General features: G+C 38.6%; 4 protein-coding genes across 5 annotated transcripts; 2 read left to right on the top strand and 2 right to left on the bottom strand.

The window, feature by feature from the left end:
• Positions 1-2,285: 2,285 nt before the first annotated feature.
• LOC126585492 (uncharacterized) lies at positions 2,286-3,699 on the top strand. The gene is made up of 4 exons (XM_050249940.1): positions 2,286-2,819; positions 2,906-3,036; positions 3,104-3,179; positions 3,263-3,699. The coding sequence occupies exons 1-4, from the start codon at positions 2,690-2,692 to the stop codon at positions 3,466-3,468; spliced, it is 543 nt and encodes a 180-aa protein (XP_050105897.1). The 5' UTR covers positions 2,286-2,689; the 3' UTR covers positions 3,469-3,699.
• Positions 3,700-5,947: 2,248 nt separating this feature from the next.
• On the bottom strand, positions 5,948-16,962 carry LOC126585477 (dynamin-related protein 3A-like). Of its 2 annotated transcripts, XR_007610518.1 has the most exons (21): positions 16,436-16,962; positions 15,553-15,835; positions 15,442-15,470; positions 15,228-15,329; positions 14,882-14,950; positions 14,733-14,792; positions 14,482-14,595; positions 14,071-14,119; positions 13,810-13,919; positions 12,904-12,996; positions 12,634-12,726; positions 12,407-12,544; positions 10,716-10,829; positions 10,515-10,610; positions 9,349-9,403; positions 9,001-9,152; positions 8,737-8,883; positions 8,173-8,225; positions 7,959-8,058; positions 6,440-6,795; positions 5,948-6,294 (listed from the first exon to the last, which is right to left on the bottom strand). XR_007610518.1 is itself a non-coding variant. In XM_050249923.1 (20 exons), exons 1-20 carry the CDS (start codon positions 16,814-16,816, stop codon positions 6,520-6,522), a joined length of 2,514 nt encoding a protein of 837 aa, XP_050105880.1. In that variant the 5' UTR covers positions 16,817-16,962; the 3' UTR covers positions 5,948-6,519. The 2 variants fall into 2 exon arrangements, 1 of the variants encoding a protein (XP_050105880.1); XM_050249923.1 differs by having other exon boundaries at positions 5,948-6,795.
• A 3,845-nt stretch (positions 16,963-20,807) lies between these two features.
• LOC126585493 (uncharacterized) lies at positions 20,808-23,031 on the top strand. Its single transcript, XM_050249941.1, has 5 exons — positions 20,808-20,971; positions 21,602-21,658; positions 21,791-21,874; positions 21,962-22,140; positions 22,713-23,031. Exons 1-5 carry the CDS (start codon positions 20,950-20,952, stop codon positions 22,806-22,808), a joined length of 438 nt encoding a protein of 145 aa, XP_050105898.1. The 5' UTR covers positions 20,808-20,949; the 3' UTR covers positions 22,809-23,031.
• Positions 23,032-33,919: 10,888 nt separating this feature from the next.
• Positions 33,920-38,636, bottom strand: LOC126585490 (gamma-glutamyl peptidase 5-like). The gene is made up of 4 exons (XM_050249938.1): positions 38,076-38,636; positions 34,765-34,917; positions 34,453-34,620; positions 33,920-34,241 (listed from the first exon to the last, which is right to left on the bottom strand). Exons 1-4 carry the CDS (start codon positions 38,382-38,384, stop codon positions 34,140-34,142), a joined length of 732 nt encoding a protein of 243 aa, XP_050105895.1. The 5' UTR covers positions 38,385-38,636; the 3' UTR covers positions 33,920-34,139.
• Positions 38,637-53,206: the final 14,570 nt, after the last annotated feature.

The raw sequence follows: 53,206 nt of genomic DNA, 5'->3' as shown, positions 1-53,206 counted from the left end.
ACAATTTCAGACCATGGACAAAAATAATGGTGATTTCTTTGAAAAGAATCTAAATAATTCAAAGTGCATACAACTTTTACAATTATAACTTGTACAATTTCAGACCATGGATGGTGGTTTCATTCAAAATCGTGTGCCACTGTGATATTCTTTCAGGAGGTGGAGTATCAGAGCCATTCAGAGCATTTTAGTTTCTTCTTTTTCCCTTACCCCTTTCAAAGCCATTCCAGATCTATTCCAGAGCTTGAACACAAAGGGTTCCATATTTAAAGTAAGTTTACAAACTTATATTTATATTATTGTAATTTATACAACAACAAAAAAATTTGTGTGGACTCGTATGTTAATTTTTTTAAGTAATTAATACTTGCATGTTTGTCACATCCCGGCTCGGGTCACCACATCCCGGGCCCGCTCTACCACCGTAGCACGATATTGTCCGTTTTGGGCTTACCATTCCCGCACGGTTTTGTTTTTGGGAACTCACGAGCAACTTCTCAGTGGGTCACCCATCATAGGAGTGCTCTGGCCTTCTTCTCGCTTAACTTCGGAGTTCCGACGGAACCCGAAGCCAGTGAGCTTCCAAAAGGCCTCGTGCTAGGTAGGGATGAGAGTATACATTTAAGGATCACTCCCCTAGGCGATGTGGGATGTTACAATGTTAGTTTTTGTAAGTAATTAAGTAATGTTAACAATTACATGTTAATTTTTTTAAGTAATTAAGTAATGTTGTATAATTATTCCCTAGGATAATTTTAATATGTTTAATGTTATTTATTATTTTATTAATATTAGGTTTTATTATCAAATTGGATTATTATTCATTAATATTAGGTTTTTTTATTATCAAATTGGATTATTATTCATTAAATTGGATTATTATCAAATTGGATTATTCATTAAATTGGATTATTATTAAATTGGATTATTATTCATCACTATGTTTTATATTAGGATTATTTTTTTATCAAATTGGATTATTATTCATTAATATTAGGTTTTATTATTCCATATTATTTTTATAATTACTTAAATTTTTACAATCATTTTCTTTACTTCGTATTTAATTCTTCTGTAGAATAACTTTATTATTTAGGTTCTCTTATATAACCGTCATCACTACTATATTTTTTAGCCAAAAAATAATTGTCTAATTTTCATGAAAAATAAATATAGGTACGTTTAAGATGTCCAGTGGAGTTACTAAACGTGATCCAGCTTGGGATCATGGAGACCCAATAAACAGAAACAAACATGGCACAATTTGCAAATATTGTGGTCGGGTAATGAAGAGTGGCGGAGTGACACAACTTAAGTACCATCTTAGTGGATTAGATTCAGCAAAAAATGTCCAACGGTGCGATAATGTCCCCCCAGAAGTGAAGGCATTCATCAGCACATTATTAAAAAATAAAAAATAGCAGAAGGAAAAGATAACACATGGAATGGAAAATATTCAAGCTGGGCTACGAGGAGAAGTCATTGGCCAAGCGGTTGACAGTGATGATGATGACGATGAGGACGAATGTGATGATGACATGGGACCTGAAGAACGACGCAGTTTGAAACAAGCATTACGTGCTTCCAAACAGTTAGCATGGGAAAGAGAACACCTTCATAAAATTCCTAATAGAGCACAAGGTTCCGGGACAAGTGGTGGTGCACAAATGAGACAGGGAGGCAGTCTTAGAAATTCACAATCAACACCACCAATAGCCCCAAGTTTATATAAGTCATCCAAAGCACGTCAAAAGAGTGTTTGGAGTTATTTCACTGGAGGTAATGTGAATGAGGGAATTGGGCGTCTAATTAGCAAGTTCTTTATCTATAAAAATGTCCTTGCTGAGAAAGTATCATCACATCATTTCAAAAATATGGTAGTGGGATGTCAACAGGCCGGTGTTGGAGTACAACCTCCCACTCCCTATGAGATAAGAAACAAATATTTGGATATGGAGTATAAAGACATTGGCGAGTATGTTAACAAGTTGAGGTCAAAGTGGGAAACTAATGGTTGCACAATCATGTGTGACAGATGGACTGGCCCGACCAGATTGTCTATCATAAACTTCATGGTATACTCCAAGGGAAAGACAATTTTTTTTAAGTCTATTGATGCTTCAGACCATATAAAGAACTACAAGTATATTTACAAATTATTGAGGGATGTAATCATGGAGGTGGGAGAGCATAATGTTGTCCAAGTCGTGACCAACAACGGTTCTGCATTTGTCAAAGCTTGAAAAAGTTAATAAAGCATCATAATGTGTTTTGGACATCATGTGCAGCACATTGTATTGATCTCATGTTTGAGGCAATGGGGAAGAGAGAAAATGTTGCTACTGTGGTAAAAAGAGTTAGAACGATCACAAATTATATTTACAATCACAGTTGGTTGTTGGCAAAGATGCGTGAATTTTGCAAAGGAGAAATTATTCGTCCAGCTACCACTCGATTCGCCACCAACTATATTACATTAGACATCCTACTTAAGAAGAAAGCAGGGTTGAAGCAACTATTCACTAGTGACGATTGGGCCAACCACAATTTCAGCCGCTCAAATGCAGGTCGTATGGTGGAAAGTATAGTGCTTGATCATGCTTTTTGGACTCAATCAGAACATGTGTGCCAAGTGTTTGAACCTCTTTACAAAGTTTGACGGATCGTTGACACAGAAGTGTATCCTACTATGGGGGCAATATATGAGTTGATGCGTGTAGTGAAGGATGAATTGGAAAGAAAACATGGTGCAAGGTGGGTCATAAAGATAATTGAAGACCGATGGTATAAAACATTATACCACGATTTGCATGCAGCAGGTATAAATTATGTCATAATTTGCAATTCATTTCTTTAGTTGTATGAGTATTATTTCTCTTATTAGAGTATGTGTTTCTTTGAACAGCATATTATTTGAATCCTCGATACCAATACAGACCCGGTGTTGGAGATGATGGTACCCTTATACGTGCTGTACATAATGTATACTCTAAATTAGACCCTGTATCACCAGCAGTTGGCCAATTTGGAAATGAGGTACACAATTACTTAAATTATAATAATTACTTTGTTGGATTAAACTAACACGATTTATTGAATTCAGCTAACATGGTTTAAAGATGCAAGAAGAACTTTTGGAGAACCAACATCAGTTGCTGCTCGAACAAAAATGTCTCCTAGTGAGTGTAAACATATTTCACGATAAGTTTATAATAGAATTTGTTGGAGTTATTAGGCTTATCAACATTGATTTTCATTGCAGCTGAATGGTGGATCATGTATGGGACCGATGCACCAACTGTGAGAAAGTTAGCAATCAAAGTATTATCACAAACAGCTTCCTCATCTGCTTGTGAAAGAAATTGGAGCACATTTGCACTCATACACACAAAGCAAAGAAATAGGTTGGCTCATAGTAGGTTGGAAAAATTAGTTTATTGCTACTACAACATGAAGCTTCAAATTTGAGATAAGGAAGCAGAAATAGATCATGTCGACCGTGGTGACCCACTAGATGTGTTTGATATTGTTGCTGAAGATGATGATACAGAGGGTAACCAACTTTATCAATGGATTAGACCTCTTCATTTAGATGATGATGAAGGCAACCCAGCTCCCAGAGTTGCTGAAGAAGCACGTAATGAAGGGATAAATGTACAAAGAGTATTAGCGGAGGAGGTGGGATCTAGCAGCGCTGACTCTTTGGAAGAACTTTTGCACCCAAGACCAAGAAACACTGGAATTCCATCTTCTTCCAATCCTACACAACCACAACATCGTGCTGATACTAATGATAGCTCTAGTACAAGATCAGGATGAGACTCACCTACCACCGGAGGTGGGAATGATGAAGGATATAGTGGAGCTGGAGGTAGTGGTGGTGGATATGGAAACTATGTTGAACCACCTCCCGGATTTATGAGCCCCTTCACTAGTGAGGCAAACTTCACGCATGCAACACAGGATGAGGACCATGGCAGTAGGCGGGCAGGACCAGGAATTGGTGCCATAGGGAATGACTATACTCGTAGAGAAATAGGCAAGGGGATTTTGTCAAGTCAAGAAGATGACTCGTTATCTATAATTTCAGACTCTGTTGGATTGGGAAGTACTAACTATGTTTATACTCATAACCAACCATTTCCCTATCCTTCATATCCGATTCCTGTTGGGATGGAATCGAGTGACTCATGGAAACAATCCGAAACTCAATCTTCAAATGATTTTGCTTATGGACAAGGTCAACCAATCTCGGATCCATATGGGTGGCATGTTAACAATTACATGCAAAACTATTTTGGGGATTTATCATTTGATAACTACTCTTCACAATACACTCACTCTACACATAGAGATGATGAAGATAGTGAAAAATTTGAACCTCATAGGAACTCTATGTGGTACTAAGTCACTCATGTATCTTACCATGCAATGTATAAAGTGTAAAATATTGTACTAATTCATGATATATAAATTATTATGGTGTGTTTAAACTTCTTTCATTAATTACTACATATTTTCTACACTCACAATGTTTGCCAGCTCGTTATATAATCAACTTGATAATGTTAAATCCATCATGCAATGCATTTCCTTCCAATTTTTTGTGATAAACTAATAGATAATTGACTAAATAAACATCCTGCAAAGTTTCAATAAAAATTTCCAAGTTTTTCTTACAATTTCCGTGGTTTCCATATTATTTTTATCGATATCGATATTATCCCGATATTTCCATCAATATTTCCGTATTTTCGGACTACCGATATTTCCGATACTATCGATATTTAATACCTTGATAATAAGTGATGAGAAATAAAATATTACTCAAATCACAAACCCAGGATTGAGGTTCAATTCTGCGGGAGGTCGCCAACCAAGTTGGATAGGGATCGGTTGTAGCTACTAGCTGAACGATGAGGGTTTGAAAAGTGGTGACCAAGTGGCTATATTATTTTCCAATTAGTTGATGTGGAGGAGTGCATGAGAAAGAATCCTAGGAAATAAAGTAGTGAGGTTTCCCAAATAGGCAGGCATACGAGGATTCGGCACACAGACCCTTGAGTCATCATCCAAGGATTCTCTCACCTCCTAATATCTTTTTTCTTTGCTCTCCTTCTATTTGAACAGTTACGGTTAAATCACGTTAATATCTTATATTGATTTTCTTATAGAAATAATAAAACAAAAAAACAAAATGAAAGAGGAATGAGGAAAGGGAATGAAAATATAAGGGAAGAGAATTCTATTCCTGAGTCATCAACCATATGTTTGACAGCTGTCTGTCTTTGCAGGTGGAATTATATTTGACAGCTTTATATTCCGATCTATCCTCTTACAATTTTATTTTATTTTTATATTTCTGCTCTCTTGTCTGAGATTTGAACATTACTGTCACAGTGGGAATCTATTATTTAACAAAGGACACACTTGTTTTTGTTTTATATAAAATTGTTAATTATTAATAAGGCCTACCAATTGAAATGATTATTGTAACAATCATTTAGTCTTAATTTACCCTTGAAATTGATTTTGTCTTACTTTATTCCCTGACATTTTCAACTGTTTTGGACTCACTTCACTCAATTCCGTTAAACAACTGTTAAATTCAAAAGTATTTTAGACAAATTATTTTTATCTGTTTATTTCTAACCTACACACTAAACCAACTCAATTCCTTTTTTGACAACTGTAATTAAAGACATTTGGACTTGCCCCGCCCTGCGCTGCCAATTTGTTGAACCCACCATGGCACGGCCATTTTGTATTTAGAATATTTGGACACGCCCCGACTTACAGGTCCTAGACCCGATATACAATTACGAAACAAATTGGCATCTAATATCACTAGCTTGCACCTTAACCAAAATAAATAAATAAATAAATAAATAATAATAATAATAAATAAAAATAAAAAAACCACACACACAACTAAAGATGACGAAAATGAGTCATAAAAGGATGGCTGTGATTACATTCCCATTGATCTTAGGATCCATGGCCATTAAAACATAAGAAATCTACTCTTACAACAAAGAAATAAAACATAAGAAAACTCTTTACCAAGAAAAAATACACATAAGAAAGTTAAAACAAATTTCCCCTCACTTGGATAATTAACAAATGGTTGTTGCGGTACGCATAATTTCGAAACAGAGATCAAATGAAAAAAAAAAAAGAAAAACGAAAAATATAGATAACATAAATATGCATATCTGAGAGTGAGGAGTTGAGAGAACCATCTGACTCTGTCAAAAATAGGTAAGAGAGACAGGTCCCTGTTATTCTTGGGGCCTAGTTAAGAACAATAAAACAATACAATCATCAGCTTCCTATACTGTTATATAAAATAAACGGGTCGAGAAATACGCAGATGTAAAAGCAATGCCGGGTACCAACTCCCCAACAATCTGCCTGCTGAAGGTGTACTTCCAATCACCTCCAGAATCGGATAGAGCAATCAAATGAATATAATACTTTGACACTGTTTTGAAAGACTTGCAGTGCTACTCGAACCGCTTATTGATCAACAGTTGGATATAGACCAGGCATGTACATGCGTCCACTTCCGTTTGAATCCGCATTAGAATAAAATGGCGAGTGAAGCTCCCCCGAGTGAGACGACTTTCTAGACTTCGTATTCTTAGGTGATGCTGTGTAGGAATCATGTGAACTACTTGTATTATACATTGATGATGTTGGCAATCCATGGATCTTTGGCAACCCTGTTGGATCAGCACCCAAACTGTAACCTTTTTCAACTGTGTCGGCTTCCAAAGGCAGTTCATCCAATGTCTACAAACAAAGAAAAACAGTGAGTACCAGGTACTAAACTGAGCACTTCCCGCCATATGATCTAAAAGCGGTAATTTCTTTTTTCTTTTTTAAAAGAATCACATTTAAGTAATGACACAAAAGAGTTCATTGTCGACAAGTAATTCACCAAAAAGATACAAAATCCCAAACATTACTACCACAAATGAAACATATTAACCTCCAGTAGAACAAGAGCCAAACTGCCCAGCCATCTACCAAACATAGCGTTCCGATTTAGTAAAGTAGCACAGATTAGTGACCACATTTTTATAAATGTTTAGTTTTGAATTTAAAATATACTCAGCGACTGGTACTTTTTGCAAAGCAGAAGTAGAAATCTAAATGGGTGATTTGTTTGAGATCACTTGTCTTCTCCATATTACTATATCTCCAGTCAATAATTTTATATGAGGAACTACTAAACTCAATCACTTGCTGCCATTATTCTTCAGTTTTCTGTTGAGGTCTATCCTGTAGAGGTACTCAAATTGGATCAGTGATCGATTTATAGGTTTCGTCGTAAACCTAATTGGTTACTTCCAATTACGTAAATCAATAGTCCAAACCACACTCAAAGGTAGGCATTTCCCATTTTTATAGGAATTTATGTACCAGAAACAATGGTATCTCCAATTATAACCCCTCTGGGATGTAAAATATATCTATTCTCACCATCCCCATAATGTACGAGACAAATGTATGCATTTCAATTAGGGTCGTATTCTATAGTTACGATTCTACCATATATGTCCTTTTCATTCCGTTGAAAATCGATTTCAATCAAAATTTTGCGTTTTTAAGGGGAGGTTGATGAGAAGTTTTAACAAGTATTGGCCTTAATTGAAGAGAAAATTTGTTTTCATTAACCTATATTAGAAAATGAAATGTCCATTAACCTATGTCAAAATATGAAATATTTGTTTAAGTAAATCAAAATTTCCTAAAATCCCATACTGCTTTGCCCAGATTGAAGTTCAATTTGCCATTGGCATTTAATTGGGATGATCTACACACACCAATGTACGGAATGCGCACAGATAATGCAGAGACTCTATTTCCACGGAGTTCCAGGTGGACTTGTTTATAAGCAAAGAAAAAACTTGAGCCCTTCAACCTCTGAAGCTCAATTAGGAAAAACATACCCGAAAAGCCTGTTGCAGAACTCGGAGCGTTTCCCGGGTGCGCTTTCTCTTCATTGCTACTTCATCTGGCTCCTGCAGCATCTCTTCAAATAGGTTCTCACTGTTTGACATCGTAAAAACCAAACCGATCAATCAACAGTCAATACAGGAAAGTAGTAAATGGCATAAAACATATACAGTGTCATTTAAAATTGGCAGATGCTTTTTCTGTTACCGGTAAAGCTTCTTAATGAAGACGTTGTGCAGCTCACGCTTCGTATGATTTACCTGAGTACATATTGATGATGAAAATAGTAATTATAATCTATGAAATGCTCATAAATCAGTTTAGATCACACGACTGATAATGAGTTTAATCATGCAATATCTTGGGAAAATATACATAAATTTATGGCTTAAAAAAAAAAACAATACTACATATACTTTCATACAATAAAATAGTACAAGAATATATGCAAGGCGGATGAGCAAACAAATACATATATTATATATATGGTTAAAAAAACTTTGTTTACTCACAAGACTCCCAAATTTTGTGGGTATAATAAGGAAGCATTAGATTTAAGAGGTTGCAAGAAAATAGTTGAAGTTTCATCATTGTACAAATTTGACATCCCACGTTAAATGAAAATCAATTCTACCACTTGTACCTCATAGGTAATTGTATAACACAAAACTATAATATCATACCATTCCAGAATATGAAAAAGAAAACATTGGAAAAAAGACGCAAAATAAAAAGTAAATAGCTGGGCACATCCATGAAAGTTGATATTACCAGGAAGTGCATTATTGCTTTTGGTACAGAATCCTCTATATTTTTCCTAACAATGTCATAGTATGATCTTAATAGGAGTTTTGTGACTGCAATTTCAATTGTCTCCTGCTCTGAGTGGCTCTCTGTGGGCCTCAATACAGTTGGGGGCTGAAAGAAGGGTAAACAAGTTAGGAAAACACAGAAAAATAAAATAATGTCGGATATTTAGAAATGAATTACAATAAAGGCCCACAGGCAAAGTCAACATTGAAAATGACAAAATACCTCTCTTAAATGGATCATTGAGACTGCTTGTTCAATGTTGTGGATAGGTTCATTATATGACTTGTTTATTAAGCTTTCTTTAGCAGGTGTGCGGTTGTTATCATTCCCACCAAAAATTGAAGAAATCCCCCAACTTGAACCAGTTGCACCTCCTAAATAATTGCAAAAGATGACAAAATAAAATACATTGAATTCCATCATTTCATGTGAATTCCAACATGTCACGCATTGATACACTATCATCCCACCAAGAGGACAACACATATTATACAGATATTGTTGAATTCATCGTTTAGTGTCAACATGTTACCATAATCACCAAAAATATTAAAAAGAAAATTGTGTTACCTAATATATTCCCAGAAGATGCAACTTTTTCATTGTCTGCCACAGGTCTTGCACCCTGTCAGTCATCCATACAAATCACAAATACAATTACAAGCTGAAATAGTGACCAGTGTTTTCAATGGTGAAGGTATAAGGCAAGGCGTTTGGTTCTTGCAAGGTGGTGGAAGCCTCGATATATCAATATGATAGTATAAATAACCCCCTACAATTTTTATGACACTCCCACTAGAATAGGAAAGTAACCAAATCCTTTTAGAAACGGGAAACTTTAAATAAAACTAGGAACTAATAATAAAACCCGGCCCAAAAGTTTTAATCCAGTTCTAAAAGGAATTGGAATGTCTTCTTTCTCTTTTAACTCTTCCAGCAATGAACCATAAAAACTTCTTGTTGATGTCCTCATCACGAAAGTCAAAAGGACAAAACCAGTTCCTATATTCTGAAGTTATATTGAAAGCTTGAAACCAGAAAAACAAAGGGAAAGAAACAAAACACACCCTGACAACTATAAGTTTCATAATAAAACACTTCCTGAGATAAATTGGAGAAGAAAAAAAAACCTCAACTATCCACTTGTCATGTTCTAATTTATTATTAGTTGCGAAATTCAATTGTTTCCCTTCTCTCATGGGGTTTGAAGTGTTTTTCTCTAAAAGTGCAATCTTATCAAGGTCTTATATGTAAAAAACCCAAAATGGGTTATCAAGGACACTAGCACAAGCGGTACAAAACAGAAACTACCAGAATTTCTGCAGAGATAGGGATTATTTCCTAATTTACCTCCAAGATAGTTGGGTTTTATGGATTAAAGCTGAGAGCTGCTGTTAGTCAGTTTAGAGTTCAATCTTAGGGTTTCCAAGTGAACTGCTACGGAGAGGGAGGAAAGGATATTTTCGGTTGTTTTAACTTTCACTCTATCTGTTGGCACAGGTAAATTTAAAGGAATGACGCGTACGCCTCATGAAAAAGGCTTACAAATTTCAGGAGTTCACTTTTCAGAGGACTACCTGCCTGGCTAATGCCATTGAAAACACTGATTGTGATTAATGGTAGTAAATTTAGTGTCTCTCTACACATGTAACTGTGGTAACTATAGAAAAATTGCTTAGCAACTCAAGCTGAGTTGCCATATAATGAACCTCAGAAAAGGGACAACTTTCCCATACCTGGTCAGGCACAATTCCATTTACTGGTCTGGCAAGAATTGCTCTAGATTTCAAACTTCTTTCAGATGTTGGTGCCTTATCAGAATCTACACCATCCTAATTCACATAACAGAAATAAAAGACATCAAAGAATTTATAATATAAAAAAAAAAAAGGGACCGACTGATTGCAGTGGAAAAATTATACAACTAATGCATATACCTTTTGCCTTGAAAGGGGCAGTGGTATCCGAGAGGATTTCACCTGTTGCAATGCAAGCTCCACAGCCTTACTCCCACCAACAAAATTTGTGTGTGAAGTATTGATGTAGTCCATCTGCAAAATTGAATTACAATAAGACCCAAATATGCTCGCAAAAATACATTAGGCGAAGAAAAAAACAATTACAGATGCTCTGAAAGGTTCTGAAGTTGCTATAGTCCAAAATCTGTATAAGCATGGGATCCTTATTGGGACCCAACATGCTCATTTCAAATTTTTTATGAGAAACTAAATTTTACCAAAGAGTTAAAAAATCCATACAAAACATAGTGGTAGAACTTGAAAAGCTACCCTCTTACAATGTAGTACAACTCGAACAGCTATCCTACAGAAGCTCCCCAATCTAATAAAATTACAGACAATGACAGATCCCTAGATGGTGGAGAAAGTGAAGCTTATAATGATTCCCAAAACCTGACCTTTTCCCAATAGTTCTATATGCCCAAGAAACTATTTCAGAAGGCTAATTTACCCAACAAAACCGTGACCAGTAGTTTTTAATTCATGGAAAGGTTACTAAAAAGAACTCAAACAAGTTGGTCAATACCTCATTTGGAGGCTTTCAAACAACAATTTGACCCTCCATCCCTCAAGAACAGCTTATTTCCATCAATGTGAGCGTCTAAACCTTGTTAGGCCTTAGTTAGATGTTTGACCTTGTGAGAATAATAGTGAGTCAGTGAGGGTTTGATGAAGCTGTAGGTTGTAGGTATGTGTTTCAGTTTTTGGGTCTAGTGAAATTTCTTTTAAATGCTATGTCTGTAACGGTAATTTCATATCGGGTAAAATGGAAGATTCACATTTAAAATAAGTATTGGGTCCCAATACAATTCCACGTTACGAAAATGGCATCACTGAGCCGTTATGCAGTAGGGAATTTGTTGAATCCAGTTTAGACAAATGTAAATTATTACCAAAATCAAGTTATAAGTAAAAGTATTAATGCCAACCAATTCCATGACTGTAGATGTTGATGCTTAACCCTTTCTCCAGATTTCTTAGAGCCAAAGTTACATTTAAAGTTCATTTTATAATGTTTTCATTTGGATGTAATGAGAGCCGTTGGATCATAGTCCAAGCGGCTTCTCTAGCTAGCCTAAGATTTAAGAGATGAATTATGAAATGTGTAATCACCTCATAGGGTGATAATATTGAAGGCTAGGATTTGATCTTGATGTAAGTTAGAGAAGAATCTCTCCTCTCTCCTTTAACGGTAATATCACACAATATGTGTGAAAAAACAATCAATGCAATCATCATCTTTCACATCACCATCGCTGCACATTCTCTGCAGTTCCACCCAGAAATTCAAATACATAATCCTTCATAAAAACTCAGAACCAATAGCCATAAACACTAACAGTATATGCACCAAATGACAATAATACAGCAGGCAGGGCCAGATACAGCAGAAAACATAAGGAAACTAAATACCAAAGCCCCAACATCATTTCCAACTTGGGCAGAACAGGGACATAGATTAAGCAATAGATGATACCAGCAAAGATAAGGCAGTAATTAAAAAATAAAAAATAAAAATTATGGTTCACAGAGGTCAAAAAGAATTAGCATTACCAACTAATTCAAATAATGCACCACCACTATAGTGCAAAGTATCTTAACTACCATACCTCCATCTCAATAATATGCCCAATCATTGTCTCAGAGGGTTCAAGGCCTTCCCGCAGGAAGTTCCCTATGACTTCATCCATACGCCTTCTTAGAATAGGGAATCGCTGCAATTCACTTACTAGGCAGCGATGACTAATCTGAACAGATAACAATATTATTTGAAAACCGAATTAGGAATGAGTATAACCGAGAAAACAAATGAAAATACAAGTACCACTTTTTCTACCTTCATCAACTCATCATATATGAACCTAGCGCACTGAAGGCTTGGATCTAACAAGCGAGCTATTTGCCTCCGGACAAGATTTTCAAAAGGTACCTATATGCATGAAAGTTAAGATTAACGGAGAGAGTCCAAGTAAAGAAAAGAAAAGACATAAAGAAAGAATGGACATGCTAATGTAAAATTAAACAATCTGCTCCTAAATCACAAGTAAACAAATTAAAAAATAAAATAAAATAAAAAAGCAGAAAGTGAGAAAGTAATAAAACCTACTTCTGGTACAAATAATGCAGATTTAGGACCGGTGGCATTTTGAATGGCAGTTCGAATGTCATCATCTGTAAGATCCTCACATGGATCCACCTCCTACAGACGAAACCAAATCATATCATTTAATAATGGCAAAGCTTATAAAGGTGACCCCTATGCCAACCATAAAACACCTTAGGAAGAGGGAAAGACTGAATAACAGTCATTTAGCTTTTAAACCTCATCATACCATACTTCTCTATAAGCAAGATCTGACACTTTTAAACTCTATAAAGTTGCACACAGAAATATACTTCAAAATGTGTTAAGGACAAAGGTCATATTTTTTTCATCACAAAGAAACTTAAATTGAAACATTTAACACTTGAGTTACCCTTTATACATGTAGAAAGACAGCCAAAAACGAAAAAAAGTAAAAAGGACAAACTTGCATTAATTTGAATTTTAAGCACCCATATATCCATATAACATCGGACTGTCACGACAGTGTCCACATTGAAAAAAACTGCATACACTTTTAAAGATTTTAAAAGTTATCATTCCTACAAAAACAAATAAGAAAATTACTCCATTTAATTGGTGAAGTGAAAAATAGTATAATTTTTAAATTGCAATCTGTTGTGCTCTCAACCGTCCAAATGGACCAATAACCTAAATTGGCATACAAATTAAAATATAGAACAGATTTCTTGAAAGTGATATTATTGAAACTGTAATTCAGTATGCTGTCATTGTACTGAAGATGAAGGAAAATAAATCATGCTTAGGAAAGAGCAAAACAATTGTATTTTAAGTAACATGCAAAATTAAAGCATAAACGTTATTTGTATGCTGGTCCACTAATTAAAGAATATCAGAGAGATTCGGCAATATAAGATCTCAACCAGATATGTAACACAAAGTTCAAACCTCCAAACTCTTCACAAAGATATTTTGAAAAATATAGTGAATTCGTGCTCCACCAGAAAGCTCAGTTGTTGACATTTCTTCATTTTTTCCCTCAACCATTGTAGAAAATGCTGTTTTCAACAAGAAATTTCAGATAGATCAGTTTATACATTCTACACAATACAGATGCATACACAGGTAAAATATACAAACTAAACGACATGATCTATAGCATTTATTAGGAAAGACAAAAGGATAAATAGCACGTAAAACCATATTTACCTTCAGAGTACTTTGAAAGAATATTAAGAAGAAGCGCTCCCTGACCAGCCTATTGGCAACAAAAAATAAGAAAGGTAGTTATATAAACATAAAGGAATCATATTCAGGACAAAGACCACAAGAACTTAAAGTGGGGAATCTACGCATAGAATTCAAGTGTCAAAATAGTCAAGTTTACAACTCTTGTGGCATCACAACGGTCGTTGAAGTTGCATCACATTTATAACTGCCTATTATCACATCAATATATAGCACAGAAGATTGCATGACAGAGATTATAAGTTACAAACAAGTCCTGTATTGTGGTTAGGACAGAAACCCAATTACCTCAAGATATTACAGCATAAAACTCAATCATCCAATAATATAATCCATATAGATCACTATAGTTTTAACTAACAATAAGCGCACCTTTGATTCTGTGATTTCCCCATAACTGGCGTGCTCCTTGGCAACAGCCACTAGTGTAGAGCTTATGCGTGATTTAAGCCCCGGAAGTACTGCCTTAATATGTTGTACCAGAATCTGTAAATAATTATAAAGGTTAAGTTCATAATCTATCTGCATTAATATAGCAACCTTCATAAGGGAGGGCCCAAATTACAGTAGTATAACAGTTGCAAACACGAGACAACTTTATAAGAGTTCAAAAAATGTTATACCTGGTTCAACTTCTTTGCTAACTGAGGGACGCCACAGCGATCAGCTAGACCATTATATACCTATATCATCATATGAAAATTTTCTATTTAGAAGAGTTTATAAATCCATGCCAACAGATAAATAATAATTCAAGGAAGAGTAAGCATACTGGGCGGCTGCGGAAAAATTTCTCCTCAGCCACAAGAGCATCCTTAATACTTCGGTTCATCATAATATCCTGTATGAAGTACAATGATAAACAGCCTTATTATAAACAATTCAAATTAATTTCCTAATCTGATAATCCATATTTGCATATACGCAAGAAAGCCAACATCAAATTAAAATAACTATTAGGTATGACTTTCAAAGGAACAAAAAGGGAGTAGTAAAAAAAAGTGTAAATCTTTGACAAGATCATGTTCCACAGCAATAAGGTATCATTTAAACTTACCACCATCATCTCACATACAGCAGAGAATAAACAATCTTTTATGAAGTTTAAGATAAAGTACCTCCTGACTACGATTCACAACACCTACATAACCAAGTCTCAGGGGAATCACTTTTCCAAGCAACAGATTACGGGCATCAGTACCTCTATCCATTATATCCAACTGAAGTCATTAAAACATGAGTCAAAACCATATCAGCACAAAATAAACATCTTGCAAATGTGTCAATGTATTAAACCTGTAAAAGAAATCTAGGTTAAAAAATAAATCTCACCTTTGTGATTACTCCTATGGTTCGAAGACCTGTCAATAGGAAATTGCACATACTACTACTAGTCAGATACAATTTAACCAGGAATACTAAATGCAGAAGAGCAGAACTTACCATCAGGATCTGCATTTCCCGCAATCTGAAGAGCATCTGAGTTTGCTAGGTCAGAATTTGCTGCTGTAACAGCAAGAATTAAACAACTTGGAATTTTGATATATGACATGATCATTGTCCGAATTCTTGCTTCGATATCAGAGGGTTGGTCACCAACAGGAACCTTCGTTATACCAGGTAGATCTACTAGAGTGATGTCAAGAACATTTGGTGAAAATATCTTCAAGCGTATCTGCTTGTCTGTGACACCTTTATTCACCCCTGCTTCTCTCTCTGTCACAGCCTATGTCAATAGAAATTTATTTAGAAGTGGAAGACCGCGTATGTAAATATATATATGTGTGTGTACATAACTTAATACATCAATTTCCATAAGAATACATAACGAAAACTAAATAATATAAATGAAAGTATAACTCAATTATTATCGCCACACTTGGGTGAGTAGAAGCAAATGAAAGAGAGCTCAAAAGAGAAGCAGAATCTTACTAAACAATTTTAGTTTCACACCACCTTAATGTCAAAAGTAGGAAACATTGGAACGAAAAATTTGTTGGCAGAATGAAAGTAAGGGTTAGAGTCAGAAAAGGAAGCAAACTTTCTGGTAAATATTTTATTCAAAGGGGCTACATTTAAGTACAAAAAATTCCATTTCTATGGTGGCATTTTAACACTGAACTGCTGAATAGTAAACGCTTAAACTACTGGCCCGGAAGTCGGGCTAAACCGATTATGCTCAGAAAATTGCACTCACTTTGCAACCCAATGAAGTCACTTCTTACAATATTCAAATTCAGATCATATTTGCATAACATGCCCTGCTTTCCTAGGAGCCAAACAACAAAAATTAAAATACCCAGACAAGTGATCCAAAATAAAGCACCTGAATTTCCCTCCGAATCTCAGAGAAATCGTAGAAGCGCTTCCCAGGGACGTGCAGGAACTCCCCATATTCCTCATCGGTGCCGTCAGCGTTGCGCTTAGTCTGCAAGAGCTGGAGTACGAGCGGGCGGCGCGTGCAAATTTCAGAACCACGCGGCAAGAAGTCACGGCCGACGAGGGCCTCGAGAACGCTGGACTTGCCGCTACTTTGGCTGCCAACGACGGCTACCTGAGGGAGTTCGATGGTGGATTGGGAACCGAGCTGCGCGAAGATGTCTTGGAGCTTGTTCACTATGGGGATCACAGAGTTGCCGAGGGGGGAAGCTGAGGGTGAAGGAGAAGAACCAGATTGGGGGGGTGCCACTGAGGGCTCGTCGGCCATGGTTGGATTGGATCTTGCAGGAAGGAACTGGAAGGTGACGCCCTAGGGTTTTGGAAATTTCTTGGAGAGAAAGACTAGAGAGAGAGAGAGTTTGATTTGATTATCGTGTGACTGGAGCCTTTGAGTTTTTAGCCGTTTAAGTCCGTTCTTTACGAGAAAGGGGTACGAGAGGAGGAGGATTAATTTACTTTTGGATCGACAACGTTCTACACACCAAAGGTACAGTTTCAAAAATCAAATTTTGTATCCAAGTTTTTTTTTTTTTTTTTTAAACGATATTATTTATATTAAACAATAATTTAATTTAAATTCGATTTTAACGAATTTTAAGACCTTTCACTTTAAGTGAGAGGCATGTATAAGTTTTAAAATGTACATGTTTATTTTATTTTATTTTTTTAAATAATATATTAAAGCAAGAAACCTATTATACAATCAGTTTCCCTAAAATCAAAACATGCAAATTTTGAACATTCCTAAGAGCATCAGCAACAAATTTTGTCTCTCTAAAAGAATGGGACCATGGACCTCCCGGAAGTAATTAAGCATTCCAATGACATCCTCAAGAATGCTTTTCACCCTCCAAGGCGTTTCCACAACGCACCTGAACCGCCTCAACAATCAGCTTGGAATCTCCTTGGACAATAATGTGAGTCTTTTCTTTCGCTTTGCCCAGCAATGGCCTTCCTCAAAGCAACTTCACCTCTAAAAAAATGCGCCAGCCTATTTAATCCACTCAGTGAACAGTGATAGACCCAATGAACAATAATTGGCAAAAAGCATCTCCATCTCTAAAAAATGCGCTAGCATCCAACCCATTTCAAATATTATTAATTTTTTTTATAAAAGAATGAAAAAATTAGTTTTAATTTCGGATATGATTTTTAGCCAATCTTGTAACGCCACGTGTCATTATCCGAAAGTACTATTTTGTGTAAGATGATGGTTAGGTATTTGTAGAAAAAATAATAAATTTTTTAAGATTTTTTTCTGTATTTTTAAACATTTTTAATCATTTTTATTAAGTTAATTAATCTTGACCGTTGGATTTGAAAAAGATTCAAATCCAACAACCCAAATGTGGACACATGGAAAACGGTCATAAATCTGACCGGTTGGCTTTTTTTTTCTTTTTTTCTTTTTTGGTAAAAAAATATGGATCGTTGATCTCTAGATCGGACGGCCTAGATCAAGCCACGTTAGTAGCCGTTGGATTTGAAATTCAAATTTTTTTTTACCGTTGGAAATCCAACGATCCAGAAAACTAGCCATTGGAAATTCAACGGCCCAAAACGAGCCACGTGCCATTTATCTCGTGCCCTCTATCGCGCCTGCAACGGTGAGCCCCGCCGCCTTTTTCTTGTCTAGACTCGTGGCCACTCGCGCGTGTTTCCCACGCTTCTAGCACAAAAAAAATACAAAAGGGCATGTGACGTCACATAGGTCGAGTCTTGGCTCAACATATTATGGGTCGTGCTAAAGACTGGTTTGGGCTGGGTGCTAACCTATTAGGCTAGGCTGGAGGTGTTTTGATGGGTGCCTGTCCATTTTGGGCTATGAGCCGCCCTACCCCTTAGGGGTTGAGTTGCTCTCAGAGCCATATCCTTTGCTACCATAATCGTATTATCTCCTAAATTAAAAGCTCATGCAATCTTAGGCTTTCCATCCTCATCCCTAATGACGATACCTACTGAAACCACATTATTGACCATTGAACCGTCAAAATTAATTTTAACAAAATGGGGCATTTAATAGTCTTTTCACTCGGATTTGGATTCCATCCGGATCCAAATTGTGGAGATTGTAAGGATTCTCACATCTTAGTCATTCATCGTGCATCGTGTGGTCAGAAATTATTTGATTTTTTTATTTAAAATTAAACACAAATAATACTTGATGAAAACTGGCTACACGATGTACGATGAACGATTAGAATGTAGAGATCCCCACAAAATGAATTCGGAGAGGATCCTCTTCCTTTTCACTCCTCACATACTTACCATTGGAGTTAGCTTTAGGAGCAATAAAATAATACGTTTCAAGGGTCAACGCACTCACACATATCTATTAGGGCTCCTTCTAGTGCTTCTGAACACAACCCCATTCCTATCATTCCATATTTGCCAACACGTTAGTAATCCTTTGCTTAAGTAACTCAACTCAGTCTTTTCCTTAATATCGAATGAGTGCAGCCAATCTACTAAACAATTGCAGTTACCAACAATGTTAAGCTGATTATCGTTCTAGACCTCATTCACAAAATCACAATGTAAGAAAATATGATTTTGATCTTCATCGCCTCCATTGCATAAAAGGCACTGAGTATCAACACTGGTAATGTATCTACTCAATCTTTTCCTTGTTTGAAGTCTTCCCTCTATTAAATGCCAACTAAACATTTTCACTTTGGGTGGGATGTTTAATTTCCACATTTTGTTTAGAAGCTTCTGCCTATTGGAAACATCAACGTTCTTCGTTTTGGATCCAAGTTGCAGACTTAATTGTAATTTTCATTTAGCCCCCAAACAATATTATCCTGGGAATCAGTAATAGGAATTGGTATCTTACAGATTTTCCTCACAACATAGTCTTTCACCACGGAAAGAGATTCTCTCCATATCTCTTCCACCAAAGCCACCGGATCAAGTGATTCGGACCCTTCAAATTGCATCAAACGGCCAAAATTATTATAGCTTTTAAGAGGTCAAAACAGGTGGGCCGTTGGATGAAATTTGAAAGGACCGGACTACTTGATCCTGTGACCTTGGTGGAAGAGATCAGGAGAGGATCTCTTTCCTTCCATCACTTGCCTTTGTTTAGCTTTCCCCACGATTTTTATTAAATTTATCTAAATTACAAAAAAAATGGAAGAAAAATTTACATCTAAGTTTAAAATTTACTTTTGGATCAAACAACATTTTACTTATCAAAGGTTGCGGTTTGTGATATATTTGTGATGTGACAAACCCATTTTGTGTTAATGTGTGGAATAAAAAAGTAACTGGATTAAATATTAAAATATAATAATAATCATTTTTAGCATCAATCAAGCATATTCAAAGCACTTGTGGTCTATCATCTATCATTGACGCCCCAACAACAATATTTGAGGACATTTTGCATGCATAACTGATTCGAAAACATACATCAAGAGAAACCATATCAATCACATTACACCGAAGTTCTTCTCTCATCAATAGCAAGAGCATCAAAAGATCGAAGCAAAAGAAGACAATCCCGTCAATATATTCACCAAGTCATTACCAAAGTCCACTTTTCAAAATTTGTCCGAGAAAATAGAATGTGTAAATTGTCCAAATTATACCGCTCGAAGTCTAATTAAGGAGTTTTGTTGTTCTCATGAGGAATATCTGGTAGATACCAAGTGACCTTAATGTACTATTTTCCCTAGTTCATGAGCATTTGTCCCATTGGGTTTTACTAACCTGACAAGGTTTTAATGAGTCACTTATCTTAGGTTGATCATATCTTGATGTGCACGTTCATCACCATTTGTGTAATTGCCTATGCCATTTGAAGACTTCAAAAATCATTATGTGATTATTTCTTACGTTTTACACACTTAAGAGAGAGTGTTATATTTAATATTGTTTAGAAATATGATTCTGTAAATCTAAAAATAAGATTCCAATAGGATTTGAGATATATAATTTTTTTTTTTTGTAGATATATAATTCTTTCCAACTTGTATTACTTTTGAGACAAAAAAAATATATATATTTCCTTCTACAGCACATACCCCACGAGAAAAAAACCATGCTGTAATTTTAAATTTACCAATACGTCCCTTCCTCATTTTTATTTGTTTCTAGATAATTCCAACTTTTAACTGTGACCTTATCTAACAACCACGGCCCGGATCCGGTCGTCGTTCAAAACAGCCGATCCTCATCCAAAAGTCAAAGTACCAAATAAGACCATGAGATAATCAAATAGGTTTGCGCCACGTATCCGAGCACACGATTTCATTGGCGTAGCAGATTTTCACTCTTTTGCCTATAAAAGAAGCGAGGGACTCCGGGGGCCGGGTAGGTTTTTCCACTCTTTCTTTCTCAAATTGTTTATCTCCCCAGATACTCGTCGACTTAAATCCCTAGGTTTTTCTCGCTGCCATGGCTCGCCGAAGCTCAGGAGGTACACGCCGCCGTCTCTTCTCTTCCTCGATATCTGTTTCTGCTTTCTTATTCTGTAGATCAGAACCCTCCGTTTGGTGTGATTTGATTTCCATTTGTTTCCGTTTATTCTAGGGTTTTGGGTTTGCTGAGAAAAGCAATTAATCTATATGAATTTTCTCTTTCTTTGTACAATAACATTTGCGTATGCGGTTGTTTAATTAGGGTTAGGTTTCTAGGGTTTCCAATTTCAAAGGCAATGGAGGTTCTTGGGTTTGTCTTATTTTATGAAGATTTTTTTTTTTCTAATCGTTTTCATTTTATTTTCCGAATTAGGTTTATTGTTTGAGTAGGCTAATTAGTACATCAAGAGACATAAGCAGTTTATAGTGCGCTGCGCTTTACATGTTTTTACAATGTCCATAACCGAAAGAAAGTTATTAGATTTAAATTCTGCTGATGAAATTTTAGGGCTTGTATGTCACCGTGTCTGGGGTAAACACTGTATTTATTTTTGTCGTAGTAAGCTTTTGGAGGGAGCTTGAGTTTGGGTTGGATGTCTTCATGCCATGATGAATTTACATTTGTATTCATTTTCTTCAATTATGGGTTGTATATGTTTAGTTTAATGTGCTTTAATCTCCTTTTGCAGGTCGATCTGCTCGCCCAGCTCCTCGTCATGCACCTGCACGCAACCCACCTCAGCCTGGTAGCTTTTCTAAACTTTTTTGATAAGTTAGCACTATTGCTACGTTAGCATTTATTGCAGTGATGTTTATTTTGTTTGTTAATATAATATTGTCCTTTCACCTCCAATTGAATTATCTGTGTGACAATGCAGTTCGCCAAGCTCCTCCTCCAGCTCCAGCTCAGTCTGGAAGTGGTGGATCTATGCTTTCGGGAATTGGATCAACCATAGCCCAGGGTAATATGTTTGTCTGGTTGCTTATAACCGTGCATGCACTGTCATTAAAATTGGTGTTGTATGTCTGATTTTACCCTTCGGTTGCAGGTATGGCTTTTGGTACTGGAAGTGCCGTGGCACACAGGGCTGTGGATGCTGTGATGGGTCCTCGCACTATTCAACATGAAGCTGCAGTCTCTGAGGCTACTGCTGCTGCTCCAGTCCCCATGGTTAGCAGCATGGGTGGCTCAGATGCATGCAGTAATCACTCTAAGGCATTCCAAGATGTATGCAAAACGCTACATCCTTTTCCTTTTATTTTCCTGAAAATTTAGTGTCTCAAATAAAATGCTATTGTGTCTCTTTGTTATACTTGTGGATGAGTAAGGGGATGAAATAGCAATATACCATTCTAGTTTTTAATTTTTTGACCTTCTCTTGCCCTGACATAATGCATTTCTTTGTTGTGAAGTTCGGTAGTTTCTTGCTAAAAATTGTTTTATACCCATTCCTAAGATCCCTTGTAGTTTATAATTGTGATCATAACTCATCTTTTCTAGGATTCATACGGCCAACCCTGCTTAGTGGGGACAAGGCTGTGTTGTTGGTGTTGTTGTTTGTGAATTAACAGTATGATGATATGGATCTTGAGATATTTGTGTAATGACGTTTCCTCATGCGTCTGCGGAAGAGTTTTCTGGCTAATTGAGACATGAATATCTTTTTAATGGTTTCCACTTTGGTTCATGTTTCAAACAATAGTCTCGTAATTTATTTAACCGATACTTATTAAATGAAATGAAATGGGAAGTTTGAAGTTGTTTGAGAACTAACTGCGGTCTATTTGTTGACATTGCAGTGCGTCAACCACTTTGGAAGTGATATCAGCAAGTGCCAGTTCTACATGGATATGCTATCCGAGTGCAAAAGGAACTCCAGCATGTTGAATGCCTAAGCACTACTTCCTCTGCCATACAATCAATTATTACCTGCTTTAAAGTCTGAACGTTTTATTCATTCATGTGCCTGTCATGATGGTGAAATTAGTGATCTATTGTGGGGGAAAGGTTTATATAAATCTTTGTACGCATGGGGAAACATGCTGCATTAAGTAGTGCCTCTTATTTGAACTCGGTTTTGAGTATTCATGGTGGTAAAATAATGATCTTTGGAGCTTATGCTGGTTAGTGTGTTTGGAGCCTTATATCATCTGTTCTGGTCTTTTCTTTACTGGGGCTGATCTGGGAGGTGGATTGGGACATAAATTATCTTCTGGCCTTGGGTTTAATCGCGTCTCTCTTGTTTGAGTGTAAGGTAGTAATCAAACAACCAAGACTTTGTAGATCTATAGCGGCAGAGTGGCTGTATACGCGGCCTATGTATACACCCCAAATACAGAGTTTAAGTTACAATAGGGTTAGACAAACCCTATAAGTTCTTATTAGGGGTGTGAAAGATACAGTCACTTTAGGGTTTAGGGTTTAGACCACATACAGATTGGTGTATCTATGGCCCCTTTTATTATGATCGGAATACGGCTGGTACATCACGTGTTTTTATGTACAGGATGAGAATTTTTATGTTTTAAGTTATTAATTTTTTAGCACACATCTCATCATTTGTACAGTGACACGTGATGTACCATTTCGTATTTCGATCATTGAAAAATCTCTCCTTGATTGAGTAATACAGTATCCATTTATTGATTAAAATGCCAGGTGGAACAAATTGATTGGACAACAATTACAACAACAACAACAACAACAACAAAGCCTTTTCCCACTAAGTGGGGTCGGCTATATGAATCCTAGAACGCCATTGCGTTCGGTTTTGTGTCATGTCATCCGTTAGATCCAAGTACTCTAAGTCTTTTCTTAGAGTCTCTTCCAAAGTTTTCCTAGGTCTTCCTCTACCCCTTCGGCCCTGAACCTCTGTCCCGTAGTCACATCTTCGAACCGGAGCGTCAGTCAGCCTTCTTTGCACATGTCCAAATCACCGGAGCCGATTTTCTCTCATCTTTCCTACAATTTCGGCTACTCCTACTTTACCTCGGATATCCTCATTCCCAATCTTATCCTTTCTCGTGTGCCCACACATCCCACGAAGCATCCTCATCTCCGCTACACCCATTTTGTGTACGTGTTGATGCTTCACCGCCCAACATTCTGTGCCATACAACATCGCTGGCCTTATTGCCATCCTATAAAATTTTCCCTTGAGCTTCAGTGGCCTACGACGGTCACACAACACGCCGGATGCGCTCTTACACTTCATCCATCCAGCTCGTATTCTATGGTTGAGATTTCCATCTAATTCTCCGTTCTCTTGCAAGATAGATCCTAGGTAGCGAAAACGGTTGCTTTTTGTGATCTTCGCTAGATTGCTCCGGTCATTAGTGTGGATAAGTATATAAATGGATAGAGATAGGAAAGCAAACACAAGATGTACGTGGTTCACCCAGATTGGCTACGTCCACGGAATAGAAGAGTTCTCATTAATTGTGAAGGGTTTACACAAGTACATAGGTTCAAGCTCTCCTTTAGTGAGTACAAGTGAATGATTTAGTACAAATGACATTAGGAAATATTGTGGGAGAATGATCTCGTAATCACGAAACTTCTAAGTATCGGAGTGTGGTGTCGTCTTGACTTGCCTTATCTGTCTCATAGGTAGATGTGGCATCTTCTCTGAAAGTACTTTTCCTCCATCCAGGGGTGGTATCTTTAACTGGTGGAGATGCACAAGGTAATGTATCAATTTCACTTGAAGCTTACTTGTAGTTTCAGGCTTGGTCAAGCGCGATACAAACCATGTAGTAGGAGTCCCCCAAGTCGCCGAGCTAGGGGGTCTGCTAAAAGAGGTGACAGACAAGGTAAGCAATCAGAGCTCCGACTGATTGTTCACCTTCTCCCGATCTTGCAACAGCATGAAGGATAAAGAGAAGAAAAATGAGAAGAGATGATATGAGATACTTTTGCTTTTGAAGAAGTAACTTTCCACAGGCTTATTCTTGAACTGAGCTGGAGGGTTTTCTGGTTTCCTCCAGAGTATAAGGCCGACTGAAGAATTTGAGGGTCAAAACAAGTCCATCAAATCTAGAGTACGTTCCACCCTGCTGATATGGGATACTTTTGCTTTTGACAGAGTAATGGATGTATTGGCACGTGTGCTGTTACGCTTGTCTCCACATGCTTCCTTGTATCCTTCGCACTTGCCCTATCTGTTCCTCAAGCAGATGCGGAATCTTCCCTGGAAACATAAGATGTTGAAGATGAGTACTCGAGAGCAATGCCAGGTAAGTAATCAGGTAAGGGGTTCCAGGCAGTCAGTTCCTGGCTGGAAGCTTGATTCCAAGTGCTGACTGATTGCTCTCTTTCTCCTTGTCTTGCAGGTAAAAACAAGGCCAAAGGAAAAGACAGGGAAAAAGCATGATATGGGATACTCTTGCTTTTAACCCTGATGATATGAGATATTCTTGCTCTAGTATAGCTTGTTTGCAGAGGTATTATCGGGGGGAAAGAAAGCTGAATATTTCGAAAGGCTTCGTTGGGAGTGCCCTCTCAGATATGATGAAGGGTTGAGCATTTTTGCAGGTCTGCCTGTCCGTTGGGGATGGAGGTCGACATATATAGGCGTCTCCCTAACAAGTAGTAATGCTATTCCTTTACCCTGCTTGGTCATAGCACGGTAGTGGGAGCTGTTAGTTTCACATGTTTTAACTCTGTCAGAGCACTTTGAAAAAGTGGTCTGTGGTATCTGGCTCTCGAGATTCGGAGAACGATGCCTCTTCGATTTTTGAGAAAGCAATCATGCTGGGGGTCTGGCTCTCGAGATTCGGAGAGCAGTGTCTCTTCGATTTTTGAGGAAGTAATCATGTTGGGAGTCTGGCTCTCGAGATTCGGAGGGCGGTGCCTCTTCGATTTTGGAGCAAGCAATCTTGTTGGGAGTGTTGTCTCGAATTTGAGTAAAGGTTGGGCATGTTTGCTAGTCTACCTTGCCACGAAGCACAAAGATTGACACACAGGGACTTTCCAATTATCCAGCAATGGTACTGTTCCTTTACCCTCTCTTCGATTTTGAGAAAGTAGTCATGTTGGGAGTCTGGCTCTCGAGATTCGGAGGACGGTGCCTCTTCGATTTTGGAGCAAGCAATCTTGTTGGGAGTGTTTTCTCGAATGTGAGTAAAGGTTGGGCATGTTTGCTAGTCTACCTTGCCACGAAGCACAGAGGTTGACACAGGGACTTTCCAATTATCCAGCAGTGGTACTGTTCCTTTACCCTTGTGGGTAATAATATGGTAGCTAGACCTTCAAAATTTATATGTCTAAACTTTGTTAGTGCTGTTTCTTTGCTATTCTTTTACCTTTCTTGGTCAGAGCGATGTAGTGGGAGCTGCAAGCTTCACGTGCTCAACTTTGGCAGAGAACTTTGACAAAGTTATCTGTGGTACCCATGAGCTATTGTTGCGTGTGGGAAGTGGGTAATTGAACAGTAAGATTCATGTGCTTTCTACTTCACCAGAAATCTTCGACAGAATGCCCATAATTTCTGCAAAGCTGAGTGTGCGTGTGACAGGTGCTGACAAGGCTAGAAAAGTAGGTGCCTCTTCGATTTCTGAGATCGGCCCTCGTGGTCTCTGAGCAGCCCAGCTTTTGAGAAAGCGAGCGCCTCTTCGATTGATTCGGAGAACGATGCCTCATCGATTTTTGAGAAAACAATCATGCTGGGGGTTTGGCTCTCGAAGATTCGGGGAGCAGTGTCTCTTCGATTTTTGAGAAAGTAATCATGTTGGGAGTCTGGCTCTCGAGATTCGGAAGGCGGTGCCTCTTCGATTTTGGAGCAAGCAATCTTGTTGGGAGTGGTTTCTCGAATGTGAGTAAAGGTTGGGCATGTTTGCTAGTCTACCTTGCCACGAAGCACAGAGGTTGACACACAGGGACTTTCCAATTATCCAGCAATGGTACTGTTCCTTTACCCTCTCTTCGATTTTTAATAAAGTAGTCATGTTGGGAGTCTGGCTCTCGAGATTCGGAGGACGGTGCCTCTTTGATTTTGGAGCAAGCAATCTTATTGGGAGTGTTTTCTCGAATGTGAGTAAAGATTGGGCATGTTTGCTAGTCTACCTTGCCACGAAGCACAGAGGTTGACACACAGGGACTTTCCAATTATCCAGCAGTGGTACTGTTCCTTTACCCTTGTGGGTAATAATATGGTAGCTAGACCTTCAAAATTTATGGGTCTAAACTTTGTTGGTGCTGTTTCTTTGCTATTCTTTTACCCTTCTTGGTCAGAGCGATGTAGTGGGAGCTGCAAGCTTCACGTGCTCAACTTTGGCAGAGAACTTTGGCAAAGTTATCTGTGGTACCCATGAGCTATTGTTGCGTGTGGGAAGTGGGTGATTGAACAGTAAGATTCATGTGTTTTCTACTTCCCCAGAAGTCTTCGACAGAATGCCCATAATTTCCGCAAAGCTGAGTGTGCGTGTGACAGGTGCTGACAAGGCTGGAAAAGTAGGTGCCTCTTCGATTTCTGAGATCGGCCCTCGTGGTCTCTGGGGAGCCCAGCTTTTGAGAAAGCGAGCGCCTCTTCGATTTCTGAGATCGGCCTTCGTGGTCTTTGAGCAGCCCAACTTTTGAGAAAGCAAAAGCCTCTTCGATTTCTGAGATCAACCCTCGTGATCTCTAAGCAGCTCAGCTTTTGAGAAAGCAAACGCCTCTTCGATTTCTGAGCAGGCGCCTCTTCGATTTCTGAAGCTCCGTCGAGTGCAGATTTTTATAGGGGCTGGCATTAAGTTCTAAAGCACACTTGAATCTCCACCAGTAGAAGCTTCATTCTTGCACTTCTAGGATCTTGATTTGTCCGACCTCTTCTCTCTTCAACACCTTTGAAAATGTCTGGCCCCTCCGACCGTCGTTTTGACTTGAACCTTGTTGAAGAGGCAGCCCCGCCTTCTCCAGACAACATATGGCGCCCATCCTTCGTCTCCCCTACTGGTCCTCTTACCGTTGGGGATTCCGTGATGAAGAATGATATGACCGCTGCGGTGGTGGCCAGGAACCTTCTCACTCCCAAAGATAATAGACTACTTTCCAAACGGTCTGATGAGTTAGCTGTTAAGGATTCGCTGGCTCTCAGTGTTCAGTGTGCAGGTTCTGTATCTAATATGGCCCAACGCCTATTTGCTCGAACCCGCCAAGTTGAATCATTGGCGGCTGAAGTGATGAGTCTCAAACAGGAGATTAGAGGGCTCAAGCATGAGAATAAACAGTTGCACCGGCTCGCACATGACTATGCTACAAACATGAAGAGGAAGCTTGACCAGATGAAGGAAACTGATGGTCAGGTTTTACTTGATCATCAGAGATTTGTGGGTTTGTTCCAAAGGCATTTATTGCCTTCGTCTTCTGGGGCTATACCGCGTAATGAAGCTCCAAATGATCAACCTCTGATGCCTCCTCCTTCTAGGGTTCTGTCCAGTACTGAGGCTCCAAATGATCCCCTTCCGGTGCCTTCTCTTTCTGGGGCTCTACCGACTGCTGAGACTTCTCCTAAGCAACCTTTGTGAAGGCTCCCTCTTGTGTGTTTATTTTGACTCATGTATATGTACATATTTGTAGCTTATCAGGGATATCAATAAATAAGCTTTCCTTCATTTCAACGTATTGTGTTAAATACACCAAAGCCTTCTTCGCTAAGTTCTTTGAATTTTCTTTTGTTGAAGCTTGTATGTTGAAGCTTTCTGAGTGGAGCATGTAGGTTGGGGTAGTGTTCCCTTAATTTCCCGAGTGAGGAAAATTTCTCGGTTGGAGACTTGGAAAATCCAAGTCACTGAGTGGGATCGGCTATATGAATCTTAGAACGCCATTGTGCTCGATCCTGTGTCATGTCCTTCGTTAGATCCAAGTACTCTAAGTCTTTTCTTAGAGTCTCTTCCAAAGTTTTCCTAGGTCTTCCTCTACCCCTTCGGCCCTGAACCTCTGTCCCATAGTCGCATCTTCTAATCGGAGCGTCAGTAGGCCTTCTTTGCACATGTCCAAACCACCGTAACCGATTTTCTCTCATCTTTCCTTCAATTTCGGCTACTCCTACTTTACCCCGGATATCCTCATTCCTAATCTTATCCTTTCTCGTGTGCCCACACATCCAACGAAGCATCCTCATCTCCGCTACACCCATTTTGTGTACGTGTTGATGTTTCACCGCCCAACATTCTGTGCCATACAGCATCGCCGGCCTTATTGCCGTCCTATAAAATTTTCCCTTGAGCTTCAGTGGCATACGGCGGTCACACAACACGCCGGATGCACTCTTCCACTTCATCCATCCAGCTTGTATTCTATGGTTGAGATCTCCATCTAATTCTCCGTTCTTTTGCAAGATAGATCCTAGGTAACGAAAACGGTCGCTCTTTGGCATTTCTTGATCTCCGATCCTCACCCCTAACTCGTTTTGGCCTCCATTTGCACTGAACTTGCACTCCATATATTCTGTCTTTGATCGGCTTAGGCGAAGACCTTTAGATTCCAACACTTCTCTCCAAAGGTTAAGCTTTGCATTTACCCCTTCCTGAGTTTCATCTATCAACACTATATCGTCTGCGAAAAGCATACACCAAGGAATATCATCTTGAATATGTCCTGTTAACTCATCCATTACCAACGCAAAAAGGTAAGGACTTAAGGATGAGCCTTGATGTAATCCTACAGTTATGGGAAAGCTTTCGGTTTGTCCTTCATGAGTTCTTACGGCAGTCTTTGTTCCTTCATACATATCCTTTATAGCTTGGATATATGCTACTCGTACTCCTTTCTTCTCTAAAATCCTCCAAAGAATGTCTCTTGGGACCCTATCATACGCTTTTTCCAAATCTATAAAGACCATGTGTAAATCCTTTTTCCCATCTCTATATCTTTCCATCAATCTTCGTAAGAGATAGATTGCCTCCATGGTTGAGCGCCCTGGCATGAACCCGAATTGGTTGTCCGAAACCCGTGTCTCTTGCCTCAATCTATGCTCAATGACTCTCTCCCAGAGCTTCATTGTATGACTCATTAGCTTAATACCCCTATAGTTCATGCAATTTTGTACGTCGCCCTTATTCTTGTAGATAGGCACCAAAGTGCTCGTTCGCCACTCATTTGGCATCTTCTTCGTTTTCAAAATCCTATTGAAAAGGTCAGTGAGCCATGTTATACCTGTCTCTCCCAAAAGTTTCCACACTTCGATTGGTATATCGTCTGGGCCTATTGCTTTTTTATGCTTCATCTTCTTCAAAGCTACAATCACTTCTTCCTTCCGGATTCGACGATAAAAAGAGTAGTTTCTACACTCTTCTGAGTTACTCAACTCCCCTAAAGAAGCACTCATTTCATGTCCTTCATTGAAAAGATTATGAAAATAACCTCTCCATCTGTCTTTAACCGCGTTCTCTGTAGCAAGAACCTTTCCATCCTCATCCTTGATGCACCTCACTTGGTTTAGGTCCCTTGTCTTCTTTTCCCTTGCTCTAGATAGTTTATAGATATCCAACTCTCCTTCTTTGGTATCTAGTCGTTTATACATATCGTCGTAAGCCGCTAACTTAGCTTCTCTGACAGCTTTCTTCGCCTCTTGCTTCGCTTTTCTATACCTTTCACCATTTTCATTGGTCCTCTCCTTGTGTAAGGCTTTACAACATTCCTTCTTAGCCTTCACCTTCGTTTGTACCTCCTCATTCCACCACCAAGATTCCTTTTGGTGTGGGGCAAAGCCCTTGGACTCTCCTAATACCTCTTTTGCTACTTTTCGGATACAACTAGCCATGGAATCCCACATTTGGCTAGCTTCCCCCTCTCTATCCCACACACATTGGGTGATTACCTTCTCTTTGAAAATGGCTTGTTTTTCTTCTTTTAGATTCCACCATCTAGTCCTTGGGCACTTCCAAGTCTTGTTCTTTTGTCTTACTCTTTTGATATGTACATCCATCACCAACAAGCGATGTTGATTAGCCACGCTCTCTCCTGGTATAACTTTGCAATCCTTACAAGTTATACGATCCCCTTTCCTCATTAGAAGAAAATCTATTTGTGTTTTTGACGACCCACTCTTGTAGGTGATCACATGTTCTTCTCTCTTCTTAAAGAAGGTGTTGGCTAAGAAGAGATCATATGCCATTGCAAAATCCAAGATAGCTTCCCCATCCTCGTTTCTCTCCCCAAAACCATGGCCACCATGAAAACCTCCATAGTTGCCTGTCTCCCTGCCCACGTGTCCATTTAAATCTCCTCCTATAAATAACTTCTCCGTTTGAGCAATTCCTTGCACCAAGTCTCCAAGATCTTCCCAAAATTTCTCCTTCGAACTCGTATCCAACCCTACTTGAGGTGCGTACGCACTAATCACATTGATAAGTTCTTGTCCTATTACAATCTTGATTGCCATGATTCTATCTCCTACCCTCTTGACATCTACAACATCTTGTACCAAGGTCTTGTCCACGATGATGCCAACACCGTTTCTCGTTCTATTTGTGCCCGAATACCAAAGTTTAAACCCTGAGTTTTCTAGATCCTTTGCCTTACTACCAACCCACTTAGTTTCTTGTAGGCACATAATATTTATCCTTCTCCTCACCATAACTTCCACTACTTCCATAGATTTTCCCGTTAAGGTTCCTATATTCCACGTTCCTAAACGCATTTTGCTCTCTTGAACTCTACCCTTCTGTCCTAGCTTCTTCACCCTCCCCTGTCTAATAGGATCAAAGTACTTCTTTTGTGTGTCCCGGGTAAAGTTGATAGGAGCATATGCTCCCAAACAACTTTGAGTGGAGTCGTTCGAAAAGAAGTTTCTATGGCCCCCTTGCTCATTTAACACTGCATCCGGGTGCCGATGGAGATACAGCGACCCTTGCTCACTTATCACTGTGCTCAGGCCACACAGCGCGCCACTTACGGGTGACGCCCTAGCTTTAGCGCGATTTTGTTCTGGATTCATTTTCATAAGGATTCGACGTGATCATGGAGTGCCGGCTGTCGACTACCTGACGCCCTCCCCCTCCTCCTTTATCCGGGCTTGGGACCGGCCATGTAAGACATAGGCGGAGTTTGATTGGACAACAATTAAAAAAAGAAAAAGATGGAAAGTCGGTCGCGTGAAAAATGGGGAGAGAGTTTCTTCTTCTGTCTTCTTTGCTGAAACCAAGGTTCAAGAACGGTAGAGTAAGTGGTTTTCTTTGTGCAGCTCTTTGCCTAAAATTAGATCCTTCTTCTTTATACAAAGCTTATGTTGCACCCTATTTACATTTATGGTGGTTTTATCTCTAGTACCTATTTGTACATTTATGGTGGTACATTTATGGCCCTCACAAACACTTCTTCAAACTTTTGGTTGGTTCTGGGTCCACCCGGGTTCATGAATGGATCTGCCATTATTCGTTATCTCCTACTGCATGTAAAGACTTGAATGCATGTAAAGACCTGAAAATCCTAAAAACTTGGAAAGTTTAACGAAAAGCACATGGTACTGTTCACTTTAACGAAAAACCACATTTTTACACTAAAAAGTCAATCATGGTACTATTCACTTTATCTTTTATTTTGTCATTATCATTAAAACTCAAAGTTTTCAAGCTCTTTTCATTAGTTTTCTTTAAAAACTTTGCATCTAAGATCTACGATGTAGACAACTAAAAAACAAAGTGATCTAACTCTTAAACAACAAGAAAAAGGCACTCTTTTTTTTATATTTTATATTTTATATTTTATATTTTTATGAGTTCACAAGGAAAGGCACTTAAAAAGGATTTTCAACTCATATATTAATATCATAATTTAAATTAGGGATAGGCGCTGGTCGATCGGGTCCTATTTTGGTAGATTCGAACTCGACTTTGATTTTCATAAACGAGTCTAAGCCGGTTCAGATTTTTGTAATTTTATTAGTGGTAGCGGCTCATTTGGATCCATTTGATAGAGTCGGGTTCCTATGGATCGTACATTCATTTTCAATCAGGTGCCATATAAAAAATAATAATAAAAACAATCTCTAAATGCTTTTTTTTTTTGGAGTTTTAACGAAAAACCCACGGTCCTGTTCACTTTAATGAAAAACCACATTTTTACACTAAAAAGTCAATCATAGTACTATTCACTTTACCCTTTATTTTGTCCTTATCGTTAAAACTCAAAATTTTCTAACCATTTTCATTAGTTTTCCTTTTTTTTTTAGTAAATAAAATATATTGATGAGAAAAAGGAGAAGACTAGCAGCAAAGAGTAGCTGAAAAAATAGACACCCAACAAAGAGCTACAGCTATAAGAAAAACAGACAGCAAAGCTAACAACATTGCATCAAAGCAGCAAAAATAAGTACTAACTATTCATAGTTATATTACATTCCCGTAAAGTAGAGTCATTAGCAGCGGAATGGGCGATTTTTAAAGAACTCAATCGAAGTCTAATGGTGGACTTAATTGAGTTGAGAACCACTGCAACGGGTTGACATGAGTTATTGAATCTATGGTTGTTCCGCTTCCTCCAAACATAATACACTGTAGCAGCAAGATTTAACTTCAAAACTATCGACGATAGAGATTTTCCCTTGCAACAGCTGCCCACATGACAAAAAGAGGCCAAGGGAGCCTTAGCCAGGGGACACCGCAATTGAATAGCATCAAAGATGAAATATCATCGGTAAAAGGATTCTCAGAGAAGAGGTGGCAATGAGACTCATAGCAACAGAGCAGAGTACGCAAGTGACATGAACTAACGAAGCAAAACTCAAAATTCTATCCATAGTAGAAAACTTGCATTTAATAAAGTCAATACGAATAATGTTCTAACGAGTATCAATTTCACATCAGAAAAAACAAAATCTGCATATGCTTATAAGTAGTTAAGCTATTTTTCATATTGCTTATTAATTTTACAGAGAAACCTCAACTTCCTTCATGTCTACCCAAATTGGTTTGGACCATAATATTTCTAGGCCTGGGATGTCGCCCATCTGAACCATTCTAGGATGTTTGTTACTCTGAAAATTCCGTCGCCCATTTGTCAATTATATTGTACTACTTCAGTGAGATGATTAGAAAATGCAATGATTTTATTAGCAAAATTAAGCAACTTTGCAAATTTTCCTTCAAATTAAACTTGATAACATCTTAATTCTTAAGTTGCCAACCTAAACACAGTTACCAACCTATCAAACTGTGAAAACTAAGCACCCTTTCTTAGCCTCTCCTCAAAACACAACATTTCTACACTTAATTTCTTCTCTCTCATAAATAATTAGTCATTTATCATCATAATTCCCCCTTGAGAAAGCTTCTGCAAACCCTCTTCCATGTCTCTCTGTCTGGTTGACATGCCTCCACCTTGGCCTTCAATTCTTCAGCTTCCGAGACCTGAAACCAAATCCACAAGAACAAATTGTGTAATCAAATTAAACTGTTGCATGACTTGTTAACTAGCTGAACATTCAAAAGGATAGCGATTTTGGTACTCCCAGTTTAGCGTTTGGCCCGCCAAACCCAATATTTATAGAATTTCTACTTTCACATCAGAGTGCCAAAATCGTTATCCTTGGAAATCTTTTTTATAGATATATATATTTACCAAGATGTATTCGAGTTTGGCAAGGCGATCGATAAGATTGAGAAGAATATCTTTGGTGTACTCAGGGTGGCCTTGGATGCCCATCATGTGATCTCCATACTTAAACATCTCCACACCGGTCTTATCCGACCATGCAATCAACTCTGCCTTAGGAGGAAGTTCCCACACCTTTTTTTTTTTTTTTTTCAAATGAGAATAAACATGAATTTATTTATTAAATTTGAGTTTCATGCATGGTAAACCGTAAATACTGAAGTATTCAGCAGGAAATTCAAATCTATACATTCGACAACGACGGAGAAGTATACACACCTCATCTTGGTGGATTTCATATATGGAGAGAAGAGCTGGAACGTTGAGAGAAGAGAAGGCCTTGGATGATGGTGACAAGTGGACGGTTCGGATTCCGATATCCCAGCCTGTGATGGCTCTACCAGATTTTCCTCCCAGTGCACGGCTCAATATCTAATCAAAATCATATATAGAGAGTAGATAAAGACAGCTCATTGAGGAGGACATAACAAGAAATGTGGCATTAGTTTAAAGGGTGGGATAAGGAGTTGACAGATGAACCATCTAAATAATTAATAGAATTGACATATATTGGGTCCTAGAAAAGCAATACAACGAACTAAATTCTCACTTCCTTTTATTAATTCTAATGTTTTGTCACATTAAGTGGATTCTGCGTATATTCCACAATATCGCAATATTTCATCATAAACTCGTTTACTAATCCATAATCAGAATAAGAATAATACGAATTCCTTATAAATTATTTATAACGCATGTCTGATATAAGGGCAGCGGCCATGGACAGAAGAGGATATCATCGGTCAGACATCCCATATATCAGGTAGTGGATGGTGAAGTGATTCCTCCACGAGGAGAAACTGAATCGCTCTAAATAAAGGCAAAGTTGCATGGAATTAGTTTATTTCTAACGTGTGAATGTAGTGTTGGACACCTTTATCTCACGCTCATATATAAGAATGGGGGGCAATGCGAAACCATGCAACAAGCACCCCAAAACACCCTAAAGCTAAAAGCCAAAAACCAAAAACCAAAAGCTAAAAGCCAAAAGCACAGCACGTTTTCCATCAAGGTTAGCCACCGACAAGTTACAAAACGGGAAAAGCACACAACAAACAACCACGAGCTTAAAAAGCATTTCCAGATAGAACATGTCATGCAAACTTTCATAGATATTATATTAAATTCTGCCATCCTAATTTGAATCAATTCCACGTGTCTATCCTTTATCCTAATCCAATCAAATCATCCCCAGAATAGTATAGCCACCGAACTCATTACGACAATGATTGTCTATCCTTCCACTTCTCGTATCCTCCTGTGCTCTTCTGTTTATGTGGTCACGGTTAAACCATGTCAATATTTTATATTTTTATTCATTTTTATCTTATTATATCTATAAAAAAATAATATAAAATATTAAGATGACTTAATCGTAATCATATAAAATAAGAATGTACGAGAAGTGGAAGGGCAGACAATTCTTATTCAACTCGTTATCCATTAAACACACACACACAAATGTATAGGGAATAATCTCCCTTCGAAACGTGCAACGTGCAACACAATAACCACAATAATGTCATGATAATCATTAAAAAATTAAAGCAATTTAAGCAAAACAAAAACAAATATGATCCTATCAAAAAATTCTCCTTTTTTGGGGCCTATCTGACCGTTTGATGATGAATAATATTAAGTAAATGCATGTAGCATAACCAAGTAAAGTCTAAGTGCAAGTAAAAAAGTTAGTGATAACAAAATGAGAACCAACGTTGGTTCTCCAATAATGTAATTAAACCGATAAGACTTAAGTAGGCATAGTGGCACACATCTAATCTTGCAACATTTAGTGGCCTTATGGATGTACTGTACTACTCATATATTTTTGTCAACACACACAAACATATTACATATAATATATATAAGTTCTCTTCCGTTGAGTGATCCATCGAGTAAACACTAATATAACTGCTATTTAATTCAATGGTTATAGTTTCGAATTTGAATAACTTTAGTACATATATCTTTGATGAAAAACCTAAAAATTAAACAATTAAATTGTTAAAATACAATGTACAGTGGACTTTACGAAAGATCCCTTAAATAAAAGGAGACTATAGTAGAACAGAACGAAACAGAACGAAGCGTTTTAATCAATGGCCAAATTTTGACTTGGTGCGAGATAGAGAGAAGAGTGGAATCCCTATGACCTGTGCTTAGCTCCAAATCACTGTAGGTCCCACTGGATGTGAGCAAAATTGCTGGAAGAGAGCATTTTTGAGACATCACAATAACTATGATGTATGCTCATTATACACGTAATTATTTGTCACGTGTCATTTCAATTATCTCTAGTTAAACATTTACATTAAATATTACTTTATCAGTTTTGTAAAAAATTAACCAAGATTAAGTAAAAGGCAAATGATCACCAAGATTTATGGTGGTGGTGTTTAGCAAAAACGCTTCCTCGTTGGAATGTCACTTCAAGTGTGGAGTGATGCTGCAAACATGTTTCCTTACCGTTGACGGTATTTAGGTTAAAATTAAGTTAACAAAACATATAACATGTGATAAGTCATAGTCATAGTATTAATTCTCACGAAAATGATCACGATAGTTGAAATTAATTTGACATGAACGTTACAAACTAAATATCTAAGAAACTGTTACAGCGTCACGCACGATAACACAAAACTTTTTTATATTTCATTCTATTCGTACAAGTGACGTGTAAATGAGTGTTTTACAGCTAAAACTGTCAACCATAAAACCTCACATACCCGATATATTAGTTTTTCTTACTTAAACAAGTATTTTCTTAGCAGACGACATTAGTGATAGAAAATAATAATGTCCATACATTTTGAAACAGGTTTGATCTCCACCAACTTCTCATGTCTTAACAACTATTTAACATACGAACGTTATCTCTCTAAAAATCATTATTTTGTGGGACCACATAGTATTAGGTCACAAGACGACTAATTAGTAAACGATATGAACGTTAATCGTGGAAGCTAAAAGTCATGATCGTACGGTTACAAGACTACTGACAGTAAAGTTTCCCTCTAGAACAAGACTTGGCTGCTGAGTTGTTTCAAAACTTGGACATATGTCCACATGGTATCGGGTATAAGCTGAAGTGAATTGTTTCAGGAGCCAAGTTAATTCCTTCCGTCTGATGGACCACACACCAAACTTCTTGAAGCACAAGAAGAGGGAGGAGTGGACTTAGTCTCGTAATAGATTAACAATAATGTGATTCAATTTCATTTATGGTAAAAATCGAATCTAAAATCTCTCACTTATAATACTAATATTAATAGGCTTAACTTATTAATCACAATTAATCTCGTGCCTATTAAAAGACCATTATACCCTTAATCTGAAGTAATGGAAAATCCCAGAGCCCAGCACGAAACAGTCTTTTTCCCACCTTATGTTCTTCCTAATATGATAATATGTGAAATGACCCATAATATCCTTTCTTAAGAAAACCCAATTTTCCAAAAATACAAAAATAAAAAAAGTTGACAGAGATAAAGACAGAACGAAGAAAATATTGTTGGGAGGAGGAAGATTACCTGATGACCGAAGCAAATGCCGAGAACTTTTTTCTTGATGGAATCCAATTTCTGGAGGAGGGTGAGGAGCCTGCAGATCCAGGCATCATTGCCGTGGGCATCCCTGCTGCTTCCGGATATCACAAACCCATCGTAGCTTTCAATCTCATCGTCCTCCGGAAACTCGCCGCGCGCCACCCGGTACAAGTCCCACGTCTCCCCCTCCTCCGCCAGCATTCTCAGAAACACCCCAAAATACCCCCCGTACGTCTTCTTCACAAACTCCGTGTCCTCTGCGCACAGAAGCACTGCAAATTTCTTCCCACCCATCTCTCTAGCTCTTTCTCTCCCTCGCTCTAAAATTCTTAAATACTTGGAAGGAGAGGGAGGATTAATTGGGTTTCCAAATGGGGTTTTGGAAAGAGATATTGCAATGCCTCTCTGACTCTCCAAAAGAGGAAATTTTTAGAGAGAGAGAGGGAGAGAGAGAGAGAGAGAGAGAGAGAGAGGCTCTTCTCTGTCTTGATGTTGAGAGATGCGTGTTGAAATTCTTTGGACTTGCAATAGAGATTGCCAGAGCCCGATGCTTTTAAACTGGTGGGTTCTAGAAACGCTCACGTTTCGAACCCAAATTTACAATTTTGACACCTGCTGTGGTTTACCAAAAATACCCCCTTCTATGCATAATGTTTAATTTCGTATTTTATTTTATTGGTGTTTAATTGCGTATCCATGCTGGTTACAGAGAAGATAAATGAATGTGCCTGGCTTAATGGCCTACATTTATACGGCAGATGAACTTTGTGACACTTCCCACCCTGCCAGTTTTATTCCACTACCTTCCCCAAGTTAAGGACTTTAAACTAGACTTGACATTTTGGACCCGACTTGACCCGATCCGACCCGTTAATATTAGTATTTGGGTGGATGCTTAACGGATCGGATCACTAACGGGTGAACCCGTTAAATAACAGGTCACTTTGGGTCAACCCATTAGACCCATTAGCAACCGTTAACATCCATTAGCTGATGATGTTTTAGTAATTTCAATAAAGTCTTAATAACAAAATATAAACTCTATGAAAAATAATAATAATAATAATTGTTAATGGGTGAAACGGGTGATCCGTTAGCTTAACGGGTCGAGTTCGGATGACCCTTTAACTTAACGGGTTGGGTTGAACCCGATCCAAACCCAATAAACCCGACCCGTTTACAGGTCTACTTCAAACCCCACAAAAAGAAGAGAGTCAAATTTGTAAATTGGCAAGTGATTTTTTACCACAGTAGTAGAAAGGTGTTGAACTCTTGCATGATGGTGCAAGTCCAAACTCTGTCGGTGACTAATCTAACAAAATCTATAGCTTGACAAAAAAAAATGTAAATTAATTTTTTTAGCATATTTTGCATATGCGAATGGGGAATTTACAATTTTTTATTTTAAACCAATAAGGTATTGCGTCTAAGGAATTGTTTAGAAAATAAATTATATAAAAATAATCTCTTTTTTCTGTTTTGTATTCCTTTCGTGACCTTTTGACCTTGGAGGATTGGTGTGTCGCGTGTTAAATGCAGATTGTTGGAGAATGGTGAATTGAAAATGATAATGATCAGTTTGGGAAGCTAGGGCTTAACGTTTTCTTTAATTTGTTCACATGTCACAATGATGGTATAACCATGTACCTAATATATATTAAAATCTTGGTTTAATTTCAGTTTACTACCTTGAACTTTCTTAATTTTCAATATTTGGTGCATCAAGTTTTTTTTGTCCCAAAGTGGTATATGAAGTCATAATTTTGGGACAGTTTTATACATCTGTTAAGGTTGCTGTTAAATCATTTGTTTACTAGTGATGTGGCGCCCACGTGGACAATAATTGGGCGTCACATGACAATATGGGCTCACGTGGATATTAAAAAATAAAAAATAAAAAAATTAAAAATTAAATGTTAATAAAAATTAAATAATTTCCGTCTTCTTCTTCTTCGACAAAATTACACCTACAAAACAAATAACACCTTAGGTCAAGGTCAAGAGCCTCACGCGTCCACGATGAATGGGGGGGGGTTTTCGCTGAAAAACCTCCGATACCAAAATTATAATTTTGAGGGAAAAGTGTTTGAAGAATTTAGAGAATTTTGCAAAAGAGTTTGAATTGAGTTTTGGAGAAAATAAGGGTGTTTATATAGGGGTGTGGCCGGCCCCTTTGGGAGGATGGGGACCGGCCACTTGGATGGTTTTTTGGGTGAGATTCATGATTTGTTAGCTAATTAATAAATTAATTGAGTAATAAATCAATTAATTAGCTAATTAATATAATTATAAATGAATGATTTGGGGGTTACTTGTGGAGAAGATTTGATGATGATGGATAAAATAGGTTTTGAATAAATACCTATTTTGGGCACTTTTGACTTGATTCATGGATGATTGCCTACTGTTTGCGTGTAGAAATCTCGGTGTGCCTCGAGGGCAATCTTGTCTTTTTTGTCCAAAAATTCACGTGTCGTCTCTATATTTTTCTTGATTATTTTTGGCTCCACAAATAAACCCACACATGTTAGGCTGCTTGCAGGAAATGACAGCAGGTGTAGAGATTTTCTTGCTTTGGGAAAAATAGGATTGTTTCTTATTTTGATGTAGATTCCATCTTTAATAGGAAATTAGATCCTTCTTGGAAAAGAAAATAAATTTCTCTTAATGAAAAGGGCTTGGGCTAAGTTTATTTTAATAAAAAACCATGCTATAACTTTATTTAATGAAAAAAACTTAAATTTTAATGAAAAACCCTTAAATTTTAATAAAAATGACAAAAGAACTTAAATTTTAATGAAAAAGACATAATTTTAATATTAAAAAAATTAAAAAAAAAATTTTGACCTGCGGACAAACTGTTTATGAAACTTTTTACACTGTTTATGAAACTTACGACACTGTTTATGAAACTTACTACATTGTTTATGAAAACTTATGACATTGTTTATGAAACTTACTATACTGTTTATGAAACTTATTATACTGTTTATGAACACATTTATATATAAACACATATAAATGTGTTTATATATGTGAAACTGGCATAATCAACAAAATGGCGTGCAACTTGCTGTGTCTTTGAAGCTTTCTCCTACATTCCTCAATCTATGTAAACCATGAAACTTGTTACTGGTTATTTTTCCTTTTGGTTTTGACCACTCTGTTATTAAACTCTTGCAGCAGACATCTTATTTATGAACTTTTGTAGGGCTATTTATGATTTTATGTTAAGTTGCGTAGGGCTATTTTCTTGATTGGGCCTCCATATGAGTTTTTCGTGAAATAGTACTTGAGTTCAATATTACTCATCTGCAATTAGGAAGAAAATGAATGCTATGGTGTTCAGATTACTCTGGCACTGATGATTTTGATGTACTTGCATAGAGAACCAGTGTTTGGCCAATTACCTATAAGCCATAAACATGATTCTAATCCATTTAATCATGATGACATTACTCTGGACTCTGCGGGACTACAGTCAACAAATTGGACGATGAAGGAAAGTCAAAACAGGGTTTCGTGCGGTTCAAAGGACAATGCAGAAGATGGTACCTCGAAATTTAAATTCTAATGGTAATAGAATTTTTTTGCAGAATTCTTGATATCTGTGTCACTACATGCAAGAGTGACGCAGGAGCAACTAAAAGAAATTAATTCATGTTGATATATGTTAGAATCTGTGATGATGATGGTAGAATTTTTAAAAGGAATGAATGAAGTTGGACAGAGCATATTACAAAGAAAAGGGACTGGGTGTGGGTGTTGCACGCGTTGGGCTATGTTTTTTTGTTTTTGTTTTTCCTCTTCTTTTCTTGTCCTTATCATTAAATAAAGTTTTTAAGATGGTTTTTGATTAAAATGCAAAGTTTTCAAGTCTTTTTCATTAGTTTTCCTTTTATTCTACCCTACAAGAGAGAGAAAGCTGGAGGATATTTGTTTCCCCTCTCCTAGCAATCTTATACATTTGCCCGTGCAAAGGACCATCTTTCATTGCTTTCTTCGTCTTCTTTGCGCCATATCGAGGTAAGAAAATTTTAATTTTCCTTGTCTTCTTCTTGAATAGTGTTGTCGCGGGGTAATTGTCGAGGTGGTGCGGCATGTCGGCTGGCAGGGGCTAGGAGTCGGATCGGCATGAGCCGAGAAGGTGTTGTGGTAGGGACCATTGCTTGGGCTGCTCGGCTTGGCTAGAGCCAATGGCAGCTTGTGCGGCTGGGGCCACAGATTAGGCCGTAGGGCACAGTGCTAGGCAAGCCGCATGACTCATGTCCTTTGGGCTTTTTGACTTGACACGGGCCAGGCCGGCGATTGAGAGAAATGAGGAGGTTGCGAGCCTTATAGGCTGCTGGAATGCTGGGCATACATACATCCTGCTTGGTGGTCCAAGACGAAAAATGAGAGAAAAACTAGTATGGGTTGAGCTTTCATGCTGAGTATCGTGAATGATGTTAGTTGCTTAGTCCTCTTCGTCGAGAGAAATTGACACACCCCGATCCTAGAATCAAGGCGTGCTGGCACGCCTTGATTCTAGGATCGGGGTGTGTCAGAAATGTAGGTTGCTTTTGAGAGAGGAGGTAAAGAAGATCAAGATGGATGCATTGACTTGTCTGATCGCTGTCGTGGAGCTTACTATGAATGAAGGTGGAAAGAAGAGATCTTCCCTTCCTGCTCAAGAGATGCCGGTTAAGAAAAAATTGAAGACTTCATCTGCTGCTCGTGAAGGTCTGCCTGCTCCCGAGAGGTCTATGATTGACATGACTTCTTCCAATGGGAAGAAAAATGAGGTAGCTAGATCTGAACCTGTGGCGCCTGCCATGTCGAGAATGGCTAGTACAATTACTGATAAGATTGCTCAGTGTAGAGGTCTTGTCATGCCCTCAGTGCCGTAGTCTATAGCAAGACGTCCGTTGGGAGATAAGTCTGGTTCACCTTTGGAGATGCTTACTATTATGAAGAGTGATAAAGTAGACTCTGCTGCTAAAGTGGCGCCAATGCCCACTCACCTTGTTGTTAAGACTGATACGGGAAGGAGAAGACTACTCGCGTGGTCAGCTGTGAGAAATCCACTAAGCCTGCTTCTGGCGAAGTTGCTAAGATCTGTGTGTTTTTGAAACCAGATCTGGTTGAAGACATGGAAGCTTGTGCCAAGTTTGTCGATGGTGTTAGAAGGGTTGTTTGCCCAAGTTCCTTTGCGAAACATACGATCGAGTATAGGAAGATTGCCCTACTTACCATGATGCAGAAGACGACTATTCTAGCAGTCGAGTCTGTGTTCCTTGACCAAAAGGATAACAAGGCTACCAAGGAGGTGGCAAATGTTGTGGCAACCAAAGCTTATTCTTCTGCCGAGAAGATCAAGAGGTTAGAATCTGAGCTCGTCGCTTTGAAGGGGTCTAATATCTTTGCCCCCACTTCTTTTTAGCTTGAGACCGCTTTCCAAGAGATCGTTAACTTGAAGACTAGGCTTGACGCTATCCAAGTTAAGTATGAAAGTGCAGAGAAGGAGATCGAATGTTACATACCTCAGATTCAATATCTTTGCCCCCACTTCTTTTTAGATGTAGCGCGTCTGTGTTGGTTTTCTCGAGGTGAACGAGCTAAAATGTGAGAATGCTGGACTCGAGGTTTCGCTTGTTCAGAGTCAGGTCGATTTCTACAAGCTGGGCTATATAGATTATCACTTTGGTAGGCCGTTTGACTTCGAGTTTGCTGGGAAAACTTCGAAACATTCTCTATTTCTCTGGAAGGTTTGCTTGGTTTTACTTTTGAGGCCTCAATTGGTGAAGTAGTCGGAGAGGTTGATGCCCAAGCTAGAGCGGTCGGGGGTGAAGCGCCGGATGATGCCACTGTTAGTACTGAAGGTATGGCGACCGAGTAATCGTGGGATGCCCAAGCTGTTGAAGGGTAATCTTCTAGGTAGCCTTTAGGATTTTCTTTGTTTTCCTTGTTGCTCTTGTTTTGCTTGAACTCATTTGGCTTTTGTTAGTCGTTTATCAATTTTGCTAGAAAATTTAATAAACTTGTTTCTTTCACTTTTCTCCATCTTTGCTTCTTTAGTTCATGCCTTAACCTTAGACTTTATAGATCAGTGGCAGGCGTGCTGCTTTTCTATAAGAAGACATGCCTGCGTAGCCTATGCAGCCGTAGGTGTTGGTGTAGAACTTTGCAAAGTTGTTAGCCATATGGTTGGCAGTCGGATGCCTTACTTACAGAAGCAGACAAGTCGTGTAACCACTAGGCTATTAACCTTGGCTTTCTCCAATTTCGTAGGTTGCATAGCAAGTATCACAACACTTTAGGACTTGGTGTAGGTTGTTCCGCACTCGGCAGAGGTGAAGCTTTATCAACTACGTAGCATGTCGGCAGTGGATAAAGCTTCGTATATGCATGCTAGCATGCTTAATCTCTCACAAGAATGTGCAGTTGTATAAGTCTAGTATGGCTTTACTAGGGGTGGTTCGGTATGGGATCCCATACCGAAACCCTTGTCCCGATTCCCAAACTGAAATTTTCGGGAATCCCAATTGCAATACCGATCCCAAACCAAATTTTCGGGAATCCCAATTTTCAGGAATCCCGAAATAGTTTCGGGATTTCGGGACAAATCGGGAATCCCGAAATGGTTTTGGGCTTTTGGACTAAAATTTGACATATTATGCTTTTGGGCTAAAATTCAATCTTTTATATTGAAAAATTGACATATAGGCCTATTAAAAAGAAATCTGCCTATTCAATACTTTCATAGCATCTGCCCAATCTGCCAATTTGACATAGTTTCATACTTTCATTGCATCTGCCTATTCAAAAGCAATCTGCCAATCTGTCTGTGCACAATAGCATCTGCCTATTCAATTTCTACTACACATGCATGCAATAAAAATAAATTAAGTACCAAATCCAAAAGCAAAAATATTAGCATTCAACATAGAAATATATTCCGAGCAAATAAAAACCAGCTCGTTTCTAATATAGAGGATGGCAAACCTACAGACTTTGTAACGTCATGTCTTTTTTCTACTAATCTGTGCACAAATATGCCAATTAAATGGCAAGGCCCAGTTAAGTATCTGCCTAGAATATGCCAATCTGTGCACAGAATTACAAAACTTGATTTGCTATCAAACATTAAAGCAAGACCATGTATCTAAGATTCTATAGCCAAAACAAAAATATTACCTGACGCAGCGTGTGACTAATTTGAAGTTTGAACAGGTGAAATGATTAACTCCTCAGTTGCTACAGCAGTGCTAAACCTGCTAACACTTCTCCCTGAAGATAACCAGGAAATCAGTCAGCATAGATAATCACTTGTAGTAGTGCTTAATAATTTTTTTGTTGATTAATGATCAATGATAGCGGTTTAATTTATTACATGTAAAGGTGCACCAGTGAACGCTTAATTCAATTATGTGTGTGCAGGTGTAAAGAGATTTACTTATTGTCGCAAGTAAGACTCCAAGAAAAAAGTATAACTTCAATCTATTTCTCCAGAGTGTAAACTCAGGGGTATTATTCTCATTAAACCCTTTGTTAGTTAAGGTATCGCAACAAAAGTGCAGTTCATTAAGAATTGAGTTGAAATTCTCCACTTCCAAGCTATGATATTAGAGCCTAACAATTTGAACTAGCCATCTAGAAAGTTGAAGAGTTTCCCTGTAAGTATTATGTGAACATGAAATTAATGGACTAACACAGCGCCTAGTACCAACATTCTGAATGAAGCGAGCAGGATGCAACCAGAAACAACTTTAACCCCCTACAACCCGCCAAAACCAAATACATAGCATCAAACACGGGTGCCGCATCGCATCATCAATAAAAGAAACGATTTTTAAAAAAGAATACGACAAACTCAATCAAACATCATTTTAATTATTGAATGACTACTAACTAACAGATGAAGATGGAAGAAATGTATAAGTTATTAACACACAAACAAAAAAAATTGCCAACGGCATGAATAAATTAGGCCAGCAGCGGGTCTATAACCGGCCTTGAGCCCTTCAACAATCCTTACTTTGGATGAGTGTCAGAAATTAGATTTCAAAACACTAAATTAGTTACCTAATTTGGGGTGAGAGTGAGACTCGGACTCGGTGCTAGATCGAGAGTTCTGTTCGTGAGAGAGAGATCGCAAGAGTCGGAGACGATTCGTGAAGGAAGGCTGGAGAGTTCAGTCTTTGATGCTTTGGCGTGGCGGTGGCTGGGTGGTGATTCGTGAAGGAAGGCTGGGCGGCTGGAGAGTCAGAGACGATTCGAAGGAAGGCTGTCGGTGTTGGAAGGCTGAGTGAGAAATCAGAAATGAAACTAGACTGGGAGAAACCTAACAAGGAATGGATGGCATGGATTAATTTGAAGCAATCCAACGGTTCAAATTAACTCTAACTATAATTAAAAAAACAATATATATTATTATCTATATATATATATAAAATAATTAAAAATATATATTTTCGGTTCGGTATGGGAATACCGAAATATTGGAAAGGCAATCCCGATTCCCATACCGAAATTTCGGTATTTTTTCGGTATGGGAATACCAAAATTTTGGGAAAATCGGTTTGGGACATTTTTGGTTTGGGATCGGTATTTTTTTGGTTTGGTTTGGGAATTTTGGGATTTTTTTCCACCCCTAGGCTTTACTGCTCGAACGGCAAACCGTAGGCAGTCTTCTGGAAACCGTATGCTACCTTAGTGCACTCGATAGCAGCTTTAGGGTTCCAGGGCAGCCATCTGTAGGGTGTACTGCGTAATGTGCCCCATTTGTCTCTAGGCCCGGTTGTCCGCAGATTAGGCCAAGAGACCAAAAATCCTTTAGTTAGCTAAGCCTTGAAAAAGACCATTATGGCTACTTCTAGGAATCCTTGCCCAAGCCATCGTGCGTCTAGTTATACTAGGGCAGCCCGGCTCATCCACGTCTGGATATTCGGAGTGTAAAGTTTACCCTCCCTCATTGGAGAACAAACCCATGTGGGTATCGGGGAATTGGTTTACCCTCTTGCACTGGAAAGCAATTAGTTCATCCTCTAGCACTGGAGAGCAATTAGTTTATCTTCTCGCATTGGAGAGCAGACCCAGTTACGTATCGGGGAATTGGTTTACCCTCTAGCACTGGAGAGCATAGTTGGTCCCTCGGGAGGTACAATTCCTACGATGAGTCCCTAAGAAGGGCGTGGTCTTCTTTTGAAGTGCATGAGTGATAAGTTGTTGTAAGCATGCAGCCAAGCTAAGTTGTAGATTACTTCTGAATTCCTCATTAAAAAACGAGTGAAACGAATGAGAACTTAGTTATGAGGTAAGAACTGCATAACAACTAGATAATCATTGGCTTGTGAGGTGATGCCTGTTGAGCTGTTTGAGTCTTCGTGCTTTGATGTAGCGGGAGGTCACACATGGTACTTCCTCAGATTGTAAGCATTCCACTACTTTTCGATCTCTTTGTCGTTCATGGTGGGAAGGGTGTAATTACCCTTGCCGCCTACTCTGCTGATCTTGTACGGACCTTCCCAGATAGGATCCATCTTTTTGGAGCCTTATCTATAGGCAGTGATGAAGGCTTTTCTTAGGACCAGATCTCCAGGCTAGAATTACAGGATCTTGCCCATTTTGTTGTAGTTAGAGATAAGCTGCTGCTGGTAGACTGCGATACAGGTTATGGTCTGCTTGTGCTTCTCCTCTACTAGATCTATGCTTATGGCCATCTCCTTACTGTTCTGCTCAATGCTTGGTAGTAGAGTGCTAATACTTGGCACAATGACATCGGGATGAATGGTTGCTTCTGAGCTAAATGCCAAAGAGAAAGGAGTTTCACCGAAGGCTCGTCGTTTGGTTGTGCGATATGCCCATAGATATCCGAAGAGTTCATTTGGCCACTTTTCCTTCTTGTTGGAGAGGGATTGCTTGAAGCAGTCGAGGATCGTCTTGTGGGATGCTTTGGCCAGCCCATTGCCTTGAGGATATCTTGGCGTGGACACGTGCTGCTTGATGCTAAACTTTTTGAAGAACTTCGCTAGATTTTTGCCCACGAACTGTGGGCCATTGTCAGTGACAATGGATTGAGGGATGCTAAATCGGCAAATGATGTTCCTCTATATGAATCACTTATGTTCGTCTGAGTCGTGGTTGTCATGGACTCTGATTCTACCCATTTGGTGAAGTAGTCGGTTGCCACGATCATCATGCTTTTGCCCCCAGTAGCGGATGATATTGGCCCTACCAAGTTGATTGCCCACTGCATGAACGGTTAAAGACTTGTCTGCGGGTGTAGTTTGCTAACAGGTAGTGCTGGTACCGGCTTGTAGCGTTGGCAGCGGTTTTACTTTTGTACTAACTCCTTAGCATCTTGGTGCATGGTAGGCCAGTAGTAGCCTGCGTTTAGAGCCTTATGTGCTAAGGATCGGCCTTCGAAGTGATTTCCACAAATGCCTTCATGAATTAAGCTTAAAACCTTTAGGTCATCGGGATGTGCTAGGCATCAGAGATGTGGTCCAGCGTAGGATCTTCGAACTAGAATGTCGTTCCACATGTAGTACTGTGCTGCTTCTATTTGAAGCTTTCTAGACTCCACTCTTTCCATGGGGAGTGTGCCATTGACCATGTAGTTTATAATGGAATCTTGCAAGTTTGGAGTTGTACTAACCTGTGACACATCAGCTGCTGGCTCCGCCTTGGCTTGTCTAGATACTTCACCGGAATAGAGTGTTTGAGTTGGTGGTCGAGGGTAGAGCCTAGGCCAGCTAGTGCGTCTGCGTGAGCGTTGTCTGCTCGCGGAACTTGAGTGAGGGTGTAAGTCTGAAACGCTTCAAGTAGTCAGGCTAGTGATTACCTGAGAATCATAATGAATTGCAAGCTTTTTCATCGCTAAGGCTTTTGCCATTCGGAGGCCTGCTAGTAGGGCATCGTACTCTGCTTCGTTGTTGGATGTTTTGAAGCCTAAAGTGATCGCCTGCTCGGGCATCGAATTGTGTGGGGTGATAAAGACCACGTCTGTTCCTGAACCTTTGTAGTTGGATGTGCTGTCGATATGCAAATGCCAGAAATCTCCATAGGGTGAAGCAATCGTGGCTAGGGCGTGCTCGGTTACCTCTGGGGCGTCGTTGGGCCGCTCTGTTGTGTTGCCTAGGCTAGACGTGAATGCCCAATAAGGAGCCGTGGAGCTAGGGCCATGTTATACGTAGCAGGAGATGCTCAACTGCCGGTATCGGGGTCGCTCTAAAGCTGAATTATGGAGCAAGGGTTGACTGGGGTCGTGTGACGTGCAACAGGAAGTGATGCTCAACTTACCGGCACATGTTGCTCCTATGTAGAATCTTCTGGGGCGACGAGGACAAAACTTGCTTTCGAGTGTCATTCTAGTGTTCGTCTGCCATTGGCGTGCCTTTTGAGCTGATTTGTTGCGTTCGTAAAAAAACTTTACACCGCTAGTGTCTGTGTCTTTATAGTCACGCGGTCTGGATTGGGTGGAAAAGTGCGTCATGAGGATGACTGCGTGCGTCTGAAGGTATAACTTGAGCTTCTGGGTTGCAACAATTGTCGCTAAAGTTAGCATTTGAATTTTTGGTAGTTGGTTTTCGCATCGAGGAGAGCTTTTGAACTGTTGAATACAGGTAGTTAGGCCCCCAGCTCTTCTCGTTTGGGAGTAAAGCTTGTTACTGTTTCAGATGCGGCTGTTCATCCAGTCAGACCTTGAATCTCCTTCAGAGTAATGAGAGACTTCATATTTAAGATCGCTCGGATTTGCCTTGAATGTGCATCGACGAACTTCATTCCAAAGTGCATGTTTATCTACCAAAGCGAAAGATTCTACCAGAGTTAGAACTTCTTTCATGATCAATTCTCCGAATAGCGGGTGGTTTACTGGGAGTCATTTTTGGAAAGCTGCTCTAGTTATTGAGTCGTTGCATCCGACTATCTTTGCCTTCTCTGCTTCGAACCTTTTCACATAGTCACGAAGCGACTCATTTGGGTTCTTCTTGACGTTGAACAAGTGGTAGGACTTTTTCTTGATCGAGTGATGATAGGAGCATATTTATGTGACTTAGTTAGCTTGTTTTCTTACAATTATGTTGTTAGTTCTTAGTTATTCATGTACTTTAAGCCATTTTCGTGTGTTTGTAGGTTCAAAGGATTAAAGAAACAAAGAAGTGCATTTTGGAGCTTTTTGGAGCAACTTTGGGCATGGAATGAATATCATATGCTTGGAGCAAGGGAGATGGACGAAATTGAAGACGTAAAGATGCTAGGATTCCTAATTGAAGAAGGATCCCTAATTGAAGATGGATTCCTAGAAGAATGAGGATTCCTACTTGAAGTAGGAAAGTTAAGCCAAGGTTTCCTATTTTGGTTTGACCTTTCCTAATCCTAAATGTCCCTAAGTTCTAGCAACATTGAAGGTCCCCTATGCATTTTAGGATACAAACCAAAGTGTCTTTGCACCATACAAGGCCTTGCCGCACCTTGTCTCATTTTCCTTTTCCTTGTCGTGCACGGGACAGCCTCCTTAGGCCTTTTCCTTTTCTTGCCGCACAAGGGATCCTCTCCTTGCCTAATTTCCGAACCAAATCACATTCCCTTTCTTTCCTAAACATCCAGCCTCACCTCCTTTACCTTTTCTTAGGATTTTGACTTTAATTCCTATTTCCCTTTTAGTTTTGGTTTAATTCCTGTTACCTAAAATATTTTCCTAGCCTTAATTACCCTAAAGTCCTTAAATAAACACCCTAGCCGAGTCAATCATTGACCCATTCATCATCAACCATTCCATACACCATTAGAAACCATCTTCATACACCCTTGCCGCAGCCTTCCATTCATCCACTCACCACCATACATACTTTCATCCATTCTTCCATACAAACAACCCTTCAAACCATCACCAACACCTTGTGCCACAGCAAAGAAGAAGAAGAAGAATCCTTGGACGTGTTTTCCATTCAAGTTAGAGTTGTTGGAACGTTTTAGATGTTTTCTTTCTTTTGTTTCCAATGTATAAATCTGTTTATCTTTGTTTTGCGATTATGAGGAACTAAGCCCTTCTTGGCTAGGGGGCTATTCAATACCATGATTATACTTGCATTATGAATTTATTACCTTAAGTTGTTATTTCATAAGTTGTGAATTCAATTTGCTTAACCGTTTGATTGATACTTATTCTTATATGTTTATTAAGAGTGCACGCTTAGCTTTCATGCAGGGATTTGAAGCTAAATATAAGGGAGTTTCACCTAATAGTTACAAACTTATATTTACAAGTAGTGGAGGTCGTTTATAAACGATCGCATTAAGTGAATTCTTGGCAAAAGTTTCATGCTCATCATAGTTACGAATGCCTCGTCAATGCTTATAGTTTTCATGAAGCTTAATGATCTTTGATTGTACCTTTATTGTGTTTTTCACGTAGGGGACTTTTAGAGAATGTTTTGAATTGTTGTATGTGCTTTCCCATCCAATTCAATAACTTAAGGAGAACTTGAAGGTTAAAAAAAGTGCTGTCACGGTTAACCTTGGGTATTGAGTTTCATGGTCTATTGAAAGAAACAATTGGAAATCAATTTGAATGCAAGTGTGTCATGTGTGGAGAAGAACCCTCTAGCTAGTCCATCATTCATCTAATTCAACAATTTCGTGCAAATCTGTCTAGTTCTAGTTCTAGTTCTTGCTTTGTTTTATTTTATTTTCGTCCAAAACCAAATCCCCTTTTACTTTAGAGTGTCTAATAAGTTAAGAATCTGTTTCGTTTGTGTTTTTAAGTGTTTTGAGTCAAGTATAAAAATCAAAATTCGTCCAAAAATTGTGTTAGAGTTAGAAGCTGCCTAGTTGATGTTTTTAGGCAGTTTTGAGTGTTTTTAGCTTGTTTTGAGTCTTGTGACTCTAGCCAACGTTTTAAGTTTGTCTTTTGTATCTTTGAGTTAGTTTAGAGTGTTTAGCAATCCCTCATAATCCCTGATTTAAGAACGATCCCTACTTACTTATATACTACAATTGTCAAAAGAGGGTTCAATTTGTGTGTTAAGTTAATTTTCGCATCAAATTTTGGCGCCATTGCCGGGGATTAGCAACTTTGCTAATCCCTTGTTATTTCTTTTTGTTTATTTTAGTATGTTTTTGTTTTAGCTTCTGACCTTGTTTTGTTTTCTTGTTTTTAGGTACTAGTTATGACTTAGAGTTCTTAACCGGTTCGTGAGCATATCTTAGACTTTGACGACGATTTTGAGCGGACTTTGAGACGGAAGAGAAATCAACAAGAGCCCCAACCACCTCAACCTGCACCAGATCTTGAAGAAGACGAAGTACAAGTGGAAGAGGAGGCCACGACTCAGATTTTTGAGGAAGAACAAGTTATGGCAGCCGACAATCGAACAATCAAAGAGCTTTCCGGTTCGGGATTGGACAATGCCATGCCCTTATGCATTCAATACCCAAGGGCTACCCAAGATAAAACTGACAAGTTCGAATTAAAGTTTAGCCTATTGCACCATATTCCTAAGTTCCATGGGTTGTCCATGGAAGATCCTAACAAACATTTGAAGGAGTTCGAGGTTGTTTGTTCGAGCATGACCCTGGTGAATGTTGATGGGGGCATTCTGAAAATGAAGGCTTTTCCCTTTTCTCTCTTGGAAGAGGCTAAAGATTGGTTGTATGAACTAGCCTCTGGAATTGTCACATTGTGGGAGAGTATGTAACGCGCATTTTTGGAGAAGTTTCTCCTAACTTCTCGAGTCATTCTTCTACGCAAAAGGATTAGTGGCATTCAACAAAGCCAATGAGAGTCTTTTCCAGTGTATTACGAGCGTTTCAAGGCCCTTGTCGCATCATGCCCTCAACACCAAATGAAGGAGGAGCTTCTTCTTCAATATTTTTACGAAAGGCTTCTACCAATTGAATGCCAAATGCTAGATGCCTCAGCGGAAGGAGCTTTGGTGGACAAAACACCTATGGTTGCCAAGACACTAATTGCAAACCGTGCATTGAATGCACAACAATATGAAGGCATTGGGCAAAAGGGACACCCCACGGCAGCAAGTAAATGAGGTAAGTTCCACATCCGATATTCAATCTCAATTAGCTAATCTTACTTCCATTGTATCTCAGATGGCCAAAGGGATGAAGATGCAAGG

This window comes from Malus sylvestris, chromosome 10 (assembly GCF_916048215.2).
Source record: "Malus sylvestris chromosome 10, drMalSylv7.2, whole genome shotgun sequence".
NCBI lineage: Eukaryota > Viridiplantae > Streptophyta > Magnoliopsida > Rosales > Rosaceae > Malus > Malus sylvestris.
This window is presented reverse-complemented; position numbering and strand designations above follow the sequence as displayed.

Excerpts from the sequence above, each read along its gene's own strand:
- LOC126585477 (XM_050249923.1), bottom strand. The coding sequence starts at position 16,816 with ATGGCCGACGAGCCCTCAGTGGCACCCCCCCAATCTGGTTCTTCTCCT. Across the intron at positions 15,330-15,441 it reads CCATAGGAGTAATCACAAAG|TTGGATATAATGGATAGAGG; the intron begins GTGAGATTTATT and ends TAATGACTTCAG. Across the intron at positions 10,611-10,715 it reads TGCCCCTTTCAAGGCAAAAG|GATGGTGTAGATTCTGATAA; the intron begins GTATATGCATTA and ends TATGTGAATTAG.
- LOC126585493 (XM_050249941.1), top strand. The coding sequence starts at position 20,950 with ATGGCTCGCCGAAGCTCAGGAG. Across the intron at positions 20,972-21,601 it reads GGCTCGCCGAAGCTCAGGAG|GTCGATCTGCTCGCCCAGCT; the intron begins GTACACGCCGCC and ends CTCCTTTTGCAG. Across the intron at positions 21,659-21,790 it reads ACGCAACCCACCTCAGCCTG|TTCGCCAAGCTCCTCCTCCA; the intron begins GTAGCTTTTCTA and ends GTGACAATGCAG.
- LOC126585490 (XM_050249938.1), bottom strand. The coding sequence starts at position 38,384 with ATGGGTGGGAAGAAATTTGCAGTGCTTCTGTGCGCAGAGGACACGGAG. Across the intron at positions 34,918-38,075 it reads GCATTTGCTTCGGTCATCAG|ATATTGAGCCGTGCACTGGG; the intron begins GTAATCTTCCTC and ends GATTTTGATTAG. Across the intron at positions 34,242-34,452 it reads CCAAACTCGAATACATCTTG|GTCTCGGAAGCTGAAGAATT; the intron begins GTAAATATATAT and ends ATTTGGTTTCAG.
- LOC126585492 (XM_050249940.1), top strand. The coding sequence starts at position 2,690 with ATGGGGGCAATATATGAGTTGATGCGTGTAGTGAAGGATGAATTGGAA. Across the intron at positions 2,820-2,905 it reads CCACGATTTGCATGCAGCAG|CATATTATTTGAATCCTCGA; the intron begins GTATAAATTATG and ends TTCTTTGAACAG. Across the intron at positions 3,037-3,103 it reads TTGGCCAATTTGGAAATGAG|CTAACATGGTTTAAAGATGC; the intron begins GTACACAATTAC and ends TATTGAATTCAG.